The sequence below is a fragment of the Sesamum indicum genome, linkage group LG7 (genome assembly GCF_026168435.1).
Source record: "Sesamum indicum cultivar Baizhima isolate 11 linkage group LG7, ASM2616843v1, whole genome shotgun sequence".
In the NCBI taxonomy this organism is placed as follows: Eukaryota; Viridiplantae; Streptophyta; class Magnoliopsida; order Lamiales; family Pedaliaceae; genus Sesamum; species Sesamum indicum.
This window is the reverse complement of record NC_142663.1, coordinates 14015580-14082750: the sequence shown is the minus strand read 5'-3', so window position 1 is coordinate 14082750 and position 67171 is coordinate 14015580. Positions and strand designations below refer to the sequence as shown.

The 67171-nt window shown below is 34.5% G+C and overlaps 13 protein-coding genes and 1 pseudogene across 30 annotated transcripts; 3 read left to right on the top strand and 11 right to left on the bottom strand.

Moving 5' to 3' along the window:
- Nucleotides 1-1086: 1086 nt before the first annotated feature.
- Nucleotides 1087-7521, bottom strand: LOC105179249 (MADS-box protein SOC1). Of its 4 annotated transcripts, none has more exons than XM_011102858.3 (8): nt 6884-7521; nt 6598-6797; nt 3962-4040; nt 2668-2729; nt 2134-2233; nt 1794-1835; nt 1463-1504; nt 1087-1353 (listed from the first exon to the last, which is right to left on the bottom strand). In XM_011102858.3, the coding sequence occupies exons 2-8, from the start codon at nt 6777-6779 to the stop codon at nt 1228-1230; spliced, it is 633 nt and encodes a 210-aa protein (XP_011101160.1). In that variant the 5' UTR covers nt 6780-6797; nt 6884-7521; the 3' UTR covers nt 1087-1227. The 4 variants fall into 4 exon arrangements, with proteins under 4 accessions (XP_011101160.1, XP_011101156.1, XP_011101157.1 ...); XM_011102854.3 differs by having other exon boundaries at nt 7149-7521; XM_011102855.3 differs by having other exon boundaries at nt 7160-7521.
- A 4303-nt stretch (nt 7522-11824) lies between these two features.
- LOC105179250 (2-oxoglutarate (2OG) and Fe(II)-dependent oxygenase superfamily protein) lies at nt 11825-15124 on the top strand. 3 transcript variants are annotated; one of them, XM_011102860.3, is made up of 5 exons: nt 11825-11969; nt 12341-12588; nt 12865-13081; nt 13752-13840; nt 14580-15124. In XM_011102860.3, exons 1-5 carry the CDS (start codon nt 11841-11843, stop codon nt 14596-14598), a joined length of 702 nt encoding a protein of 233 aa, XP_011101162.1. In that variant the 5' UTR covers nt 11825-11840; the 3' UTR covers nt 14599-15124. The 3 variants fall into 3 exon arrangements, with proteins under 3 accessions (XP_011101162.1, XP_011101161.1, XP_011101163.1); XM_011102859.3 differs by lacking the exon at nt 14580-15124 and having other exon boundaries at nt 13752-14053; XM_011102861.3 differs by lacking the exons at nt 11825-11969; nt 14580-15124 and adding an exon at nt 12023-12041 and having other exon boundaries at nt 12333-12588; nt 13752-14053.
- A 153-nt stretch (nt 15125-15277) lies between these two features.
- LOC105179251 (peroxidase 66) lies at nt 15278-16839 on the bottom strand. The gene is made up of 3 exons (XM_011102862.3): nt 16626-16839; nt 15990-16178; nt 15278-15907 (listed from the first exon to the last, which is right to left on the bottom strand). Exons 1-3 carry the CDS (start codon nt 16821-16823, stop codon nt 15344-15346), a joined length of 951 nt encoding a protein of 316 aa, XP_011101164.2. The 5' UTR covers nt 16824-16839; the 3' UTR covers nt 15278-15343.
- Nucleotides 16840-18239: 1400 nt separating this feature from the next.
- LOC105179252 (peroxidase 66) lies at nt 18240-20072 on the bottom strand. Its single transcript, XM_011102863.3, has 3 exons — nt 19804-20072; nt 19191-19379; nt 18240-18947 (listed from the first exon to the last, which is right to left on the bottom strand). Exons 1-3 carry the CDS (start codon nt 20017-20019, stop codon nt 18384-18386), a joined length of 969 nt encoding a protein of 322 aa, XP_011101165.1. The 5' UTR covers nt 20020-20072; the 3' UTR covers nt 18240-18383.
- Nucleotides 20073-22208: 2136 nt separating this feature from the next.
- Nucleotides 22209-22562, bottom strand: LOC148787593 (uncharacterized). Its single transcript, XM_088882405.1, has one exon. The coding sequence runs from the start codon at nt 22560-22562 to the stop codon at nt 22209-22211; it is 354 nt and encodes a 117-aa protein (XP_088738531.1).
- A 1271-nt stretch (nt 22563-23833) lies between these two features.
- Nucleotides 23834-26574, top strand: LOC105179253 (pentatricopeptide repeat-containing protein At2g22410, mitochondrial). Of its 4 annotated transcripts, none has more exons than XM_011102865.3 (3): nt 23834-25857; nt 26009-26133; nt 26275-26574. In XM_011102865.3, exon 1 carries the CDS (start codon nt 23899-23901, stop codon nt 25714-25716), a length of 1818 nt encoding a protein of 605 aa, XP_011101167.1. In that variant the 5' UTR covers nt 23834-23898; the 3' UTR covers nt 25717-25857; nt 26009-26133; nt 26275-26574. The 4 variants fall into 4 exon arrangements, with proteins under 4 accessions (XP_011101167.1, XP_020546928.1, XP_011101166.1 ...); XM_020691269.2 differs by having other exon boundaries at nt 26261-26574; XM_011102864.3 differs by having other exon boundaries at nt 26009-26181.
- Nucleotides 26575-26660: 86 nt separating this feature from the next.
- Nucleotides 26661-30566, bottom strand: LOC105179254 (zinc finger CCCH domain-containing protein 48). Of its 2 annotated transcripts, none has more exons than XM_011102868.3 (9): nt 29735-30566; nt 29114-29209; nt 28680-28769; nt 28431-28532; nt 27947-28093; nt 27700-27819; nt 27541-27600; nt 27159-27256; nt 26661-27045 (listed from the first exon to the last, which is right to left on the bottom strand). In XM_011102868.3, the coding sequence occupies exons 1-9, from the start codon at nt 30191-30193 to the stop codon at nt 26904-26906; spliced, it is 1314 nt and encodes a 437-aa protein (XP_011101170.1). In that variant the 5' UTR covers nt 30194-30566; the 3' UTR covers nt 26661-26903. The 2 variants fall into 2 exon arrangements, with proteins under 2 accessions (XP_011101170.1, XP_088738637.1); XM_088882511.1 differs by having other exon boundaries at nt 29119-29209; nt 29735-29874.
- Nucleotides 30567-31540: 974 nt separating this feature from the next.
- LOC105179255 (uncharacterized) lies at nt 31541-33482 on the bottom strand. Its single transcript, XM_011102869.3, has 2 exons — nt 33308-33482; nt 31541-32777 (listed from the first exon to the last, which is right to left on the bottom strand). The coding sequence occupies exon 2, from the start codon at nt 32736-32738 to the stop codon at nt 32271-32273; it is 468 nt and encodes a 155-aa protein (XP_011101171.1). The 5' UTR covers nt 32739-32777; nt 33308-33482; the 3' UTR covers nt 31541-32270.
- Nucleotides 33483-34909: 1427 nt separating this feature from the next.
- LOC105179256 (dehydration-responsive element-binding protein 1B) lies at nt 34910-35855 on the bottom strand. Its single transcript, XM_011102870.3, has one exon. The coding sequence runs from the start codon at nt 35683-35685 to the stop codon at nt 35074-35076; it is 612 nt and encodes a 203-aa protein (XP_011101172.1). The 5' UTR covers nt 35686-35855; the 3' UTR covers nt 34910-35073.
- Nucleotides 35856-37857: 2002 nt separating this feature from the next.
- LOC105179257 (BAG family molecular chaperone regulator 3) lies at nt 37858-39972 on the bottom strand. The gene is made up of 4 exons (XM_011102871.3): nt 39122-39972; nt 38765-39021; nt 38527-38673; nt 37858-38410 (listed from the first exon to the last, which is right to left on the bottom strand). The coding sequence occupies exons 1-4, from the start codon at nt 39369-39371 to the stop codon at nt 38024-38026; spliced, it is 1041 nt and encodes a 346-aa protein (XP_011101173.1). The 5' UTR covers nt 39372-39972; the 3' UTR covers nt 37858-38023.
- A 7118-nt stretch (nt 39973-47090) lies between these two features.
- LOC105179258 (putative transcriptional regulator SLK2) lies at nt 47091-54410 on the top strand. 4 transcript variants are annotated; one of them, XM_020691263.2, is made up of 11 exons: nt 47202-47291; nt 47928-48219; nt 48311-49056; nt 49246-49377; nt 49581-49629; nt 50716-50930; nt 51022-51090; nt 51952-52052; nt 52814-52907; nt 52989-53058; nt 53297-54410. In XM_020691263.2, exons 3-11 carry the CDS (start codon nt 48454-48456, stop codon nt 54190-54192), a joined length of 2229 nt encoding a protein of 742 aa, XP_020546922.1. In that variant the 5' UTR covers nt 47202-47291; nt 47928-48219; nt 48311-48453; the 3' UTR covers nt 54193-54410. The 4 variants fall into 4 exon arrangements, with proteins under 4 accessions (XP_088738789.1, XP_011101175.1, XP_020546922.1 ...); XM_088882663.1 differs by having other exon boundaries at nt 47091-47219; nt 47928-49056; XM_011102873.3 differs by having other exon boundaries at nt 47194-47285; nt 47928-49056.
- A 433-nt stretch (nt 54411-54843) lies between these two features.
- On the bottom strand, nt 54844-60239 carry LOC105179259 (uncharacterized). 2 transcript variants are annotated; one of them, XM_011102874.3, is made up of 8 exons: nt 59852-60239; nt 58404-58592; nt 58097-58322; nt 57405-57442; nt 57274-57330; nt 57025-57155; nt 55523-55631; nt 54844-55241 (listed from the first exon to the last, which is right to left on the bottom strand). In XM_011102874.3, exons 2-8 carry the CDS (start codon nt 58542-58544, stop codon nt 55014-55016), a joined length of 930 nt encoding a protein of 309 aa, XP_011101176.1. In that variant the 5' UTR covers nt 58545-58592; nt 59852-60239; the 3' UTR covers nt 54844-55013. The 2 variants fall into 2 exon arrangements, with proteins under 2 accessions (XP_011101176.1, XP_011101177.1); XM_011102875.3 differs by having other exon boundaries at nt 55042-55224; nt 59852-60224.
- Nucleotides 60240-61068: 829 nt separating this feature from the next.
- Nucleotides 61069-64650, bottom strand: LOC105179260 (DNA-directed RNA polymerases II, IV and V subunit 6A). Of its 5 annotated transcripts, none has more exons than XR_016066280.1 (8): nt 64501-64650; nt 64310-64343; nt 64022-64197; nt 63892-63943; nt 62169-62236; nt 62022-62083; nt 61728-61800; nt 61069-61665 (listed from the first exon to the last, which is right to left on the bottom strand). XR_016066280.1 is itself a non-coding variant. In XM_088882311.1 (8 exons), the coding sequence occupies exons 1-7, from the start codon at nt 64530-64532 to the stop codon at nt 61796-61798; spliced, it is 429 nt and encodes a 142-aa protein (XP_088738437.1). In that variant the 5' UTR covers nt 64533-64650; the 3' UTR covers nt 61069-61665; nt 61766-61795. The 5 variants fall into 5 exon arrangements, 3 of the variants coding, with proteins under 3 accessions (XP_088738437.1, XP_088738436.1, XP_011101178.1); XR_016066279.1 differs by having other exon boundaries at nt 61069-61650; XM_088882311.1 differs by having other exon boundaries at nt 61766-61800.
- A 232-nt stretch (nt 64651-64882) lies between these two features.
- The window catches only part of LOC105179278 ((S)-N-methylcoclaurine 3'-hydroxylase isozyme 1-like), a 2778-nt pseudogene continuing 489 nt past the window's right edge, over nt 64883-67171 (bottom strand).

Genomic DNA, 67171 nt, shown 5'->3' with positions numbered 1-67171 from the left:
ATACATGCATGATTTGTAACACAAGTGAAATGCAGGTTGTTTCTTGATCAAGTTTCAATTAGGGTTCGAGCTGTTGAGTCTGATGACTTTGAGTTGTTGGGTCGGACAGGTGCAAGTGAACTACCCCGATGAAAAGGTATGATCGTTGATTCTATTCCAACATTGAAGGCTAAATCTGTATATTAAAGTTGTATTTTTAACATTAGTTTTCATTTGATAGACGGTTTTGGTTTCACTACAAAAAACTGTATTATTTCCCTATATTTAAAATCAGAACGATTTAAAAATTACGATAAATAAATATTATATATCACGATCAAATAAAAGTAATATAAAAATTTAAATTTTAACCACGATTGATCAATATTTGTTATGATCTTAATTATGGTCACATTAATTTATTATGGCCAGAAAAAATGACTAATAAATGTTACGCAGATATCATTAATTAAAGTTTATACAATTTTTCACTATAGTAATTAATTATGACAAAATGTCATATTTCTTTCGTTTTACGCAAATGATATAAAGTTGCCATCATTCAAATTTGTACCTAAGTAATTAATTTGATAACCTAACCAGAAAAGACAAGCCCGAAAACAAGTTAACGTGCAATTTCAACTGGAAACAGAGAATTTTGGCCCAGCCCAGTACGGTAAAGTGGAGGCCCATCACTCACTTTCTACGTTTGAGAAATTTTTTCGATATGAATACCTAATTCACGACATGAAATTCTGTAAATTTTTTCAAATAAATTGATTACAATTCAATTATAATAATTAATAAACTAATTTTTAGTATTAAATTTTTATGTATTTATCAACAAATATTATTCTAATAAAAAAGTAATAACTAACATAAATGAATGAAATTCAAATTCATGACCTTATAGTCATGGAAGTCGTCACCACGACATGAAATATATGTAATTTTGTTTCCCCAATTGACTTTAATACTTTATAGAAATCTCATTCAAATTCAATTTAAACCGAATCAAATTTTCATCTACACTTGTTATGCAATATTTTCAACACATTGATACATAATTGGAATAACCAAATTAAATAAATACATAAAGAACCAAGAAATAAAAACATGTATATATTATTACAACCCATATTAATAAATAATATACTAATATTTTATACATACATATATATATATATAGTTATATATCAATCTATTTTTTTGGTGGGTAATAGGAAAATTGAGAAACATTATTAGTGTCTAAGAAGCATTTCTTATTGTGGGTGGGCCGATGAATAATTCTGTCACTACTTCCGACCTTGTACTTTGGTTGTTTCTCCCAATTTCTTTCTGTTTTTCTGCTGCATGTCTTCCCCTCATTCCGCACTGTAATTAGATTTAATCAAATCAAATCAATTATAAAACTATAATTATTTTTTTAAATCAAAGCTGAATATATTAAATTTTCTTGAGTAATTATTGAGAAATTAATTACCTTGTCACTTAACCTCGCGTTTTCTTCTAACAGAAACTTTTCCTGCAACAATACCAACATAAGTAGTGGAAATTAGTGAATCAACATCTTGTAAAGTAAACATTATAAGTACTAAGTTGTAATATATTCATAGAAAAATTCTTATTTAAATCAAATTTGGTCGAATCAAACGAATTATATAGTGAATATCCTACACTTATCGTGTATTATACTTACTATATAATTGTTGGTTTAGATCTGACCAAACTCGATTTAGGTTCGAATTTTCCTATATTGATATATCACACACACATGTAAAAAACAAAAAAATAGGCAAATTGTAATATGATACCTTTGCTTGTAACTTTTCTATTTCCTCCTTGAATAGTTGAAGCTGGAAAATACATCGAAGAAGAAATTAAAGTTGTTTCGATTTTGATCGATGTTAAAACTGTTATGACTAATACAACAGTATTATAAGTTTTATTGTCTTATTTTATACAAATATTTTAAAACTTTTATTTTCAGACAAGATTTATTGTCCTAAATTTCAAAGTGTGGCAAAATCAAATCAAAGGGTAATGAGTTTCTCTTAGGGTTGTCATGAAATTAAGTGAACAGTAACTACTCCTAACCTCAACAGCTTGTAACGAAGGAACATTTAATGATGTTGTAAGAGTATATATATATACCTTTCTGGCCCTGATGTTCTTTAGGCTTCTCTCTAGCTGGTTGTCAATTTGCTGAAGCTCTTCCATCGAACACGTTCCAATATTATGTCCTAAGAGCTTCCTGTAATTTATATCTAGAAGCTGATCAGTTCAATTCATCATGAAGTAAAGATTAAATTCATTTCACCATTCGAACTATGTTCGTTGTTTGTCCTCCTTTAATTTTTTTTTTTTTGGCGTCAATTTATCATCTCAATTTTTACAAAATATGCACTTTGTCATATATATATGATCGTTTTCCAATCATTCTTTCTGCCCAGAAACAAAACATCACGTGCAGTCATAAACTGCATGTGATGTTTTTTGACAGAAAAATCGACTGAAAAACGGTCATATAAGGCAAAATATAATTTCACAAAGTTGAGATTGTAAGTTGACCAAAAAAAAAATAAAAATTTAGATAACAAAGTGTAAAAACGAACATACTTCTGATGACAAATTATAATTTACCGTGAAGTAAAACATAACAATTGTAATTAGGAAATTAATCAGAACCGTTGTGCATTCTCTAGCAGCTCTATCTTCTTCGCCATGAATGCTGCTTCGTGCTTTAAATGCTGATCCAAAAGTAGAAGGTATCATGAACAAAAGTAAATGAGCTCATCATAAATACTTGTGATTGAATCAGAGATTTTGAAGATGTATAGTATAATTAAGAATTTAATTTAGTAAGTCCAATAAAATGATAATATAATATGCATGGCATCTTTTAATAATCCTCATGATGAATGTGATCAAATTACAGAAAAATAGAGATTGTTCCCCAGCTACAATATAAATTACTACAAAAATTAGAGTAGTCAATACCGTCAAACGTAATGAATACAAAAACTTAAGTTTTGAGCACGTCAATCAACAAATATCATGATTTTAACAACGACAAAAACACTTGTTCACGTTTGTAAGAAACAACGTTTAATAACCGTTGTGCAGTCGTGGTCAATTAGAATTCATCGTGATTTTATATCTTTAATCATTTACTACAAGATATCATGTGAACAACTCGGAAATTAGAAAGGAAAGCAAACTTGTTGGTTATTTGCAACGAATTTAGCAAGAGGTAAGAATTTTAAGTTCGAGGTGTTTCAAAAATAACATCGTACATGAAATATTTCCTTACTATAAATTTATTGTTGCAAAACCGTAGTTGGCCTTGACAAAAAAATTTGAAAAGTACGTCCCAAAATCTTACTAACAAGTATTTTTTTTTAGTAAAATTTTTAGCAAATTGGTTAACAAATAAATTCTTTTCTTGCCAAATTTATTGCTAAACATAAATTATCAACAAATTCCACTATTTTATGAGGAATTTGTATTATTTTGCTACTGACATGCTAAAACGTTTTAATGATGAAAAGTGAACAAGACTACGAAGTTACCTAAAGGCTTCTATGTCTTCACATAACATGACAAGAAAAACTAATATTAAATAAGGAAAATTACATTTATATCTTTTGGTTTATGATTTTATTTATATAAATTATTCCTGTATTCTGAAAAATACACATAGATTCATAAGAATCGTCAGCATCATTTATACAAAACATTATTATTTTTTAGAAAATTACACATATACCCTCCAAAAACGTCAATAATAACATTACACAAACTATCCCTGCTTTTCAATTGTAATTAATCGGTGGTTTGTGACAGTAGACCGTATATTAGAGGGCATACATGTAATTATCTCAATTAATTAGTACAAACTTGCAATTCAGTTGCACGGAAATGAATTCATATGACGAATAAACGATGTAAATTTGCAGACATGAAGAGAAAGAAAACAAACCTGCATGTGTTGTTCAACTTCAATGCTAGTTCCTCTGTCTTTCGCATGTTCTAGGTATCTCCCTATCGTCTTTTGCATGCTAAGTATTCAATACAAAAGAACAATTAATGATGAGGTTCTAAACAAAAGAAGTAATTAAGGACAAAAAGTTTGGAAAATTCTTGCACAAATGTTTTTTCCTTTACAAAACAAACTTAATATGTTTGATGACTCGGTCTGGATCCTCCATTTTAAATTCTATATTTACAAGAAATTTTTTTGTTTCATATTCTTGTATATATGTGTTGTTCTATACATACAAGTCAATATATAAAATCGTTAAAAGAAATATAACTTTTTACTACGGTTAATTACTATAGTTAAAAATAAAATAATCATGACTAATACTAATTAATCATAGATGTGCGACGGCTATTTATAAGCCTTTATTTTTACAAACGAGACAAAAATTAAATATTAGCTAAGACAAATATTTTGGCTATGAATAAAATTATGATATTTATTGATTAATCGTAGTAAAAATTTAAAATTTCACATCAATTTTGTTTGACCGTCGTAAATAGGATTGATTCATAATTTTCAAATGTAGCAAATTAGATTCATAGTGCAGGAAATCAGGTTTAATCTTAAAGGACACATTTGTCAGCCTCAAATCCAACTATTATGAATATTAATTACTTAAATCAAATCATGTGCATGTAAGCATAGTTAAAACATTTCCTATGGCTCTTAGCTGTGATAAATATTTTAGCTGACCAACGACCGTTATGTGACTGTGGTAAGTGATTATATACTACGACTGTTTATTTTTAACTATAACAATTAACAGATTCAATACTAAATTTCTTCTTACAACACTATGTATTGAATGTTTATGTGATTACACGACGGCTAAAATGTGGTAATTAAAGTATGAAAAATCAGACAACATATATAACAGTAATTGAGAAACACATAGATACACAGACACACCAATTTTAATTTGTGACTGCAAAAATCAGACAGCACATACAAGAAAACATATATGTAACTGATAAATAAGATAGTACATGGAAGTTACATAATTTAAAAACAAATAGACTGGAATAATAGATCAACATTTATTACGAAAAATAATTTTGAAAAGGAAATTAATGTTGTAATACATAGTTCATAAAGCTTGCATTTGTATTCACCCTGGCAATAATTAATATTTTCACCTAATTAATCTTTTTACCAATTGAAATTCATTATTCGTTGAATTAATAAATGCCAGAATAAATGAAAATTCATTATTTTTCAAAATTAATTAACGTCCTCAATGACCAAATATACATAAGTAGATCTGGCAAATTAAATTCAACTGAATGGGAAGTATAACTGTACATAGCTTGCTCTAAATTTCGAGGTTTGTATGTGTTTATGTGTTACCAAACTAATTAATAATCCTACTTTTGAATGTTGTTAATGTTTTTTTGCTTAGTTTGTAACGAAGATCATATGCTTTAATTATAATATAACCAATTATATATACATACGCGAGAGGAAGTTGTGACGGTCATCATCTTGATTCTTGTTTATAAAATGAGCAGACGCTATAGACACAAACACAATATAAATTAAATGTTCAGGACATACATGCTACAAGTGCGACATGCTTAGGATTTAGTACACAATTGAATAATATTAGTTACAAAAATAAAATAATAGTATAAAAGTCATCACTAATTTAGAAACATGTATAGTTTTTATACAAAGACTCCTTCAAAGTCGTCTCAAGGTTATATTTTTCTTCGTAATCCCTTCAACTCAAAGCATATTGATTCAAGATCCAACCTTATTCTTGACTCAATTTATCTTCTATTGATAAAGTAGATGGAATGCCTATCTATATATACACACACACACGCTCCGCGCGTGTGTTTCTGATATAAAATCTAAGAAAATATATATAAAATGTGAACAAAAATACAAATATAATTAAAAAAGGCATTTATACTCGAAAAATATTTATATAACTTGAAAACGTCCGTACCATAATTATTTGCCTTCTCCAAATAATAATAGCGAATATCAAAGTATTGATAAATTCAAATAAAACTTCTAATTTCCAAATATTGATTACTTAATTGCATGGAATATATAAAAAGGTAAAAGGTAAAAGAAAATTTATCTGATCAAGAGTAGTAATAACAATTACTCCATGGTTATAGGCTTACAGCATATGAAATGTTGAATAAATATTCCATGCATGAGAAAGGAACTTCATGTGAATGAATGAAAAACATACATATATATATATATATATATGTATATATCAATAATCTAACAAGTTAACATTAATCAACTTACTTATAACACAAAAAGTATGGATCATTTTCATTTTTCCACTTATTGATTATTTATGCAAAAAAATTTCCCAAAAATATATATTAATCATGGATCATGATTATAGGAATTATATGTATATATATAAAAACTAGCTAGTACAACAGCAATTAGACAAAGGTACACATTGAACAAAGTGAAAAGTTACAATTTGAACTGAAAAAACAAATCCAGCTTATGTAATTCCTGGGATTTAATTGTTTGGTTGATAGAAAAATGATTTATTACACAAACAAAAAAGGAAGAATTTGTCTGAAAACACTACTTACTTGGAACTTGAGAATTCAAAGAGCCTTCCTTTCTGAGAAAAGATGATCAAAGCTACTTCAGCATCACAAAGCACTGAGAGCTCATAAGCCTTCTTCAACAGCCCATTCCTGCGCTTAGAGAACGTTACCTGCCGGCTCGTCGCGTTCTCGATCCGCTTCATTTGCACCTTCCCCCTCACCATTTTTTTAATTAATTTCACCTGCATATATATATAATTCAACGATTTCTCTTCAATAAATAAAACCCTTTTTTCATTTAATTTTTTTTTTAAAGAAAAATTCTCACCAGAATCTTGTAAGAAAAAGAGAGCCCAGAATGTAAAAGTGAGAGATTGATAATGCAAAGAAGAAGAAGAAGGAGAAGTTTGGGATTGGGAGGTTCAAAATTTATGTAAATAAGTACCCTAAAAACCCTAATAAATTACATGCCAAAAATTCAGACAGCTACTCAATTAACAACACAGAAAGGAAGCTATACAACCTCAGAACCCTAGCTAGCTTTCAAGAATTATTACTTGAGGAAAAGGGCAACATATATAGTGAAGTGATACCAGAATAGTACAATGAAATAGGAAACAAATTCCAGCTGGAATAAAATCAAATGTTACTCTCCATCAATTAATTATGATCGATCCATCGATCCTGCAGCATAAATATAAATAGTTATTTGTTCAGACCTGAAGACTAATATATCAGAAAACCAACAAAAGGGTTCGAATAAGGAGAGAAAAAAAGCAGATAATAGAACATATATAGAGAGGACTGATCTTTAAATATCTCAAAATTCCGACAATATTTCAACTGCAAAACAATCTCTTTATCTTCAGACCACTGATGACAGAACCAAACATTTCCTTATTCATCGTTTTATCTTTTATTCTCTTTGTCTTCTCCTCTCCCAAGTTTTTGCCCTCAAAAAGGGAAAGAGACATAAGAACCTCGACACAACGGGTGAAATTCACTTTTTTTTTTTTTTATCCTTCTTTTTTTTCAATTTAAAAAAATACGATAAATTACGTCAATATTTTCTGATATTAGACATCTCATATTTTTTGCGAAATTATAAATATACTCTTTAAAGTTGTAGGTGTAATTACAATTATGCTCCTTATTCAAAAATAAAAATTTGCACAGATACTCCTCAATGAATGTACTTGTAATTTTATAAAAAACACAACATATTTTTATATTTGAACCTAATTTTAGAAAAGGACGTAAGTGTAATTTACCCCTAAAAAGTATTATAATTTTTTAAATAATATAATGAAAAAGAGGAAATAAAAAAAAATGAACTGTTTTTGCTTCTGGGTTTTTTATCTTGTTTTAGAAAAATGTAAAGAAAGGGGAAATTATGATGAGTGAGGCAACGCAAAATAAGTAATTTTAATGATGTAATTGGTGGCAGTAAAATGGATTTGGTGGGGGGCAGGGGGGGTTGGGGGTTCGAACGTCAACATCTAATGTACGATGACGTGATGTCCAACGAATTGGGGTCTGACAGCACATCTTTTTTTGTTAATGGAACATGGTACACCTCGACCAATGGGGATGGAGCTGGTTACGTGGCTTCCACTGTGTGGCTAGAACACAAAAATATTATTATTATTTAGGAAGAGTATTTAATTTCTAGTTCTGGTTTCTAATAATAGAATTAAAGAGTATTGAATTGAACTTGTGCTGTGGTAATTTAATTGCTCCTCCTATTTTTCACAATATTATTGTTTCTTTCATATAAAAAATAAAAGATGTTATGGTTGATTTTTATTTTAAAAAATAAATAAAATCTATATTTGAGGACTTATTATGTAGTTATATGTTAATTACGGTTAATGAATGAATGAATAAATATATATATATATATATAGATTCTTCAGGGGCACAAAAGTAATTTTACATCGACTCGTCACCTGGTGAAGAGTGCTAGCCACAAGACAAAAATACCCTTAGCAGAAATATATCACATCTCATTCCTTTTTAAATTGGCACAAGTCTTGTTTGGTTGTCTGAAAAAAAAAAAAAAAAAAAAAAAAAAAAAAAAAAAAGCTTTTTCTCTATTTAACTTCGGAGATAAGAGTAATTAATTAAAGCTTTGAAAAAAGAAGCAATAAATTCTAATACTACTTAGAATTGGTACTATAGACACCAATAGGATTGTACGGTCACTGTTTATTTATTTAATACGAGTACAATATAGTAGAAGTATGTATACTGTATAGTAGGCAGAGGTTGTGACTATCATCGCTTCTTCAGTTCTCACCTAGTTTTTTCAAATTAATTTTGCCTATTTAGAGATGTGTATTTCTCCATGTTTGAATTTTGAACTATATACAAATGAAATTCTAGAAAAATATTTTTTAAAAAAAGAATATTAATGAATTCACCGTGAAAAAAGATAAATATCAATAAATAAATCATTTGACAAATATTCAAGTGTCATCGATTATACATATTAGGGATAGATATTACAGTACTGTTATCCTATGAAGTTTGATGTAATTATATGTAAATTCATTGTGATTTGAAAAATTACGTCTAATACCCTTGACATAAATGGATTCCTCGATTAGTTAAAATTCACGAAATTTTTTATCCGCAAAAAATAAATAAATAAAAATCCATCACAAAACCGTTGCAAAATCTTGGCGCAAATTTTCTGTCACGATAAAATATTCTTTTTATAGTGTAATTAATTTGAAAAAAATGTGATGTAGAGTAGACTAAAGAGTGATATTATTAATTGATCATGAGCCCTTAATTAATTAATTAGGTATAGTAGGTTATATATTTTATTTTATTTCATTCATTTTATAAATAATTTTTTGATTGGTCTTAGGAGGAGGAAGTTGACACATGATTGATTAATTGTGCTGCAACCTTTTGGATAATATTAATTAATTAGGGTTTGGTCTTTTGTCCAAGTATAGATATTTACTCCCATTTGGGGGACCACTTTGCCCTATATTGGACAATTTCGATTGCAATATTAATGATAAGATGCTTTTGTTTTAGGGTTAATGTAATATATCCCCTGTCAAATTACCGATTTGCCCCCATTTGTATTAAAAAATATCCACATCAACCCTCCAACCAAATATAACTATGTATTTCGTAACAAAAAGACTAAAGTATCCCCATCTAATCTTATATTTTACGCCCAACCTTTTTTTTCTTCTTTTTCTCCTATTTATTTTTTTTCTATTGATTAATTCTTTTCTCTCTCTCTCCCTCCCTCCTATATTGCTCGTATTCGATAATATAGTTTATTGTTGATAAGGCTTAACTTAATTAACGAAGCTGATCAAACACCACGACGACATGATTATGGGTTCGAATTTCACCATTATATGAATATTGATCTACTTTAATAGTAGTTGTTGGTTATAGATATTTGATATTAATAATGGTTAATCACCACTAGCACACACGTACAAAAATTAAGAATTGAAATTAACATGTACTTTTCTTTTTGGAGATATAATTAAGATGTACTGTTGATTAGAAAAAAATGAGGTAATTGACAATAAAAAATCAATTACACATCCGCAAACATATATATATATATACTAGTTGTCATGGTATGCTATTCCTGCGTGCATATAATAAATAATATTTTATATTTTAAAATATATATGAATAAGAAAAAATATATATAAACTAATACATCATATTTCTAAAAAAGAAAGAAGGCCAAAAAGAAAAGAAAGTCAACTTAGGGGTTTTATTTGCATAACAATAAAATTGGTGTTGCGGTATCATAACCGTCATTTGTGAGAGAGAAAAAAGTCTTTTCTTTTCATATACTATAGATATATAATTAATTACTTAGGGATGCATGCAGCATCCATATTTCCACATTTAGGCAATTAATTTACGTAAAATACCACGTTACATCACTTTCAGGCCCCCAAGATTTCTAAATCAGGGACCGGACTTACTAATGTGGGAGTTCGGCGTAATTAATGAAGAATTAAGGTTTTCTGGTTTCAGCTATTCAAATTTTGGACCACCTATACATAGATATACATACACACACAGCCTTTTCGTTTTAGGGTTTGCCCGGAGTTTGGTCGATGCTGCCTCTTCCCTATATATTATCTCTATAGTTTACTAAGTTTCTTCATTAATTGCAAACTAATCCTCTAAAAAAAGGAACATCTTCTTAGTACAACCTGGCTTGCTCTATCTTACAAGCAAAAACCTCGTCGCCCCATGCAATAAATTTAAGCTAATTACTGAAGAAAATATAATCCCGACTAATTTAATTACTTGTTAATCATTTGATGAGTAATTTAATTTGACGGGATCGTTTCAATTGTGTATGATGATATAAGTATTTTATTTTATAATATTATCATATATAGTTTAATTTAGTAATTTCCGACACAAAATTAGAAGAAAGAGGGGGGGGGGGGGGGGTTGAATAAAATGAGTTGATAGGTTTTGTCCCTTTTTTTCGTGTTGTGAATAATGAAATAACACATTAATAGAACTAAATTTCTGGCCCTAATTAATAATAGTATTGGGGTACATTAAAAATTATTTGGAATAATGTTGTCCTTCTTGGTAATAAAATTAAAGCGAGGCTATGAATGTAATTTTGAAAGGTGTAGGGAGTTGGATCTGAATTGGTACCTCTCGCTGCAAATTTTGGATAAAACGCATGTCCTTAAACATTTTTATAAATGACACAAATTATCATCCTTGATTTGTTTTTTTTAATAAACTAAATCGAAAAGTAGTGATGGCCGTATATATGGCACCCCGCACCCTGCAAACCCCGTCAGGGAGGATTGCCAGATCATGTGAGAATGTATGTTTAATCCTATTAAACGTCTTGTCAAGAAATTGAACCCACTTTATTAGTATGACAACAATCGTCTGACTTTAACCTGTAGATCACGACGACTGAAAGTTGATTTTTCCATTCTAAATTATATATCACCATTAGTGAAACCTTTGTTTATTGAATCAAATCTTCCGATCAATTATTAAATAAAACATGTAATCCTAGTAGGTTTAGAATCCATCACATTTCATTCTCAATCCCCATCGTACATCAATTCTTGGGCCGACCCTTTTTATCGGGCCTCGTCAAGGTGGACTCATGTTCCTCATGTTTGAGGCCCAAAGAGCCCATTTTCACAGTAAGATGGATTTGTTCGGCCCATCTAAAATTGAACAGATCCGAATAAGGCCCATTGGTTTTCCTCCAAAGGTGGAAGTCTCTTCAGACAAAGCAGACAATGAAGAGGACAATGGGAGACAGGAAAAGAACAGCGATTACAAACAAGAAACCGAAAACTGAGTGGCCAGCCATAGAACCCAAGTCTAATCTTCGCATAAATCGCCTCAAAGACGACGATCTGATTACTGTGAGTTGTCTTTACCATTTATAATCACCAAGATGTTCCTTTTATTTCTTGATTTTGTTGTGGTTGCAATGGGTATTCAGTTTTGTTTCTTTAAATTTTGTAATATTTCAAGATTCATGTCTATAATTCTTTATGGTTTTGTGCGGTTCAAAATTCATGCTTTATCAAGATTTTTCCGTGTTTTTGCATTTATCCTTTGCCTTCTGTTTGTGTGTAATAGAGATGGAATTGGATAGTATCATTTGTTGGAATAGTTGGTTTTGAGCATTTTCATATGGACAAACCATCATTTGTCCTTTGCTGTTGGTTCTTGTGAACTCATCTGATAATGGTACCTTTTCTTGCTCCTGTATTTTGGTCAAGGTATTCAGATTCATAACTATTTTACATCTGCCGAATCGAGAGCATTTGTAAATGTTGCGGAATCAATTGGTTTTGTTCACCAAGGGAGTCTTGGCCCAGCAAAGGGAGAAGCTTATAGAGACAATGATCGAATATCCGTCAATAGTCCTCTTCTTGCAGAAGCCATATGGGAGGCTGGGCTTAACAAATTCTTTTCTGATTTTAAGATTCGAGGAAAAGTTGCAGTTGGGTTGAATCCAAATATAAGATTTTACCGGTAAGCGGCACTTTTTGTATCTAGTATAACTACAAACTATCGTCTGAAGTTGTCGTCCTACTAATCCTTATTGACTTGGATTGTGCTTACAACGGACCTTCATTCACTGCAATGATGTAAGCTGAAGGGTGGAGCATGTTTGTATAGCTAATTTCAGAAAATTAGGATTTTAGTTCTTTTAGTCTATCGTTGGTTGGGCTTTGAATACCTTCTTTGTGGTGACATATGTAATGATGAGCTATCTTTTTGGTTAACTTCTAAGAATTTATGGTCTAGGTACACAGCTGGTCAGCGATTTGGACGACATATTGATGAGAGCATTGATCTTGGAGATGGAAGACGTACGCACTATACTTTGTTAATCTATCTAAGTGGTGCTCCTAGTAAAACTAATGCCAAGTCAAAAAACGACAATAGTTCTCAAGATTCTTTGGAGCCACTTATTGGAGGAGAGACTGTTTTCTATGGTCCTAGAAATGCTCTGGTTGCCGAGGTACTCACTTGATCACCTTTTATGTTATATGCTCTCTATCTCTTTCCGTACCTCCCATATAGGATTAGTATATTAGGTTTTTAAGAATTCAGACACATGTGGAATTTTTCTGAAATTGGCTAAAAATCCTATTTCAATTCCTTTGATATTTCAGTGTATTGGTATGAGTCTTGCTTGAGCTTTTAACCAGAGTAGTTTACTAGTGTTAAAGGATTCTAGAGTGATTCCCATATTCTCGTCTTATTTCCAAAAGTGCACTCATAACATTACAGATTCCTTGAAGGCCTTTTCCTGCAATACTTGAACCATAGACGAGTTACTCCAATTAGATTCATTGAACTTGTTTGGGCTTAGATACGAACTTTAAGTTTTAACTAAAACCAATGGGGTCTTACTGTATTCACCAACATAAGTTTGAGATTGTTAACGTATGGATGTTAGCAATTTGGTGAAGGCATTACCAAAAGTCATCAGGAAGTACCTCTCTAGCTTTCTGTTACGATCATTATATGTTTGGATCCATAAAATTGAATTTTGGAAATTGGAGTTGATAAAATCTAGTGATGTTGAATATACTTATTCACAAGTGCAATCCCTTAGCTTCTATCAGCTCATGGTTGATGCAGAACACTCTGTAAATGTATAACCTGTTTTTTCAAAATTGTTGAAGGTACCTCCGACAGAAGGGATGGCTCTGCTTCACATTCATGGTGCTAAGTGCATGCTACATGAAGCTCGAATAGTGAGTAAGGGCATCAAGTATGTCTTACGATCTGATGTTGCATTTGAATAGGCCATGTAGTAGTGAGAGTCACCTTTTCCTCGGTTCTTGATTGTATCCCCCAATTTGCCCTTTTATTTCTATTCCAACATTCTATGCAACATCTAGTCTCATATTCCGTGTTATCTTGAATTTTTCGTTCTTTATCTGTACAAACGTATGTTGGATGGAAATGAATATATATTCTACTATTGACGAAGAGCATAAAGAGTCGAGGGTTGTGAACTCATGTCTTGTGTGCCTTTGTGTACTAATTAATGAAATCCACCTCCTTTCTTAGGAATCATCATAACTCCCTTGCCCTTTTATTGTGTTCGATGCGTTACATATAATCCATTCCATGTGGACAGTTGGTAACATTAGAAATTTGTGAGTATGTTTGTGTTCTGTTTGTAAAGACATGAGAGGTAATTGTAAGGCTTTCTAGAGCAGTTTGGATTTTCTCTTCCAACAGTTATGTGCATAAAACGGTATCATGTATTTTATTTAAGGAAAGATTTTGTACACGTGATATACGTACATTAAATTGAGTACAAGATACAATATGGTTTACAACATAAAATAGACTTCTTGTAATCAAGATTTTCAGAACCGTATTGATCCAGTCGTGGGCCCGGTGGTCTGCTTCTGGGTGAAAACCACTTCAGTCAAAACCGTCCGCCTAGTAACTGGTCAAAACTGGATTCTGATTTTTTTCTATTTTTTTTTTTAAAAAAGAGGGAAAGGTGAATATTGAAGAAAGGAAGAAGGGGATAGGATTTTGTATGCACTTGCAGCCGCCACGGCCTTCCCCTTCCAACTTTGAAGTTCATGTAAAGCAACTTTGAGCTTCAATTCCAACTCCAAGAAAACAAGCGAAAATCCTTTCAAGGCTTAGAAATCCTCCATAACGACGACTCCTGCGATTTTGGCATCACTTCACTTGGTCTATTTCTGAACAGAGTCTCCTCAAGCTGCCGATACATGTAAACCTGCTGGCGACGGTGCGTTTGTATGAACAGACTATTATGGGTCTGGATCTGGATGTGGGAAGATTTGGTTGATGAAGTTTCCAAAATTTTCTTAACTAGCATTTTTGGGTTAGCATTCATGTGCTGCAGAAGGTTCTGATATTTTATGTTTTGTTGGGTTAAAATGTTTGGGTTTTGAGGGTAAAGCGTGATCATCTCAGTTTTGGTTAATAGAGGCTGAGTTATCAACTTGACCACTTTTGTATGTATTTATGTACTTTTGTTCTAATTGTATACTTTCAGGTATTTTAAGTTTGCTCTTCTTTTTAACAAAATCAATTGATGCATACTATTTTTTATAACTTTTTACATATATATCATGAGATAGCATTTATCTCCTGAACGAACAAGGGTAACAATTACCAACCCCCCCCCCCCCACCCCCCCCCCCCCACCCCTCCTAGAACTAAGGACAAAAACTCAAGAACATTGTACATTCCACCCATAAAAAACCGGCTCTCCATGTTTCCCTCAGTTCACGACTCTGCAATTCACCCTCACCTCTCCACTCTCAACCACTCCGACATTCCCAAGCCTCACCATCGCCGGACCAAACTCCCAGAAAAACAAGCGCCGGTACCTCGCGAACGCCTCGACCCTCCACCGGGTCCTGTAATCCCCCAACAGCGTCTGATCCGACACCAACAACCCTTTCCCTCCAACAATCCGTTTATAATAGTCGTTGTCGAAACCCAAACCAGTCGAATCCAAGTTCTCACCCGCATTAGGATCCTTATTGTGTTCGGGGCACTTGCTCTTCAATTCGGTGGCGAATTCCGGGTCGAGAGTGGGATCAGTGTCGTGGGCCGCGCTGAAGTTGCGGAGACGGTAGTCGAACTCGGAGCAGCGGGAGCGGCCGAGCGTATGGCCCCCGGAGAGAGTGACCAAGTCTTTGACGGAGAGGCCTCTCTGAGAGAAGCTCTGGATGAGCTGAGATGTGTTGTCGTGGGAAAGCGGTAGGGTTTTGGTTTCTTCTGCTCTCGAGATTCTCCCGTCTTTCCTGCCTTTCAGCACGCTCCAACTGGGACCTCCGGACTGGAAGAAGTAAATTAGACTTGGAAAAAGTGTTTTTTTTTAAAAAAAAATAAATAAAGAATTGGAAAGAGAGAGATGTTACTATAACGACGACGTCCCTTGCAGCAATGGCTATTATATCTGCACAAGAGACCGTTGCGGGGCAAGATTGCTCGAGCATTGTTTTGACATCATCAATCACGTTATATGCGGCCAGTGAGAGGTTGATATGACCGTCCTTCTCTGCTTTGTTCTCCGGGGTCGAGTCTAGCAACACCGATGCATCGCATCCCTATGTATATATATCATCAACCAAAAATACATACACATGCAGATCTTATACATGTATTTTAAATTATTATCCAATGGTGGTCGGTGAATTCAGGATCATAATATTTCCAAGAATTTTTTGCATATAGCCTTTTGTCCTGATTAATTGTTATGATTAAAGTAAAAAAGATTATCCACAATTGATCTGGAGGCTGTTGTGTCATAATTTCAGACAAGATTAAAACCATGGAAAATGATGTTCTGATTGTAGTTTATAAAACCCGATAAAGGTGTCGATGATCGCCTGACAGCACTAACTGTGACAAAAACTTTAACATTGATTTATTTGACTGTTGTCTATAATATTGATTTATCATAAAATTTTATGTCGTATTCATTTGTAATATAGGGAACAATTCATAATAATTGGGGGGTTTGTGTGCGTATGAGAGAGAAAAGGAGGGAGTACCCTAATGAAACAATCGTGGAAGAACATTCTGAGGATACGGGCAGGAACTTTGAGATCATTAGCGGTAGCATTACGAACACTTGTGTAGATGATATCTTCAACTTGAGGGCAAGTCTTCTGATAATAATTGGCATCAAGAATCGCTCCCGAGAGAGAAACTCTAACCAAGATAAGCAAAACGTTCAAAGAAAAAATCATTTGGAGAAGATGAAACCAAACCTGTATGCCAAGAGACGATGAAAATGTTGTAATAAGAAGAATGTGGTATTTATAGTTGTCGGCTATAATATATATGTGGGTGTTGTGCATGGAACTTTACTTGTGTATTTTTATGTTACTCATGTTATGTGAAATTCTATAAAATACGTACAAAATAGGCGTATATTTGCTGTGCTTTATGACCAAGCATTCCCACCTTTCTCTAATTGCATGTCTTAGACCGAGTCACCGTACCCTATATATGCTAAATTTTGTGCAGACATATTTATATGACAAAATTAATCAAGACAAATATATTAAGTTATATTTCTTGTGTTTGAATCCAAATTACAACCTAATTCGATTTATTTTTCTTGAAAAGTTTAATTCGATGATATGATGATTTTCATAAATTATAATTATTGTTGGCGCAAAATTCCTTTATTTTATGGATATAGAGTGTATAGCTTAATCGGGAAAGGGGTCCCTCCTTGAGATGGATGAGGTGGCCTCAATGGGACGGATCTCCTCATCTACTCTCTACACCTCTTGAGGATTCTCTTTCCTGGGGACGTGACACATCCCCTAACAACTTTATGATAACCTGCGGCGTCACGATAGCCCCTGGGGATGGGGCTCTATGTTGTGTCCTCTCTTCCTTCCTTTTGTCTGAAAAATCCCACCAACATACATAGAATTCTTATCTTTGTCACTTTTATCTAGCAATTATCCATAATATTCCCGCTTTTCTCCATATTTTCATCCATTGTATTGAATGCTCGGATATAATGTCTTCCCAATTACATTCAACCCATCTACCTCTCTCTACTCCATTACAAAGTGGTGTGGTTGTACCTCTCTAGCTTTCTATTACTATCATAATATGTTTGGATCCATAAAACTGAAATTCGAAAATTGGAGTTGATATTGAATATAATTATTCACAATTACAATCCCTTAGCTGGCTTTTTTCAGTTCTTGATTGATGCCGAACGCTCAGTAAATATGTATAACCTGTTTTTCCGAAATTGTTGGAGGTACCTTGCCCTTTTATTGTGTTCGATACATTGCATATAATCCATCCCTTCGGACAATTGGTAATGTTAGTGATCGGTTAGTAACATGTTCTATTCCAAAGACATGGGAGGTAATTCTAATGCTTTGTAGAGAAAATTTAAACTCGGATAGGATTAACTGATTAACTGATTTGAACTAATTATATCATAAGTGTAATATAGTTACCGTTTGATTGGAGAACAGTTAAAGAAAGTGATTTAACAAGTGTGTCGTACTTATTACGTGATTAGCTTAGTTCGATTAAATTTGATTGGTGAAGAATTTTCTACTTTTTAAAGGGCACATCCTTGTACTTACCCCATTATTTCGACACGCACTTAGGAAAAACACAAGCTAGAATTAAGAGTAAGTATCCAATTTCATTCCTTTAAAGTCCATACAACAATGTCCACAAGGAGGGAAAAAAAGAAAAAAAACTCAAGAACACATAGTACATTCCACTCAAAAGATTCACTCAATAAAAAACCTGTTCCCCATTTTCGGTCAGTTCACAACTCTGCAGTTCACCCTCACTTCTCCACTCTCAACCACTCCAACATTCCCAAGCCTCACCATCGCCCCAGCAAACTCCCTGAAAAACAGGCCCTGATCCCTTGCAAACGCCTCGACGATCCACCGGGTCCTGTAATCTCCCAACAACGATTGATCCGACACGAACACACCTCGACCTCCAACGATCCGTTTGTAATAGTCGTTGTCGAAAACAGAAGCAGTCGAATCCAAGAACTGACCCGCATTGCGATCCGTATTGGGTTTAGGGCACTTGCCCTTCAAGTCGGTGGCGAATTTCGGGTCGAGAGTGGGATCAGTGTCGTGGGCGGAGCTGAAGTTGCGGAGGCGGGCTTCGAAGGAGGAGCAGTGGGAGAAGCCGAGAGTATGGCCGCCGGAGAGTGTGACCAAGTCTTTGGCGGAGAGGCCTCTCTGAGAGAAGCTCTGGATGAGTTGAGATGTGTTAGAGGAGGGAGCTGGTAGGTTTATGGTTTCGTTTGCTCTCGAGATTCTCCCGTCTTTTCTACCTTTCAGCACGCTCCAACTGGGGCCTCCGGACTGGAAGAAGTAAATTACAAGTGGAAAAGGCAGATTGAAATTTCCCTTACAAACTTTATTTCATTTAATTTAAATACTGCATGTGTAAAAAAGAAATTTAATAAAATCTATAATTTTTATACATATAACGTATGCATATAAAATGAAGTAAAAGATAAAATATAGTTTGCAACAAAAAAAAAAAAAAAACTGAGTTTATTATATTTTTATTGAAGAATTTATGGAAAGAGGTAGAGAGATTACCAGAACGACCACGTCTCTTGCAGCAATTGCTATGATATCAGCACAGGAGACAGTTTTAGGGCAAGACTGTTCGAGCTTTGTCTTGGCATCATCGATCACATAAAATGCAGCCAGTGAGACGTTGGGTGGACCGTCCTTCTCTGCCTTGTTGCCCGGGGTTGAGTCCAACAATACCGACGCATCACATCCCTGTATATATATCGTCAACCAAATATATATACATAGATTTTGTACACATATTTTTAATCTTATCAGATGGTGGTTGGTGAATGCTGGATCATGATATTTCCTAGAAATATTCTCACAAATTCATGGTCACTACAAATAATATAATTTTTATTATGATTAATTATCATGATCAAAAGTAAAAAAATGATTATCCACAATTGACGAAAAGTTATTTTGTTAGTAGACGGGATAAAACACGATAGAAAATTATGTTTTGACCGTAGTAACAACAATATAACAAATGCATTTATCTTAACTAAGACAATTGTAAATTCTTATTGATTTGTTGACCTGATGCTAATAATATCGATTTATGATCATATTTTCAAGTCATATTCAAGTGTGCATGCATGTGTGTGTGTGAGAGAGAGAAGAGAGAGAGTACCCTAATGAAACAATCGTGGAAGAACATTCTGAGGATGCGGGCAGGAACTTTGGGATCATAAATGGTAGCATTTCGAACAGCTGTGTAAACGATGTCTTCAGCCTGAGGACAAGTCTTGTGGTAATAATTGGCATCAAGAATCGCTCCCGACAGAGAAACCCCAACCAAGATAAGCAAAACGTTCAAAGAACAAATCATTTGAAGAAGACGACCCATAATTAGTTTTATCTATTAAATTTTGTGTATTAATAAAACCAGAACTATTTACGAAGGGGACGATGAAAGTGTTGCAAGAACAATGTGGTATTTATAGTTCACTTCTGATGTGTGTGTTGCATGGGGCTTTACTTGTAATACTTTTAAGTCACTCATGTTATTCGAAATTCAAAAAAAATACGTACAAAATGGGCGTAGATTTGCTGTTCTTTACGACCAAGCATTCCCTAATTGCATGTCTTAGACCGTACCCTATGCTGAATTTTGTTCAAACATTTAATTCTTAATTTTTAAAAAAAAAATTATCCTTCATATTACAGAATAAATTAGATAAATAATGATAAATGTTCATTTAATTTAAATTTCTTGTGTTTGAATCCAAATTACGACATAATTTGATTTATTTTTCTTCATAAGTTTAATTTGATAATATCATGATTTTTTCATAAAGTATAATTTATATCGTTGAATTGAGCACAGAAATCCAACAATTCTTTTAAATCTAATGGTTTTATTATTATTAGTTTTTTTCCTGAATATATATATATATAAGCTTTTCGCTCTAATTTCAAACTATATATATAAATACTACTGTTTCTTTTTTAATTTTTATTTTTGTGTACATTATATAATTCCCCATAACATTTTTCTTTATTTGGTATGTATTAATTTGCAAGACATGGCAATATACAAATAGATATATCAAAATGTTCGTAGTGGATTGGTGGTGACTGTTAGTCCGTGTCAATCAGGTTGGTGTGTGTGTGTGTGTGGCTCTCCTGAAACTCAAAGCCAAATATTTGGTGAGAGATAGATGGATGGGAGTACGCTAATATTTAAATACACTTTGTACTGCATGCGCTTATGGTCTTTTTTTATTTAAATTCCTTTTCATAAACACTTTTGTACTTTATTACTACACTTTGGCGCACTCACCAATAATAAAACTTACAACTTCTTTAATTAACTCATCCCGACAACGTTCGGTCAAAATATGGTTTTCAAACTAAATTTGAATTAGTGGATGCTTCCAATAGGAGTGGGCAATATTATACGTAAAAGGGTAGAGATTCATAAAATGGTAGAGGCAAATAATAGAGTTTTTTTTTGTATATTTTCGTTAATCTATGAACATAAATTAACATCTCAATCAAAAAAGAATCAAGAGAAAAAGAAAGAATCGAAATTGATCAATAAATTTTTTGAAACAAATCAAATGAAAATGAAAGATCAAACTTAAATCATGGATCAATAAGCCCTCTCAGAGACTTTCTTAAAGAGGAACAAGCCAAAAAGAATCAAAATGTCATTCGAAAATAATAAAATGTCCAAATTAACGTTTCAAGGGTTCGCATCATTTTAAGTAACCTGACCGGCCTGACTTGGCAACCCGTAATGATGTCATTGATCTAGAGCACATCTTACCGCTATTTTATGGCTATGTGGGCCTGTACGGATTCTGGCACATAAGCTTCTATAAATACATGGAGAATTCATTACATAAGTATGCATTTATTACTATCAGATCACACTTTATGACCCCTATAACCTCGAACCTTATATTAATTTTTGGAGAGTTTTAGTTTAGGGTCACCTCGACTAGTCTAACACTTTGTGTGCAAACCAACCTTACTTATTCAGTTTGAAATACTCATCAAACACATACTCCAGATCATCATCAGGTCGTTAGGGACCTCAAACAAGATCAAACTTCATCTTTCTAATTTGAAATTAGTAATTTGTTTATATACATAAATGTGTAATAAAATATTCTTTTAAGTGTACCTGCACTTAACATAGATTTTAAATAAAAATGGCATGCCCAAAATTACGTGATTTTGATATTTGGAGAAAATAGTAATAGATCTCAGCTCATTAATGTATAATTATGATGTGCGTAATTTGAGCTGGAAATATGTTTCTCTCACTTTATGAATATGCTTCTTAAATGGTATAAATACACTTGAATTGACAGGCAAATTTTTAATTTTATTCGGACGTAATTTTTTAATTTAACTCAACAATGATATCTATTGGATTCGATCTGTTTTACATTCTAACACTGCATGAATGCAGAAAATACATCCTTAACTTTGTATACACTTACAGTCAATTTTATTACAAAAACTACACACATATACATAATATATATACACACACATACCCACGTGTGTGTGTGTGTGTGCAGGTTACCAGTGCCTGATCGACAACTTGGAGGTTGAAGGCACAATCTTTAGGACAAGACCCGGAAAGACATCATCCGGGTCATGAACATGCGGGTTCCTCTCTACGATGTAAGGATCGCCGCATTTCTCACTTATGCTGTGGAGGGTTTCGCCGTCTCCGACGACGTATATCTCCTCGCAGGGCCGGTCCACCAGCTGAGATATTATTCCCCTCACCGGTTCGTCTGCGACGGCGTCGTTTGTTGAGCTTATTAGGATAATCAGAGCTATCAAACCTATTGCGCAACAGACTGAGGCCGCATCGGCTGCAGCCGCTGATGCTTTTATGTAATGTCTGTAGTTGGAAGAAGACGGCATCTCCGCCGGGAAGAGCGGCGGCGGCGAGGGAGGAGGAGAGGCTGTTGTTGAAGGTTTTGTGAAGTACTGTGGAATGGTGGTGTGTATGTATATATATAGATGGTCCGCCGCCTACGTATAGTTTTGGGGTGGGAGGTACTTTTGATAGTGTGGGCAACTTGTTTTATGGGGAAAATTTCTTGCTAATCTTTAATATATATAATATGATTAAATGCAATTTAATCTGTATTATATTTGAAATGAGTAAATACTCTTTATAAAAAAAAAAACAAATTATTATCTTGTGCTTAAAAAATGAGGACAAGAAAGCTTCAAGTTGAAGAGAGAGGTCAAAGGAGGCGGCTAGGGACAATGGGCTATGGGCTATGGGTAGAGCAATGGACCATATGATGAGGAAGGGCATTAGAGTTGGGGTCTTGGCGTGCTAAAGTAAAGGGATTAGGATTAGGACATTTTTGGGCTCAACCCAAATATTCCTACAATAAAGACACATCTCCATAATCCAAAATTGGGTGGGAGCAAACACCAAGTCTTCTCCATTACATATTCAAAAGTGTCCAATATTTGAAAATTAATATAGTGGGTATTTCATTTTCAATTTATGAAATATGAGTATATAGATCAAACTGAAAAAAAAAAACCCTCTAAACGTCGTGTTTGTTTATCTTTCCTAAAAATCCTTGATCAGTTTTGTACAGTTGACGTGCATTATAAGATGTTTAACATTTCAGTGTGTTCCGTAACTTTTAACAACTATTCCTAATTATTTCGATTAAAAAGATATAAAAGTACGTTTATCTCTATAGAACGACGTGAGAGAGAAGGAATATCATAAACTGGAGTTTTGAGGGCAGTGAATATTTGGTTTTTAGAATTTTGAGATATTGTTGGAAGGCAGGATTTTTATACATGAAAAATATATTTATTATGTTAAAATAGATTGTTATTTTTTAAAAAATAAAAAAGTATAGTTTAGAATATTTGGGTTTGAGTCTGACCAAACTTATGATACTTGGATATTATTCTCATTTTATATTCATATAAATAATACTTTATGATTATTTGTGGTAATTCATTAATTACTGATTATCATCTTTGAATTAAGAATTTGATTAGTATTTTGTAAGTTTTTTTAATAAAATTACTTGTGATTACACGTTGTTTCTATATGTTTATAATAAATTATTTTAATATTTTTTAAAATAGATTATAAATAAAATTAATATTAATACTCAAAAAGGTACAACCACTCTGCATACATGTACAACTACTTGGCGGTGCGTGTTGCATAGAATCACTGGCTCGTGCTGTTCATTGGTTTTCCCATCGACCTCTCATGAAACTAGCCAGAGTGCGTTCTCGCCACTTCCCCATCTCCAAGACCGCCAAATCATATCCATTTTGCGATCGTCTGGTCCCCCGTGACCCGATCAGAGAGCTTCACGCCCACTTCATAAGAACACACCAGCATAGAAACCCGAATGCGATGTCAGAAGTTATCAAATCGTATGCTTTCAATCTAACGTCTATGCAGAAAGCCCGATGCGCTTTCGTCGAATTAGACCACCCCTCGTTGCCCATTTGGAATCACATGATACGTGGGTTGTCTCAAAGTGATAGTCCTCTTGATGCCCTCGACTTGTTTGATAAAATGCGTGAGCAAGGGATGCACGGTGATAACCTGACTTTTATATTTGCATGCAAAGCTAGTGGTAGAGTTTCGGATGTTTTATATGGAAAAAGAGTTCACGTTCATGTTTTGAAACTTGGGTTTGGGTCATATCTTTATGTGTGTAATGCTTTGATTCATATGTATGGTTCTTGTGGTGATTTGGGTTCTTCGAGGAGAGTGTTTGATGCAATGGATGAAAAGGACTTGGTTTCTTGGAACTCGTTGATCTGTGCGTATAGTCAGTGTGCAAAGTATGAGGAGGTTTTGGGTCTTTTTAATGTGATGAGAGTGGAAAATGTGAAGGCTGATGCTGTGACTATGGTGAAAGTTGTTTTAGCTTGTAATTATTTAAGTGAGTGGAAACTTGTGGATTCTATGGTGGAGTATATTGACGATAACTGTGTTGAAATTGACGTCTACTTGGGCAATACATTGATTGATGTGTGTGGAAAACGTGGCTCGATTGCATTAGCTCGAGGTTTTTTTGATAGAATGACTGAGAGGAATGTTGTTTCTTGGAATGCAATGATTATCGGTGCTGCAAAATCAGGGGATTTAACTGCTGCGAAGAAACTTTTTGATGAGATGCCAGAGAGAGATGTCATTTCATGGACTTCTATGATCACTGGATATTGTCAGGCCAACCAACATGATGATGCTATAAGGCTTTTCCAGGAGATGATGGCTGCTAAGGTTAAGCCTGATCAAATTACTGTAGCTAGTGTGCTCTCTGCTTGTGCACATTTAGGAAGACTTGATGTCGGTAAGGCCGTCCACGATTACATAAGCAATAATGGCATAAAATTGGATATTTATGTCGAGAATGCTCTGATAGACATGTATTGCAAATGTGGATCAGTTGAGAAGGCATTAAAAGTATTTGATGTAATGAAAGAAAAAGACTCTGTCTCATGGACTTCAGTCATCTCCGGTCTTGCAGTGAATGGTAATTCCAATCGTGCTATTGAACTCTTCTCGCAAATGTTAAGAGAAGGTACAAGCCCAATCCACGGAACTTTTGTTGGGATCTTGCTGGCTTGTGTCCATGCTGGTTTGGTGGATAAAGGATTGGAATTCTTCCGCAGTATGCAAAAGGATTATGGATTGGTACCAGAAATGAGGCACTATGGGTGTGTGGTAGACCTTCTTTGTCGGGCTGGCAACCTTCACAGGGCGTATGAGTTCATAAAGAATATGCCCGTATTTCCAGATATTGTTGTATGGAGGATATTGCTCAGTGCTTGCAAACTTCATGGTAATCTGATTTTAGCCAAAATTGCTTCGGAGAGACTTCTTGAACTGGATCCGACTAATGGAGGGAACTATGTACTATCATCCAACTCATATGCCAGTGCAGAAAGATGGGATGACGCCATAAAAATGAGAGAACTGATGGACAAGGGTGATGTCCTGAAGCCATTAGGTCAAAGTTCTATAGAAACAAATCATGAAATATCTGGACTTCCCGAAAACATGTTGTAGACTAGAATTTTTTAAGTTTTCATAACAAAGGACCAGGCGTAGAAGCTGCAAGCGGCAAGCTGGAGATGAACAGCCTGCCTGAAGCAGGAAGAAGGTTTCTCCACTTCTAACAGAAAGACTACTTTTGCAAGATATACAACGGTAGGCAGAATGAACTGACAAGTTTACAATAGCTTTTGCATTTCTCCTTTAGCCAATTTTCTATTTTATTTATTCATCATTTCGCACTCCAATCTATCTTCAACCTGAATTGTATGCCTGTTCTGTTGCAATATCCTGATTCAATCAACAGGATGTATCTGCATAAGTTTTGAACAAATTAGGAAAGATATGGACCAACTCTGACTGCCACTTCTAAGGTGGAAAAGTTTGCTGTGAGGGTGGATGACAGTCCCATTGCCTTGGCTGCTGTCAGAGGTCTGATATCGCACTCTTAGCTAATTTAGGAAATGTATCCACATTCAAGTATGGCATTCATTAGCTTCTCTTCTTTTTCCTAGATTTCCTTGTCATTTACTCGTATTACGGTAATTCATATGCTCAGACTTGAAAATTCAGGGAGGACGATGTGACAAGTATATCCAGGCGGGAGGACGATGTGACAAGTATATCCAGGCGAAAGAAACACATGGTCGCTCTGCTTTGAATTTCTGAGGAGTTGAAAGACAGATGTGAAGCTATTGACTACCCACAGGTTTGGATCTCCCAGGAGGAGGTTGAAGAAGCCTTTGAAACCAGTTTATAATCTGTAGCAGTTCAGCAAAATACAATGTTGTAATTAAAGAAAAGAAGCTAAGATTTGAACAAAAGTTCAGATGTCTGCGAAATGAATCCCCTTGGTTTTTTTGGAAATCCCAATTCCACATGTTGCTGTCTCAGAATGACTAGCTTATTGAAAAGTGGAGCATAAAATTTGCAGGAAATACGTTTCTGAACCCATAAGGTTGGACAAAAGAAAATGATATCAAACTTCTCATTACTAAATAGTACAAATGGCTCAATGCATTCGAGGCTTAATCATTCGCCATAATCACGTTACATGGAGGATAATCAGATGACTCAACCACCTAATTGGCCACCGGAGAGAACATAAATCAAAACTGGCATTTTCCATACTAGTACAATGGGAGAAAAAAGAAAAAAGTCGAGGCAAGAAGGGATTCTATATGGTTACTCTAAATGGCGACTCATAATGTGACAGTTGGTTCGGCCGACCACTTCCATACCCTCACTTGACCTGATCCATCACCTGTGAAAAATAGACCACCAGGACCAATCTGTATGGAGCGAACCTCTTTCTTCCCAAAAATCCTTCCTCTCTCAGAAAATCTGGAAGAACATAAAAATGTGTGACCATAGATTGATACATTCCATCAGAGAGATGCAAAGACATCATTTTTCCATGAATCATTTCGTAAGAGAAAGTGGCAGGGAATTCTCACGATGGCAAATCATAGACTCGGATGGAATTATCATTGCATGAGCATAGCAGCACAGGTTTGGCTTCTGAATCATGCATTCCGCACAGAGTGATTAGACCCTGAAGGAAAGTTATACATGTAAACAAACATATTTTTGTATCAACCAGCATTTTTTAAAGACAGGAAACTTGAGTTAGTATAGTTCCACTAGCACAACCATTGTTGTGCCACTGCTAAAGAAGACAGCTTATTTCTGACAGCAAAAATTACAACTAGGACTAAGAACAAGGTATTTCTTTAAAGATTTTACTCTTGTTTTAGATGCCAATTGATCGTTATAATTGTTCAGAATTCACCTAAGGGAAGTATAAAGAAGCTGCGGAAGAGAATTAAAAAAGCATACATGTTCCTCAGTATGGGTATATGTTGCTTCCAAGCTACCAGTCTCAGTTGCAACCCAAACCTACAGAAAGTTGGAAAACAAAAAGTATGAGGATCAATCATCATTTGCAAACATATTGAAGTCAACTATACTGCGTATGTTTAAGGAAGAACTACAAACCTTTACAGTTTTGTCCAAAGAAGCTGATAAAAGAAACTGATCCCAACACAAAACAGACATTACAACATCTGTGTGCGCCGCTAAAGTTTGTATGCACTGCAATGTTTCCAGGCTCCATACCTGAACATCGAACACAAAAAGTAAATGAAAAAAGTCATGAAAGATGATGCAGAAAAAATTTTCTAGGAAATTCTTCTGAAGAGAAATGACAAATGAATCAAGACCATGTTTCAAGAAACCAACTTACTCTTATAGAGTGGTCCATGGAGCCAGAGTACATTCTGTTACCTCCAACTACTAGGGTCACAACAGCCAAAGTATGACCCTTGAGTGATGCAGCTGGATCAAAGGAGTTGGTGGCTGCATTAAATTTCCATGCCAATATTGTCCCCTCCTGCAAAATATAACATTGAAAACACAAAGGGGTAGAGGTCATAATCTGCCACTGCCTGTGCAAGCAAGTGCTTTTTTCAGTGTCTCCACAGGGTAGCTCATTTCATAAACAACAGTATGAATCACAATCTAGTGCGCGTATGAGCCTATGAGGACAAATCAACATGAAAACTTTCATGCAGATGGATACACACAAATATTTTTTGTAGATTTTATTGAACTGAAACTATATTTGTGAACGGCAACTTCTACAAACAATTTACTGTTATATCAAACAGCACACATGGCTTGCACAAACATAATAGTAATACTGGCACAGAATGAAAGACACAAAGCACCTGAGTTCCCGCAAAGAGTAAATCACTGCCAACAACAAGTGAATAGACTTGTCCAACAGGTCCACTTAAACTGAGGTCTGCAGATATTTCAACATTCCAAGCCTAGTACACCACCAGGAATGCAATCATTAGAAATTGGACATTTATGAAGCCAGTCAACACAAAGATTAAGCAAACAGAACAAAACCACTTGTATAAAAACATACGAAGAGAGCAACCAATGGACTGATAACACAGCAATCAACTTACCTTGACAAGATTTGTTAAACCCACAAAAACCCATGGACCTTCACTTAGCATACAACCTACTGCACCTCCCAAATTCACCAGGCCTGCCAACTGTGGAAAGAAAAACCAGAAAGAAGAATGAAAAGTTATAACCACTCCAAGCATTGACATCAGAAGTTGCAAATGTAAATAAACAAATGTCCAGATCATATGTGTTCTGGTGATATCAGAGCACCTTGTACAATATCACATTTCGTCAATTGCTAAAACTTCTATTATTTGTAATAGTAGCTTCTGCAGACAATTATTGATGAAAACTCATAACCATTTTTGCATCTTTCTCCAGCTGTTAATGTAAAATACCTTAAGACATAGCATACATAAGAACTATTGTCATGAACACAAAAGCTGATGAGGGGAAAGACAAATAAGAAAATAAAAACTATCCAAACAACCTGACCAGATTGACAGTCCCAAACTCTAACAGTCTCATCTTGACTTCCTGTGTAAAGCTTATCTGATCCCGAAGGCAAAGCAATCCCAGTAACAACCTGATCAACAAATTCTGATATCATTCACAAAACTGAGACAACATGAAAACCGAACTACAATAATCAACTAGCTAAATGTCAATATGTAAATAACGGTATAAATCTAGTTAACAATGTCCCTCACAAGATCAAACCATTATGAACCCAATAGCACTCATTTATCCAAGAAAAAGAATTAGATAAAAAGAAATATCAACCACTACACCATACCAATAGAAATACAAACTGATGGACTTATTCAGGAAACCACCTGGGGTTACGGAAGAAAATAACCAAAAGATGAACAAACTAAAACTCCAACTGCATACCGCCAAACAAGTGCAAAATCTACAGCTAGGTAAATAATGAAAAGACAATCCAATGAAAGGAAAATCCCAGAAACACATCCAATTTTACTAAGCCAAACAATAAGATGAGAGTTGAAAAACATCCATTTATCAAAAATCAAGCATATAACCCATAATACATAACTCCGCCAACCACACATTGTTCATCAAGAAACACAAGCAATATACGAAAACCCACCTGCTGGTGTCCCTCAAGTGGCGCTAAAAGCGTAAAGCAATCCCCAGTAGACCACTGATGCAAATATTTACAATTATCACCGAATTTACAGCTTCCTTGTACCCAATGATTACACAATTTCTCGATCTTCTTCACAACACTCATATTACTACCAGCAGGCTGCTGGGACTTCACCCTTTCCCAGGTATTATTTTTATTAAAATAATTATTCCCACTCCTCCTGAGTCCTCCTCCACCGCCCCGATGATTATCCTCTGCCCCAAATCCCTGGTGCGCCCTCTTCCCATTTCCCACCGCGGGCAGTTCGCTGTGCAAAAAAGGGCACGGAAACCTCGTGCACTTCCCTTGTCTCCAGTGGAAACAAACTTTCTGCTGCTTATTACTATTGTTGTTACCATTACCGGTCGAAGACGATGGTCCGATTCTGTGGAAGACCCGCCTCCCCCCATCCACATCCATGATCAACTACACGCAAAAACTACGACAAAAACACAAAACGGGAATCCTACGTGTTGCTGATGAAGTTGTGATTGGTTTTTGTTATAATCGTGTGAGATTAGGTATACGGAGATCTTGAAGAAGAGAAAAGAGAGTGAGAGGATCAAAATTTGGGAGTTTGGATTGAATTAGTAACCCTAACTTTGACGATTGCAGCTCAAAGGTCAGGACTATGGAGTTTGGACTGTAGAGAAAGAGTGGAGAGGTGGAAGAAGTGCGAGTAGATTTATGTATTTGATGTTCTGGTGTGTAAAAGTGTGTAGATTTATGTTTCTCCTTTCCTTTTCTGCTTATAAAACGTTTTCCTATTCCAACTATCACACTAATCCTTTTATTATAAAATTATGATCTTTTTTCTTTAAATTCATTAGAGTTGTTTTTTTTTTTAATATTATAAACCCACAAAAATTGATTTAAAAAAATAAATATCAAACATTATTAGTGCTATATCAAACTATAAATCTACCATTATCATTTTTTGCATAAAAATTTTTAAATAATTTGCACTTCAATTATCACTGAGCTAACAATAAATCGCATAATATATATAGATATATATAAATCATATTACCAACATAGTTCTCGTATCAATTCAGTCAAGAAAATCGGACGTACATATTTGATTTAAAAATACAATTTTCACATTAATGGATAAAATTGATTTCCGAACTGGGATAACATACTTTTTTACCGACTAATTTCATGATCCTTGAAAAGTTTCAACTTTCTAACAAGATTCGTATAATAAAGATTGCAGAAGTAAGCAAGCAGCAAATTCAATTTCACTACCCTTGAAGTAGTCTTCAGAAGTAAAGTTCGGTTTCTAGGCAACAAATGTTATGTTAGAAGGCTATAAACAGACTGAACTATATGTCTTTCATACATTTTTACAACAATAATTACTCATAATTATTGTAAGAGTATCATACTCCCACTCTTTGGTATATTCTTCACTTTCATCATCATCCAATCTGGGAGATCATGCTCATCTATTCCTCTAAGGCTGTTATTTCTTGGTATAAAAAATATATATTACAAATCAAATGATGACATCATTATTCGCAGTACCCATCCATTTCCACCCCACTTCCTAACCCGACCCAAAACCTGACTTTTGATCTAACCCGCAAAACCCACTCCAAACCAATTGATGCCAACTAAACCAATTGAGTTCACGGCAATTCTTCGAATTATACTGAACCTGGAAGTTCGGTAATAAGATTGAGAGAGTGGAGACACGAATAATAGATGAAACAACCACATATAATGAACTGGAGAACAGGAAGGTAAAATTTCACTCAATTTCACTGCAGTTTATAGTGCTAGCACTTTTCTGCATTTAACAAAATGAAGTTCTATATAGGAACAAATACAGGCAATACTGCTGAAGTTACAGAGCTGAGACTGGACTTCACATTCTGATGAAATATAAAAACTAAAATGAAAATGAAACTCTCTAACCAAATAACAGCACAACTTTCACGAGTGATCAGAGCTGCAAACATGATAGCATATGCTGGCTGGTGGATTGTTAATGCAGCTGTTAAAATGTCGAATAACATCTAAGGTGTGCGCATTAGGGAACTTCTACCTCCAAACAAACAGTTTAAAAATCAAGCTGTATGGTTTGATATTAATGCACATATTCGCTAAAGAAGTACGGCTTAGTTCTTGGTAGAATGCATATTAATTCTAGTCAAGGTTTAGGAAAACATTTTTGTACAGGTTTCATAAGAACCATGTCTTGGCACATGAGAAAATAGCTTTACAATCGCCTCTTCTTGGGGGGGGGGGGGGGGGGGGGGGCGCAGTATGTATGCTGAAGATGTTCGACATAAACACCAATTCCTCAAGATGTTCGACATAAACTTGAGTATTTAAATAACTCTATCAAGATGCTTCGTCATATATTCCCAATACGTACCAACTGGAATCCAATCCAAAAGACCTCTCAAATAGAGCATTTTTTTCTCAAGAAGGAAGTCACTTCCAATGCTGCTGGCAGCATTTGATAAAACAAGAAATCACTTGGCGCAGTTCAACTGGCAAGTTTAAAGGCATCAATGAAGAGACCGTAAGTGAAACCCATCTTGAAATTGTTTAGAAGGGCAAGAGGGAAAGTGACCTTTGGACGGCTATAATAGAATCTCGTCACATACTCTGTGATTACAACACAGAGAACTGCAGCAATCACATCATTGACACCTAAAGCCCCAAAAGACAGAGATATCGTTTGTGCGACATAGAAGCCGCCTAATAGGGATATACCTCCGAAAAGTGCCCTTCTTGAAGGGCTTCTGAAGTAGTTTCTTGATACCTCTGGAATAATCCGTATAATGTCAACCAATCGCCGAGGTCCTTCATTCTCCTGCACGGCACGGACTCTAAAAGACCTCGATGATGATCTCGAGGGAAAAGTTCCAGAATTCCCCTGGGAAATGCTTGTTCTAGTTACTACACTGTATCTGAGAAGACTAACCGAAGTCAAAGCCACACAGCTTGCCATTTGCAGCCACTGCTAATTATACTTATTTACATCAATACCCTGGAACAAAGAAATCAAGAGCAATTCATCAGCAATTCCAACTAAAATACTTGAATACTTCCGCAAGAAACATTTCCACAAGTCTTTTCCCTTAAAACCAAGCAAATGAACACTTACAATCAAACAAGAGCTGTGTTTAAAACAAATAACAGAAATTTCTTCCAGGCTTCAAAAGATGAAAAAAATCACAGTAAATTAAATAATGCCTCAAGAAAGTGACATTGCGCAAGCAAACAACTTTAGTAATATATTCAGAAAAAATACTCCCCCCTGAGTTATTTCTGAAAATTACGGACGAGCATATTTAAGCAGGAAATTCACGTTAACAGCAGTTACATTTCAAACAATTTAAAACTATCCAACAGAGAGTGAATACCGTCTTCGACAAGCAATTAATTCAGAAAAGGGAAGAAAAAAGAAGGGGCGATGGTGATAATGATGCCGCCAGCAAATTTGCTCGATAAAGCATCCATTTCTATATGAAATCTAAGAATCAATAGCTTTCGTAAGGATGAATGCCTAGATTGTACCTCCGAAAAAACACATTCAGGCAGCAGCTGATTCAAACGCCATCGTGATTCTTCAACTGCAGTTCAGCATACTCTGGGAGAGAGAAAGAGAGAGGAGATGGAAAATGGGGAAATTTGTGACTCTCGTAAAAGAAAGAACGAAAGTGTGTCGTATGCTAGCAAGATTGTGAATGCCCGGGACGGGCTTGGATGTGTCAATTATCCCGTTGGGCTATTTCAGCCCAAACAAAAATGTCCACATACAATAGTTGAGTATAAGAACGGTACCTATGTACGTATTTCGCTACCACCAGAATTTGGGGAAAATGAATTATCAGAATCAGGTTCGCCAAATCAAATCGATAAAGAGCAAATATAATATACTTTTCATTTTATAATAATTATCATAAATATGTTACACTTATTATATAATTAATTTAAATTTGATAAAATGCATAAAAAAAAAGTTTCAAATGAAGTTCGTAGCACCTCTTTAATGAACTTAGCAATTAATTTGGATTGAATTTTCACACTCTAAATTCAGATTCATTTTTCGTGAATTCATTTGTTGACAACATTTATCACGACATGCTACATTCTGGATAAGATGTGATATAGACTCTCTCTCTCTCTCTCTCTCTCTCTCTCTTGCCTGTATGGCTTAGAACTCACCCAATGACTAATGCCATTTTCCATCAATCAATTGGAAGTAGCTATGATATTAATTATAAGGGATTATTTTTTCAGTGGCATTTATATAATTAATTCAAAAGTATTTTACATGTTGGGGTAGGAGTAGTTGAAAGTAAAAGAATAACGAGAACAAGTTTTTAATACTCTTGAAATTCGTGATAGAAAATAAAAATAGTTTGCTGATGGAATCCCTAAAGTTATTTACTATTTAAAGAAAAGAGTCATAGTCTTAGTACTGATAAAACATGTCTAGAATTGATCAAAATTTGAACTGTCTCAAAAGTCCACGAAATTCGACCTTATATTACCTTACTATTACTGTAATATTCTGAAAAAAATATCAGACTCAAAAGATAACTATCTAAAATATGAAAAATACTCAAAGTTGACTGAAAAATAGAAAAATATAAAAAATGGCCAGGCCAATGGTCGAAACTTAGAGGTTTGGATTCTCTTCTTGAAGAGGATCAAAACATTGTGTGGTTCGTCCTGTAACTCCAGCAGGATCGAAAGTTATAATCATTTGAAGTTCCACCATTAAATTCAAATACTTCGAAAATACATCTACCTCTTGTAGGTTTCGTTTCATTTCAACTAAGGGTAGATCAGCATTAGCAAATGTGTTCGATTCCACTTGATTATGCAACAGGATTGTCATTGCAATCTTCAAAACTAATATGGAATTATACTTAGATAATCAATATTATATTTGATTGATGATTGATTAACTTTTTGAATATCACATTTCTTTCGTTATAATTCATTCAATTGAAAAAACAGTTTATTGTTGAGATCGTTTGATAACACTTTTTAAAAGTTATATATTATTTTTATATTTAAAAGAATATTTTATATACGATACATATATATATAAAAACTAGCTAATTGTAACATTGTTATGAAATAATTATTTCTTATTAGAGTGAAAAGTTGAGATAAATTAAATTCATTTGAATAAAAGCATCACATTCCATCGCTCACCTCTTTTCTGCTTCCGCACTAGCAAAAAAATTGAGTACGGACCAGAATTTTTGCTAAGCAGGCAACTATCTTACGTGCCCACCTAGAAACCTAAGCCCATAACTAAATTAAAATTAAATAGAATAACTCCATAATGACACGTCAGCATTCATTTCCACGTCATCACTATACTGAGGTGGAGGCAGCAGTAACCCCTCAGCCATGTCATCCAGCAACTCATGCATCCCGTACAGCGCTTCGTCATCCATAAGTGAAAAGCCTTCCGGCGACGCCACGGCGGCCGATGGCTCCGATGACTGAGGACGGAATGCTTCCGCAGCGTCTGCTGCCGCCTTCCGGATGTCCTTAGCGTCCACCGATGCCGGAACAGGCAGCCGCCACGCGGAGTCAGCGAAATTCAGGCAAGCAGACCTCCCCCTCAAAGCAATCGCCGCCACATCGTGCGCACGCGCGGCCATCTCCGGCGTGGGGAAAGTCCCCAGCCAGATTCTCGATTTCTTGTTGGGCTCCCTCACCTCGCAGACCCACTTGCCGGAGTCCCGCCGCCGCACCCCCCGGTACACCGGGTGCCTCGTCTCCCGGAACTTTTTCCTGCCGGCCCGCTTTTTCGGATTATTTGAAGCTAAAATCACTTCCTCGTCGGAAAAATGCACTTTTTCTACTGAAGAAGATTCAGGCCAGAAATCCTGCACGTGAGGCTCTGAGAAGTAGTAGCTCCTGAACATCTCCGCTTGTCTTAATCTGCTTTTGCTCAAAAAAATCCAAAAAAGCGCTTTTTCAGCTATTTCCAGCTCCTCCGATCAGTAGCTTTTAGTAGTGAGAAATTCTAAAGTTGGTTAAGTTTTGAGTTGTGTTGGGGTTCTGAGGAACAAAAGGTGAAGGAAGAGTTATATTTATAGGTTATGTAAGCAGGAGAAGTGAAGTGATTAATGATAGTGAGCTTTTGATAAGCTGATTGCGCAGTAAACGCGATATCCAAACACGGAAATGGTGATAAGGCGCCAGACAGGCTGCCCACGGTTTGTACTTTTTACTCCAAGAAGATAGAGAGAAACTGCGGATTTTAATAGGCGTGGACCATGGGGTACAAGTCATCAAAGCAGTGTTCGTTTTCTAGACACGTGTGCTACTAGAAGAGTTCGTGGGGGTCCGAAAACGACGTTTCAAGCAGTTCCATACTTCCATGTTTTGGTCAGAATTCTCAGTCAGAAATTTCCTCTTCCAACCCAAAATTAAAATTAAAGAACCGTATTTCAATTTTAAAAATAAATTTAAAATAAGTATTGTATGTTTAATATTGTGTTTTGAAAGACAAAAATTACTGTTCATTATCAAATTATATTTTTTTATATATATCTATATATTTATATATATATATGTATTTATGTTAGAATAGTTAAAAATATCGAGATAAAGTATTTCCATATAAAATTTCTTTAATCATATTATAAAATGTGTTAAATAATCTATAATCTCATTATATATTGTCTCTCATAACATGCAGTATTGTTCTTGTTATTTTCTTTAGGTTATTCACTAATTAACTCTTATCTGATTTAGTGGAAAAAAATAATTGTGTTGGAAATTAATGGAGACTAATGACGTCACCGAGAAAGCTTTTTTTATTAAATAAACGATAAATATATTTCAATAATTCAATTTGATATATTGAGTAATACCTTAATTCAATAAATATCAATATAATTAATAATGATTAAGAAATTACAAACATCCACATATACGGTAAATTCGAACTTATAATTTTAAATTTATACATACAATCTTAATTTTTTTAATTATTAAATTAAAATATCATTCATTAAAAAAACCACTTATTATCCAACCGGGCCGTGGCACGTAAGCAATCCAGAAACCCAAGAAAAACATGGTAGGGGGTTTTCTACTTTTCTTCTTGTAATTTACGTAAGATGACTTGACCCGAATTGCAACACGCTGGATGACAGTTAAATAACTACCAGGATCCGGTTGTTTACACTTCCCCCCATGGAAACGCGGGACCGCGTGCCTTTCCTTCTGCCTTCCACATTAGACTCCAACTGTAAGAAAACAGACGAATGAGACTGTTTGGACATGCACTGCACTCATATAAAACACATACAATCCTATGGCCCAAACCAAAACCCAGTAACCAACAGGCCTACACCAAACCTTCCAACCAAAGAAACAAAAAAAAAAGCTCTAAGATTATACTTAATTACATAAATATTTAATATATCGGCCTTCTTAAAATTACAACAAAGGGTGTTTGTATAGTGTTTCGTCATTTAATAAAGAATATAATTGTAATTATAATTACAACCTTAAAACATGTACTTATAATTTTGCAAAGTACATGAAGTATTTGTGTAATTAAATCATAATCTCAAGATGATGTAGCTTGTGACTCAATCAGTGCCCTATTTTGCAAAGTATTTTTTGCTCTATCTCGAGCCTCACGATTTTATTTTGAAAAGACATCTCGCTAGGTAAAAAAAAGTTTTGGAGCTTATAAATCTCTCAAACTCATAATCTAAAACGCTTACATACATCATCAAAAAATGTAGATGTAATTTAATACTTATCCTAGTGTATCCTCAATGGGAATCAAGGTATCCAGATTCATCGTTCTTTCTAACATACTGCTAAAATTGAAAACTCAGAAAATGAGCTTCTATTTCATGCAAAACAAAGTCCAGAAATGTAAAAATATACAAATTTATAAGAGTATCCTAAGAAGTTGCTCAAGAAACTTCTTACATGAACCAGAATTTATTCCGCCAAATCAATCATATTGCAAGTTTTATTGCATTTGTTGTGTGCTTACGATACTTTTTAAACTGTACATCAGTTACATGACAAGACAAATTGCATTTACTTCAATTTGGTTGGACTAAATGTGGGGCTAGAATTTCACGTAGCCTGTTTATTTCTCAAGTGGACGACGCATGAACAACAAAGCTAACAAAAACCTCTAAATACAGAAAAGAATAGACTCCAAAACCAACTCGAGAAACCAATCCAAAACGCACATCTTCACACGAGCACATAAATGGGTGATACAACTCAAAGTAAATCCCATGTAAGACTAGATTGATGAGCCGGAAGAACTGTGATCGTTTCTGTCTTGGACGTTGAAGGGGCACCTAGCAATGGCATTGGCATAGGATCAAACGTTTCCCATTGAGTGGTTATCACCACAGGGGCCCCCGAGGCTGAGTGGCTCAACGGTTGCTGGTGGTGGTTTGGTGAATCAATTAAAGAGTACATGATTGAATGCCCGGCCGGCTGCTGTTGGATGGGGGATGAAACGCTCGCGTTTGAGGTCTGCAAGGGAACGTTCCCATTTGGATGCTTCTGCTGTAATGAGACGTGGTTCTCGTTGCTAGCTGGGGCTGAATTCTTGAGCTTCAACATATCAAGAGTCTCAACAAATTTCTGTACTCTCCTAACCTTCAGAATTTGAACCACCACATCAAATGAGATGTTTCAAATCAGACTATGAACAGCATCACCTCAAACATTCAAGAATTGCATTTTTTAAGTCCAAACATTGATCAATTTTCTACCTGCATTCTCCTCTGTGATTTGACATCACCGTCAGCAACGACGCCGTCCAATTTAACCAACTGATTCATCAACAACTCAGTCAGGTTTACTACATCCTTTTCCACCACTTTCCCGCCTCCAGAAACCACAGTCTCAATCGCTGAAACCTATCCAGATCAAAGAACAGCATACCACAATTCCACTTCACTTAGTTACTACATGTGATTGTCTTAAGCCTAGGTTGTAAGAAGAAATTACCTGTGCAGCCAGCTTATCAACCTCCAAGCTGATTTCTGATACCGTTTTCGCAGCCTTTTCCATTTTCGCATTCTTCCTCATCTCCAAATACCTTTTTTCTTGGCTTACGGGATCTTGCTGGAGCACGATTTTAGATTTGTCTTTCACTCCTGAAATATCAAGAAACGCATTTGAATCCCTCTCTTTGTCCTTGTAAAATAACTTCTGATCTTGGTGGTGTAATCCTGTCGGCCCGGATAACATTTTCTTGAGCTCCCCTGCATTCAATTCATCACAAACGAACATTAAGACAAATAAATAAAGCACACAATAAGAGAAAAAGAAACCAATTAAGATTGAAATAACGGTTGGGATTACCGAAGGTGGCTTGAGAGCTTATGTATATTTCATGATAAATCGACCCGTATTTGACACGCACGCGAATAGTAGGCGGCGGCATATGGGCTATGTCGGCGTCCGTGCGTTTCTGGACCAGCATTCCACCGGGCCTAAGTTCCCATTGTTTCTCACCACCACCACCGCGGCCTCCCCCTCCGCCGCGTCCGCCCCCCAAACCAGCATTTGTTTGTGGCGGCAACAGATCATTCTTGGCACTCATTTTCAACATCTTCCACGATACAAATACAAGAACCCTCCAACTAAAGGACAAGGTTTTACAGAGTTCTGAACAATCTCAAGATTCTCAGCATTACACAGAAAATCTCTGTCTTAATCCTAACTATCACACGCATTAACTGTAACTAACTGCAGGAAATAATCAAACAGAGAAAGCAAATGGAAACAAATATTAAGCTTGAACTTGTCAGGCAAAAAATCAAACCGAAATGCTGAAAAAGATGGGCGGAGATGAGACTCCGGCGGGCGGCGCTGCCGGAGGAAGGTCTGTAATTAGTGGGCTGGAAGTTGAATTGGGAAAGAGAGGGCGAATACTTCAGATCTCAGACAAAAATCCCAGAATACAGAAAGAATCAGTTCGTTGCTCCAAGAATCTCAAGTCTTTGAATCTCGGAACTCCACTGGAAATTATCCAAGAAAATCAATGTCTACATATGAAGAACAACGAAATTTAACTGCACATTGAGCGGATTCTTGCAGCTCTCATGGGCTGGACCTGGAGGAAGAAAAGTTGAAAAGGGGAAGTGAGAGAGAAGGCAAAGTGTTGGGCGAAAACAAATTTGTATGGACAGCGAATAGAACAGAACATTACATTGTGGTCTTATTATATAAATACATTCAATCAATAATACTAATTGTTTAATTAAGAAGAAGCTGTTCTAATTAAGAAAAATAAATTCTGTGTATTAACTATTACGTTAAGAAAAAACCACACAGTTAAGCCGCCAATGCTTCTGTTCATAGGGTTTTGAAAAGTTGGTGTAATAATAGTTATTGATTAGTTATTATATTTATAATATTTTAATAATTGACGTATACTAATTATTGATAATTTAAATTGATAATATAATTATAATTAATTAATAAAAAATATATTCTAAAATATTTGGTAAAAACTGAAAGATTATATCGACTAATTTACCACATTCTTGAATATTTTTTTTTCCATTTATACTATATGAGATTAAAAAAGATCGACATTTGGAATTTTTCTTTTATTTTTTCTGATGTTAATTTACATTATGTAATGTCGTGATGATTTTGACATACTTCAAATTGATTTTTTTTATATATGTTAGCCAACGTGGTATATATTATTTGCATGTATAGAATAAATACGATATAAAATTACTCTAATAAATATGATATAAATTTAAAAAAATAATATATGTTATTATAAATTTATAAATAATATATAAATTTAAAAATATGCCAAAAATCTTAAATTTATTATTTATTTAATATATTTAATATAATTTATCCTCTATAATATTACAAGTAAGTAAAAATTATTCCTTTTAAAAAATAGCAAATTATCTTTTTGTGTATTTAAAATAAAATAATTTATTTTTTTAAAAGAAATAATTTGTTCATATATAATAAATTAAAAATAAATAACGAAAAAAGTTCATATTAGCTAAGATAAATATTCATTGATAAGTAAGTTTAGTCATGCGCTGACCTATGATAAGAATACCCCGGGTAGGATTTGCTAAGGTGACATGTCGGGGTACAAGGGCGTTTTAGGGAACTTGATGTTCAGCTAATGATTGTACTCTCAATTATGGAGCCAGGACTATAAATTGGTGGGGTCGGGGGAGAGGTTAAGAAAGTCAGGAGGACGAATAATAACTACTGCGGTACAACCATGGGAAGCAGCGAAGGTGGCGAATCTCAATCGACCGGTCGTAGGCTACCGTCATCCCTCCCACAATTGTTTATTATTATTATTATTATTATATGTATTGACTAAACTGTCTTTATATAAAAAATAAAGTGACAATTAAATTATTTCATCTTTTTTTCTAATTTATCGCCATTATATTGTATTTTTTATCTCTTGAATTTACAATGCTCTTTATAAATATATTATAAAATCGTATTTTTTTCTGTTATTTTTTAATCTTTTATACTAACGATCTTGACCAAAAACTTTGCGTGCAAGCGTGCATGAGAGTTTGACAATCCATGCCTTTCCAATCTTCATCATAGAATAATAATGGTAAAGTCGCATTCACTTCAATACTAAAGAAATAAACCATAGCGGTAGAAAAGGAGAAAGTTAGAAAAGGTTATTCTCCCGAGTTTCAGAGCCCTCTTTATTTCTAAAAAAGAAACTAATAATTCTAAATTAATTAATATGTTATTATTTTAAATCACTGAATAAATTTTAAATAATATATTATGATTAAAAATAAAATATCTATACCCGTAAAGCCATGTACCAAAATTTAAAGAGGCAAAATCGGCATTAATTAAAATTTTTTCAAAAATGGGAGACAATAGAAAAATAGACGTACTTTCTTTGTTCCATATTTTGGCCTGAATGACAATTTTTTTTCATCAAGACAATGATTAAAATTGATAATACACTAAAAAATATATATAGCGTTCGTAATAAAATATCAAGTGATAGTTATATGATTTGACATTTTATTTAATAATAATAACAATAATTTCTCTCTTTATATATATTAGATTAATGTTTATTACATAGGAAGTGTTTATTTAAAATAAACACTTTTCAACTGATTGGGCGGAAAAAAAATGAAAAGAGTTTTTCTTTTCATTTAAAATTTATATTTTTTAACTATTTAAATTAAATAATTAAAAGTTATAAATAGCTAAATACCATTTTTTTCACTTATTAGTAAATATTAAGTTGTTTATTGAAATACTCCAACTTTATATTTTTCCTCAATTTTTACATTTATTTCTAAACACTTTTACGTTTCCCTGTTTTTTCAATCTATATATATTTTTATATAATTTATTTGAATCATAAAAATAAATAAATATAAGGAGCATTAGGACAAAGCTGTTCACCGAGGTTAAATCACATCCCCTCAGTGCACGCGTGTCAGTAAATGATACGAAGAAGCTTTACCCCCCGCATCAGGACAGCTCCGTGTCTTTATCTTTTCTCTCTCCAAATCGCCACCGACACGCTGGCACCGCACGATTAGCTCACTGGACACGTGGTAGTTTTAGAGCGGTGGATCAGATTCTGACGCTTGATGGGAGTCCCGATAAAGACGGTACAACAGCACGGGGCGGTTTGACTATTTTAAGCCATAATTATATTATTTAATCAAATTTTAATCTTTCTCCAAATATTAAATTATTATTATTATTTATTTATTATGAAATAAGAATTAAGTAAGGAGACAGTGTACCGACACTTCTGTAGCAGTTTGGAGTTTCTGTGGATGTATTGTCTAGTGATTTTACCAATATTCTGTGGGACCCCCTGCCTTTTTTTTTTTAACTTTTGAGTAAGTTATTTTATTTATTTTTTGTCAAGAAATTAATTTCATTTATGAATAATTTGTAAATAATATGATAAGAAAGTTATAATTTTTAGGGCTTGTTACTAATGCAAGTCGTTGTTTGTCAATGACGAGTTGCATGGTTTTTTTTCAATTATTTAGGTAGTCGTCATGTCAATGACGACTGTAATTATATATATATTTTTTATTTGTTATATTATTCTTTACGTAATGAACTCATTAATAATTATATATTTAAATATTTATTAATTATAATTACTAAAAATTAAAAAAAAAAAGTATTAAGAAAAAATACAATCAATTATTACAATATTACAATAATACAAATGTTAAAAATGATCTTCCATTCTATAATTGCACCAGTAGTGTTAGCGTCGATGTTTTCTTATTTTTTCATCCACATTTTGTGTTGGCGTCGATGTCTTCTTATTTTCTTACCCGCATTTTGTGTTGGCATCCATATCTTCTTATTTCCTTACCCGCATTTTATGTTGGCGTCGATGTCTTCTTATTTCCTTACCCACATATTGTGTTATCGTCAATGTCTTCTTATTTCCTTACCCACATTTTGTGTTATCGTTAATGTCTTCTTATTTCCTTACCCACATTGATGTACAACCGACTTAATGATATTGTAGAATTTGACTCCACATAATTATGCTTTGCAATACATGATGGAAATAAAAATTATTGAGACGTTACATCCTGATGCATATTGTTGATTAACTGTATTAATAGCCTCTTAACATCCATACAACTTGAACTCACTTTTGTGAAATTTTAACCTCACCATTCAGACAAATTAATTCCATTAATTTGTCTAATAATTAAGATTTAGGAGTGGTGATTAAACATGGCAACACTAATTGGCTTCACATTTCTTTGTCCTCGTCATCATCTGACGAGAATTTTTCAGGAAGAGATTTAATGAGACATTGGCATTTTCCAATCAGTATTGGCGAAAAGTCTCTTTAATCACCAATCAGAATTTAGATTACGAAAATGAGAAGCCAACGGCAAGAGAAAATGAAAATCCAACTGCCTATCTAATTATTAATCAAACCCTACAAATCAAATAATAATAATATAATGATATATGTAATTATTGTTTCTCCCAATAAAAGTCATCAAAAGTATGACCCAATTGGAGAAATGTTTTGCTAGGTAGCTACCACGTCCATTTGAAGTCCATCAATTGCCCTCTAGATCTTTTCGCAACGAGACATTACTCGATTGGTAAGATTTTCACAAAAAAAATATTATAAATTTAAATTTTATTAATGTGGGTATATATTTACTTTTATAATATTTTTTTTATTTTTTGATTTGTTTGAACGTATTCATTGATTTAAATTATTGATATATCGAATCAATTTTTGACTTTAAATATATTAAATAATTTAATAAATTTCATACTATTAAAATAAAAATTTGTATCCTATCAGCTTAATAATATCTCTTGTTCATAGGAGAAGCAATTAACGATTTATAGGCAAACAAAACACTACTATCAAATTACATTTATAATACTCGGATCTTGTTTACGATGTCTGAATCTTATTACTTGAGCAATACTTTACTGGTAATAATACTTTTACTATTATTTTACGGCTACTAATCCATATTTTTTTATTATTTTACTTGTGCTTCATTGAAGATGTTTGTTTTCAGTTATATTAAATATTTATTCAAAAAATAATATATTTTTCATATATGAATTGACGATAAAATTATCGAATCGTATAAATCAAATGACATCATCATAATTTATAAGTTACTATTAACATGATATAATCACGTTGTCCGATATTTCGCATCCAATTCATAGAAAATATTTTTTCATAGCACCCCACAAAGAAAGTAGGGAAAAAGAAAGAATTTTTAAGAATATCATGATGCAATGATGAGGATCTGAAAATTAAGTATGATTAGGAGATAAGTTTGATGTCTCTTGCTATAATTTTTTGTAATAAAATATTAAGTTCCCATGGCTGCCCTGCCCAGTTTTGAGCTAATGATATAGGCCACCTTTCCACAAGTACTGACTTAACACCCCCCCCCCCCAAAGGAAAACAATAATTATATAATTATATTAATATTTTGATAATTTTGAGTAGATAAATAATTTATCAATTCGACTAATATATTAATATAATAATTCATATATGAAACAGATATCCAAACGCTCAGTGATACTCGATTTCATAATCTCAAATTTGGTCATGATTACCTTATGCATGCCTAAGTTTGCTATTTCATGATTGGCACCAAATAGGGTTATTAAATTGATTGACAAATTATCAAATTTGTACATTAAGTAAGAAAAAAATTCAAATTCAACATATAGGTTTACTATATTGTTAATTTGGAGAATACCCCTATATCTATAACCACTCAAGTATGGATTTTAATAAGATATTTTTTTTTCATAAATTACAAGAAAAGATCACAAATAAATTACTTATATTAAAATACCTCTAAAATATTGCAAAGTTATAATTTTTCTCCCGACAAAAATATGTATGCCAAAAAAATATTTTCTGGGCCAGCCTCGGAACCCCGATTTTGTGACTTCCGCCACTTTAGCACCAAATCATATTCACAATAAATAAATGTACGTGTGTCAGATTCTATGCTCTTACAATTAATTATCCCCATCTAATATCTACTAGCAAAAATAATGAAGATTGCACGTAAATTTTTTCCAAACACGGTCTTAATTTTTGGAATTGGGTATAGAATATTTTTGTAATATTAAAAGTTATTTTGAGAGTTTTATTTATTTTTGCTTAAAAGCCAGCTAAATGATAATATCATAAATCGAGGAGTCAAATCATCAAAAAAGAAAAAAATAAAAAATAAAAAGAACTCCCATGAAGAGGCTTAAGGAGGACTGTCACGTAGATTCTCTCTCTCATAATTAATTTAAAAAATAGTATAATATTATTGAAATACGATCTTAATTTCTAAAAATGGATGTACAATACTAAAAACCGAAGGTACATACTAAAGAAGCACATTTTTGAATGAAGTATTATTTTGTGAAAAATAATTTAAAATATAAAAAAAAGAAAGCAATTCGAACATTCCATTGCACCGACACTCTCATCTCACCACCGACAGTGGTGGAATAACACATTAGAATCACTTTAAGACCTTTTCCTTGACAATCGAAAGCACGACTTTTATGTCTCAGTTGATATTGTACCTCTTCATTCGACCCCAAAACCACCCCTTTTTGTTCTTAGTTTTTGGACTAAATAATAATGTCTTTATTGTCAGTAAATTACAAACACATCTCTGAAATATGATATAATTATTAATACTTCTCATTATTTTTAAAATTATCAATACTCATATGATTTTAACTATCATTTAACAACTAATTGAATCGGTTAGTCTTCTTCGAATTTTCATTTATTTTTTGTGTTGAGCCGATCAAAAAACTTTTGTGGACAATAATTATCATCTTACATATTTTTTGATTTTTTTAAATTTTATTCGGACTAAGTGGATAATTTTTTATAATTTTTAAATTTTTTTCATCCATCGTGTCTAATTTTTTTTTTAAAAATACAATAAGGACAATATTGATAATTCTAAACGTCCACCCAAAAATTACATAGTTTCATCAATTATTATAAAAATATTTATAATTTCTTATATAATAAATAAAAATTATAATTATATCAAATCTTAAAAGAATTTATAATAATAAAAAATTGGATCCAATTAAGACTTTATAACCCGTCCAAACAGCCCGAGCCTGAGCTCGGGTCCAACCCAGATCCATTTACTTCTCTAGGAGTTCAAAATACTGTAAAGAAAATGGAAAAATGGGCCTCCACTAAGAATGTAGCCCGAACTTATTGGTCCGGGCCCCCATGGATTAGGCCCACTTAAGTTGGGCATATGAGTTGCACCCTTGTGGGCCCAAAAGAGCCATTAAATCAGCAGTCATGTCTTTGGTGGGTTGGATCTAAACCCCATTAGGAGATTAATTAGGCTTAGGCCCACTTTTTTGGGTTTAAATCCTTCTAGTTCAACATTTTTTTAAAATAAAGAAATAATAATTTATATTATTTACAACGAACTTTTTTAAAATTTATTGTAATAATAAAAATATTATTTTTATTTAGAAAATACAAATACATTCTTTTGAATAAATGAATATATAATAAATACCTCATACGATGAAACGTCGTGTACGAATATTTGTTAGAAGATAATTAATTTAAAAAATATATAATTATAACAAAAGAAACATATTATTGTTAGATAACATTCTAATCCCAATTAATTACAACCTCTTCCCATCAAAACCTACTGGTTTAACCCGATACCCAATAGTCTCTCGCCACGTTTACGGCAATCCACGACGTCGTTAAAGTTCACCTGCAAGATTTTCCACCGACTCTACAATCCAATTAATCGTTGCCACGTGTCTATACCATCACCGTCTGTAACCGGTGAGCCAAATTCCTCAACCGGCTACAGCCGATCACTTCCCCCCCCTTCGGCTTCCCGCTAGCTATATGAACACCGATCAGGTACTGGGCATCCTCTCCTTTTCGACTCTGTCAAATTCTTTGCGGTTTACTCTTCTCCATCTCCGGGTTAGCGTATGTTAATCTCTTTGGTTTTTCGTTCATTCAGCTTAATTATCTGTAGTTGGAAGTAAAATTTTGTGGGTTGCTGTTTCTAGAGAAATTTTCAAGTACACAGTTCTACTTTTTGTTGCCCCTCGGTGGTGGTGCTAATTGTACGGTTTCGATCTTTGGTTATGGTGTTTGGGGTTTAAGATGAAGTTGATTAGAGCGTAATTAAGAATTTTAGCTGCGGATTACCCTTAAGCGAGGGAATTTATGTAATTGAAGTGAGTTTATTACGATCGTTTTTGGGACTTGTTTTGTTTTTTAGTTTGATGTTTGTAGGCTGCGACTTGGGGGTTTCATTTGGACTTTGGATAGTGGTGTGCATTAGTTGATTGTTTGATTATTTGTATCTTTTCTTGCTTCTAGCTCTCCTAATGGCTAAAGATGTGTGTTTTATTGAATTTGAGTTGAATCCTAGTGGTTGCGAATTAGGGTTTTGATAATTAGGGATATTTTGTTGGATTTCTAAGTGATTTTTTCCGTCTTATTAACTCTTTGTAATTTTTAACTTGCTGTTGGGGTTTTTACTGGCGTGCCATACATGGTAGTTTATTTGCTCTGTTTTGTTAATTGCTGATATTTTTCTTTTATTGTGCTTGGCAGTGGAGTGGACTACTGGGTTAGGCAAGCAGGTGATGGTGAAAAAATTAGCTGTATGTGATGATTAGGACATGCGGCACTCAGATCAAAGGCATACAGATGACATTGAGTTTCTGAGTTTAGCTGGCATAATTCTTGTCTTCTTTAAGTTAGCCTGATAGTTGAGTACAAGGCACTGGATAGCCAATTGGACTCCAGCCGCCTGCCCTGAATGCTACCTTCACGAGTTGCTGGAGGCATGACACAATCATCTTCGAGTTCAGGAATATTTTTCCAAGGAGATGGGCAATCCCAGGTTGCAGGAAATTCTCAATTGAGTTCAAATTTTGGGAACTCATCAAATTCATTACCTGGACATGCACGTTCTGACATTGGTCCAGTTTCAGGGGATGTCAGCAACACAGTGTTAAACAGTGTGGCAAGCTCGGGACCAAGTGTTGGGGCAAGTTCTTTGGTAACTGATGCCAACTCAGGACTTTCAGGAGGTCCCCATCTTCAGAGAAGTGCTAGTATTAATACAGAATCTTATATGCGCTTGCCTGCATCGCCCATGTCATTCTCATCTAATAATATTAGCATTTCTGGCTCTTCTGTCATGGATGGATCATCTGTAGTGCAGCAAAGCTCCAATCAGGACCCAGTTTCACAAAAAGGCCAGCAAAATCAGCAGCATCAGGGAGCTTCTAGTGCCACATCTTTGCCTCGAATGGCGCAGGTCCAACTCCCTGGTGGTCCAAGGGTTCCCAATTCTTTCATCCAGGACCCAACTAGTATGTCTCAGCTACAAAAGAGACCCCGATTGGATGTCAAGCAGGAAGATATTGTACAACAGCAGGTTTTGCAACAGCTACTGCAGAGACAAGATTCCATGCACTTACAGAATTCTAATCCTCAGTTGCAAGCCCTGATCCAGCAACAGAGACTAAGACAGCAAGAGCAACAGCTTCTACAGGCTATGTCGCCAATTCAGCAAGTTCAGTTATTACAGCAACAGCAGCAGCAGCAGTTGCAGTTAAGACAACAGCTACAACTACAGGGAATGCCACCTGCAGGCATAAAGCGACCTTGTGATGGTGGTGTATGCTCACGTCGATTGATGCAATACTTGTTTCACCAGAGACAACGGCCTGCTGTAAGTAATTTAATTAATTTGCATGTGAGTAACCCCTCTCCCCCATCCGTTCTCTCTCCAAATGGATCATACAGCTCATATTTGGTTCATAGAAGCATTTTTCTTTCCTTCTATTTCCCTAGTTCTTAACTTGTGTCTAAACTTCTTCAAGTACCCTGTCATGATGGATCATGTACTTGGTCCTGTTAGGAAAATACTATTGCCTATTGGAGAAAATTTGTGGCCGAGTATTACTCTCCACGCGCGAAGACGAGGTGGTGTCTATCCATGTATGATAATGTTGGACATCATTCACTTGGTGTCTTCCCACAGGCAGCAATGGTAATTGTCGTGTTATTTTGTTGAATACTTAAAGGTCTACTTGATTATTTGGCTTGTAAAGAAGCACTTGGTTAATTGTGCTCGATACTTTTCCATGAACACACATTTTGTTTCTATTAAATTAATTGTTTTTGGCCTATTCCTGCTCCCTTAGGTTGGAGACTTCAAGAGGATGAGTGTAATTGGTTTGTCTTGTTCTGCAGGATGCATGGCAATGTGACATTTGTGGATCAAAGTCTGGAAGGGGATTTGGTGCGTTTCTCACAAACCTAAAATTCTGCCTAAATTAATATTGCTTTTCAATTAATATTCAGTGGTCTCTATAAAAGAAATTCTGTGGTATTTGGTGACCTTGTAAGCATGATTTTTGTGGAAGCCTTTCAGATGCAATCTTGTGAATACATGCCTGCTGAATGGGTGACTTTTTGTTTTCCGATTGAGTTGAATAGTAAATCTTATTAATGCTTATCAATATGTGACATCCACAATTCCTCTTCTATGGTTGTATTTCTAACAAGGGGACATTTATGATCACCACTCATGGTCTAGGGTATTCTGAAGAGTAATTTTTCTCTCTTTGAAGAATATGTAGAATCCTAGAGATTGACCATTAGTTTCTTTGGTATAATTTGCTTGGGGAATTCTATAAAATCTCTGGTTGAGTTACTATGTTTGGGCTTGATTTTACTATATTTCTGTTTCCCTTTCAATGTTGTGACAAAGCAAAATCTGTATAAGTAGAAGTTTCTTTATTTGTTCCTTATGTTTGTCAACATATATTCGCCTGCTCGTGTATTTTTTTCTTTGCCAGTTATTAATTGTATTTTTTTTATTATATTGGGGGGCAGGGGTGCAGACTCTCAGAATTCTTCTTTTCATATTTTATTGTACTGACATTTACACTAGTTATGCAGCATGTTCTCATACAAGGGTTGGCTCTGAAAATGCCCTTGCCTTTGGCTATCCAATATTCTTGAATGGAGAGTATGAACCAATCAAAAGTAGATGAGTAAAATAAGCTTTCACTTGAATTTGTTATTGGTGTGTGATATTGTGCCTGCATTTTCCTTTTTGAAATGAGCTAATTTTAGATGAGTTTTAGATGTTCTGAAGTCTGAAGACATATTGCTCGAGCAATGTGTTCTTTGCCAGTTATCTTTTTAAATCCATCTGAACTCGAGCCTTCTTTGGGGAAATTCAGAATAGTTTGTGATTAACTAACTTTGCAATTGACGTCAATCCTAATTTTTTTATAATTTGTCTGTTTTTCATCCCTCAGAATAACACTTGCATCTACTTGTCTGCTCTGAAATTTTACCTTTTTGTCGATTTTGACAGAGGCAACTTTTGAAGTACTTCCTAGACTTAATGAAATCAAATTTGGCAGTGGGGTAATAGACGAGCTTCTTTTTCTGGACTTGCCTCGTGAATATAGATTCCCTTCAGGAATGATGATGCTCGAGTATGCTAAGGCAGTCCAAGAAAGTGTGTATGAGCAACTTCGTGTCGTGCGTGAGGGTCACCTTCGCATCTTTTTCACCCCTGAGTTAAAGGTAAACTGCGAATACTAGTTCACATGAATGAACTGATGCTTATACTTATTTATATTGGTGTTTTGACACTTGCATCTCTATACTTCTTCAGATATTGTCTTGGGAATTTTGTGCTCGGCGTCATGAAGAACTTCTTCCTCGTAGATTGGTTGCACCACAGGTAGAGGCCTCTTCACTGGATGGGTTGAGCTCTTAAATCAATTTTTTCCGCCAATATAAGAAATCTATGATTTTAATGATGCTGTACTATTCTAATCTGCATTTAAATTTAGTTCTCTGATAGTCTGAATGGCTCTGATATTCTAACTGATCACCATTGTGCATCCTTTTTTCACCCGGGGTTTTTGCTTGAATTTGAATAATCTACAATATTTATGTGTTCATCTCCTTGTGCAGTCATAATCTCTATGTTCTACTCAACCCTGCAGTTGTGGAAATTAATTCCCTCGTGCTAGCCTATATTTAGGGGTGTGTGTTGGGTAATACGGTAGTGAAACGATCTGAATTTCTCGGTTTGGTTCGTTAAATTACCAAAAGAATTTGGTTCAGTAGGATTGGAAACTGAAATGTCAAATTAAAAGAAAAATTCCAGTAATGTCAAAATTCCAAATTTATCTGATAAAAAACATGTATAGGTAAAAACTTGTGAAGACAAATAAATCATTTACGATTCCAACACGTGGAATCAAATCCTAAATATCAACAATTCCGATACATAAATCATCTACTTATAAATCTTTTACATCATTACAATTTATGCCCAAAATATCCGAAATCAAATCCAACATATTACATATGATAAATGAACTACCAAAAAATTTGTATGGATATATATACATATATATCTAAACAAATTTCATATTTGGTTTGGTACTACAGTTCACTGGAACAGAAAACAGAACTCTAAAAATTTAGTTATATGGTTAGAACAGAATGTAGGTGAACTTATAGAAAGACAAGTGCACATAAGTAAGCAGTTTGATTTGGGTTATGCAGCTAATAGTGCAGACCTTTGCTGCAGGTGAATCAATTACTGCAGGTTGCACAAAAATGTCAGAGCACAGTATCTGAAAGCGGAACAGATGGTGTTTCTCAGCCAGATTTACAGGCAAACAGTGTTATGTAAGTGAGATATTTTCTGGATGCACAATACGTTTGCTGTTGGTGCACCGAGGAATCATCACTTTAGCATCTATTTTGGTTGATCATACCAATTACAGAAGATATGAGGACAATTTGTAATTGATTATATGATTGGTGAAAAGGGATTAGAGGTGTAATATGTTATAATGTATGGAATGTTTGGCCAGACTCCAATTCTTCAAAGAATGCTCAGGAGCTTCCCTTTGAGGCCTCTAGCTGAGTCATTTACTTGCCTTTTTGCTATACAGAAGTTAAATATGCAAGTGAGTGGCACCTGCTGTAAGTATCCAGAGGGAAGACTTGGTATTGTTTTGTGATTTATTTGTTCCAGTGCCAACAATTTTTGAAATAATATTTGAGATGTAGAAATTGCCTGTGATAGATAATATTTAGCTGAGGCTTAAAATTCTAATACTTGCTTCTCCTTTGGCTTATTATTCCCTCTCTAGTTTATAGTGAGATGGCGTGCATGTTCTAGAGTGTGTGAAGCGTCTAGTTGATATTTCTGCTACATGATATGCTATGGTCGACCAACTTTTTGAACTTATGTGCGTGCGCGAAACTCTCCTGCTTGACCCCCCTTCCTTTCCAAAAAGAGGTGTATCATTCTGAAGTTGATAATTCAGAAGTTGGGTCCAGTTTACTTGATATGCTTATTTTTTATTTCTTGATATGCTGGTTTTACTCGAGGGACCTTTATTTAATGTACCATTCCATTAATTTGATGTCTTTCTATGCAGGGTTGTGACAGCTGGGCGTCAGCTTGCAAGGAGTTTGGAGTTGCAGTCCCTAAATGATCTTGGCTTTTCCAAAAGATACGTGCGATGTCTACAGGCATGTCGTCATCATGACAAACCTTTTAATGCTTACCATCTTGTTTTCATGTGGTTTACTGTGTTGGTCTTCTGTTAACAGATAGCTGACGTCGTTAATAGCATGAAAGACTTGATGGATTTCTGCAAAGAGCAAAAAAAAGGCCCTATTGGTAATTAGCTTGTACCCCCAGTGTTTTTGTTCCAAAGAATATGATTTCTATTGGTGAAGCATTTTGTGGATATTTGCATATTGGTTCTTTAAATACATTCCTCTATTATATATTGGTGGGGCCCATTCTGTTTATGTCATGAAAAATACAGTCCACCTATTTACATGTTTAACACACAATCATTTCTACAAGCCGTGTCATAATCATCAATGCAGTTTAATGATATTTCAATATGCAGAGGGCTTGAAAAACTTTCCTCGATATCCCACTGCACCTAAAGTTGAGATGCAAAAGTTGCAAGAAGTGGATCAGATTGGAGGTGTTCAGGGTCTGCCAACTGATCGCACCGCACTCAACAAGCTGATGGCAGTGCATCCAGGTCTCAATAGCCAAATGAACAATAACCAGCATGTGGGTGCCCGAGGAGCTTTGAGTGGCTCAGCACAGGCTGCTCTTGCATTGACTAACTATCAAAATTTGCTGATGAGACAGAATTCAATGAACTCAACCAATAACTCAAATCAACACGAGTCGGCTTCTCCTTTCAGTACTACCAGCCATGGCCTCACGACAGCCCCTCCAGGGTCTTCAGGTAATTTGTCAGGAACATTGCAGAATCCACCAGGCAGTGGCTTTTCTAGTTGTCAAATTCCACAACAGCAACAATTACATCTGCCCTCACCAAGCGGGAGTAGCATACTACAGCAGGGTCAATCTCTGCCAGTCCAAGGCAGTCGAGCAATAGAACAGCAAATGATCCAGCAATACCTGCACGACATGAGTAGAAAGAACAATGGCTCAACAGTTCCGCAGCAGGCCCTTTCTGCACAAAATCCCAGTGGCAACATATCAACAGGTGGGCTTGGCTTTAGGAACTCTCCAGCACCCACTGCAACTGGGCATGGGCAAGGAAATATTCATGGACAGCCACCTAGCAGAAGCAACAGTTTTAAAGGTGCTTCTTCAAATAGTGAGTCTTCAGCTCATATTGGCTTCGGCCAAAGATCATCAGATTTGCCACAAAGTCTTCATTTATCAGATGAGATGGTTCCAGATATTGCCAACGAGTTTATTGATAATGGGTTCTTTAACAGTGATCTCGATGACAACATGAACTTCAGTTGGAAGTCATGACTAACATAGTGTGTTCCATTGTAGTGTTATGACTGGAAAAACCTGAAGGTAGCATGTCTTTGTACAGTATGTTTCGCTTACCTTGTTTTGTTCTGTCATGAATTGTTGGGGTTCCTTGTGATGTTCACTAAGATAATTCATGTTTGTTTATTTAACTTGTGGGTTTTCCACAGCTAAAGCTTCCTGGAAGTGTAATCTAGTGACAAAATTCCAAATCATTTTGTATTTTTTGGTATTAGTACTGCTATTTCCTCCTGTGACTATATACACTATACTACAGGTGTTCCATGCGTCCCATTTCGAAGAATACAGTTTAGCTCTACACAGGTTTTAGATAATAGTTATAAAGATGAAAGTCTCCGTACATTAACAGTAATGTTTTGAGAGGGACAAAAATGTTAAGTAAAGATGAAAGCAAAGAGAGAATTCTTGTTCCTAACATCAAGTTTCCACTTATTCACCTCACAGGATGTCTACTCTTAATTTCCCAAATGAATGAACTATCCATAGTTCAACTTCTGATTTACCCCCAAAGTTATCAAATACTTTGGTTTTCATAAAGCTAATCCACTTATCAAACATAATCGCCTATATATGGGATAACATTCATGTGTTGAGAATGGACCAGACATATGTAGGTGACAAGGAAAATCAAGAATAAGGTTATTTATTCCCTTATGCGAAGAGAGAAATAGTTACATTCTAGAGGACCCATTGCAGAGACCAAACTGGATTTACAACAAACTCCAAACTGGAGAAGGTCCACGTCAAATATTTTAACAAAGAGTGTTATCTAGTTGCTATATGTAACATATTGCTTCTCACAATGAGAAAAGTCCAGAAACCACTTGTACGCGTGCGAGCAGATAATCAAGTTCTTTACAATAGAAGTTTTCAGCTTTGAAAACTCGACAAATGCAGATGTGAATTGGTGCTCTCGAAACCAGATGGGCTTGTAGCAAAAACGTCAGATGTCCTCTGAGATTTGATGTACTACTCGTCTTGCACCTCTTTTTGACAAATGGGACATTGCTGCGGGAAAGAATGAACTGAGCCAACAGAGACATTACACTAATATGAAGAAGACATGTTACACATTACTCTATGATAAAAAGTGTGCAGGTCCTGAGTTTCATTCTTGTCAGTTCTTTCTTCAGTACTGGTAATTTACCTTTTGATTACTTATGAGTTTCATCAAGTTTTCTAAGTGGCAAAAGAGGCATTTATTTCATAGCGAAGATTTAGCTAGTGCTACTCATTAGATTACTGGTGCTTATACAGCTAAATTAAGAGAGGAATCGAGAATCCTGGATAATAAGACAGAACTTGCCTTGTTGAGTTGTAGCCAAGGATTAATGCAGTGGGAATGATACTGATGCGCACAAGGCAGAGCAGTCAGCTTGGCTCCATGCTTATATTCGGCACAGCATATCACACACCTAAAAAATGGATATAAACAAGCAAAACTCATACACCTATTAGTTGATGGAAGATCAGTAGTCCATGATTTTAAATACCAGCAGCCCAGGTGGACTCTCAAACTCTAGCAAAAGGCAGAAGAAAAAGTAGAAAAGAAAACTGTTAACTAGCACAGTAAAAAAGATAGCATTTTCAAGTTCTTAAGTACTGCAGATATGCAGGTCTGCGGCCCCTTCTGAGGGTAAACAAAGCATTGTATAGTACAACTATGGTACAAATACAACTAAAGTTTGACCACTTCAAAGAACATTTAGAATAAGGTTGCACTGAGTAGTGGTCCAATGCAAATGCTAGAAATCAGTGTCAATGTGCATAAATGCTATCCCATAATAGCCAGGCTATATCATATTTCCGATTCTTAACGTACAAATCATTATTGCATCTTGCACATGCCAAAAATTCCCTCTTTCAAAGTAAGATGGTTGTTTCTCAGTCCTCCTGGTCAAATCCAATGCAACATCTCGCAATTTCATAATGCTTTAACAACTTACCTGATCATCAATATAGAGGAATTCGTGGATAAGATTTAGTTTATATACATGCATATACATAGTACAATGAAATAGCATCCGGGAGTTGCATATGTCAGCTATTTCTCTTTACATAGCAGCTGAAATTTGTGGTTCCAACTATGTAATATGTCACAGAAGTGCAGCAATCTTAAGGAACCTGGGTTATGTTTTATCATTGTAGAATGGTGTGGAAGAGTGAAAGATTGAACTTTCAAATCAGCCCGACACATTGGCTTCGAATCAGGCGCATTCAGAAACAAAACTTTCACGCTTGCAGCAACGAAGGAGAGCAGAAAAGCATCCGTACCAAGAAAGAACAAGAGCAAAGGTAATTTTCGCTTAAAAAAGGATGATTTAGGTTTTCTTGTGACAAAAGCAGTGTCCAAAAAAGAATAGTGGATCACCAGCTAGAAGATGACAGCGCATAGGTTCAATCTTCTGAAACAGTGGTTGAATTGGCAAGGCTGAGATGGAACACGGTCATTCGTCGGTGAGTGCTCTGGGACGTACTTGGAAGCAAATTCTTTAGTTAAAAGAGATTAACCAGGGGGCTATAATGACCGATCCTAGTATACCTATGACTAGATTCTAACTCTTGTTTCTATGGCTTCACTTAGATGATGTGAATGTGTGTAATTCATGTATACATTTCTTGTAATACTTCTATTGGTCGCTTTTGGATATATGCAATCCCCCACCCTACAGGGGAAAAAAGAAAAAGAAAGCACATGTACGCACACATACAATATAGTTTAACATATTTTGCCAGTATTGACAATGGGAGCAGTTTATCTAGCAACGAATTTACACCCACGCAGATCTTAGGGTGGAGAAGCCGTACTCTTCTTTTTCTTTTTTCTTTTTCTTTGAGAACAACCCAGATTTGTATTTGAATGTCGGTAATCTTGAGATGAGGTCTGCTGGAAGTCCTCTGCTTTCACTACCAACAGATTCTCCAAGTAATTGCAATTCCTAAAAATCAGAACAAATTTAAGGAGCACCATGATTGTCATTATTTATAATAGCGAACTAAGAATTTCAAGGTTGCAGATGAAGATTAAAATACAACAACACAAGTCAGACAACGAACCTCGTAAGTCATATTATCAGGATCAATTTCATCTTGCCTTATGTTTTGACTTTCACCCTGCATAGAGGAACATAACAAATGTAGACTATGACCCTTAACCTCATGATTTACAACACAGAGTAGGCAAGTACCCGGATAGGAGATTCTGTCGAAGCAGATCCTGTGTTTTCTGTAGATCAAATCAAATTGAAGTCACTTCTTCATATAAGAACTACACAGAATATCATACAGGTCAAAAAAACAAGAGAATGTGGAACTGAGTTAAATGTAAATCCAGTTATTTGTTAGCATATATCTTTTCATGTTAACAATTTCCACTTTGTTAACATTTTACTTGATCGTGGCGTCAAGAACAATGGCATAACGACATCAGGTATCAGTATAACTAATTAATCAGGAATTCTACTGAGTGTCTTATGCCACATTATATATTTTCTTTTTTACCTTCATTTAATTTTAGAACGGAGATAATTTTTATAAAGAGATTCTGTTTGCTAGTTGTTTTCGATACCAACATATGTAAACCATAAAAATTATGTTTCTTACAAGTTATCACACTTGAAATGACACAGCAATTACAAACTGAATAACAAGAAGGAATATTTGTACTAATCGACGGACTACAATATGGAACAATCAGACACTTATTTCAACCCCATACAATAAATCATTGTAGAAGAAAAAAACTCAAACATCAAAATTACATATTGGAGAAAAAAATATGATAGTAAATGGAAAATGAATTTCTTACAGTAGATTTCTTAATTTGAACAGAAACTTCTTATGAAATAAGATCAAACACTTGGAGAAGGAAATTATTTACCAGCTGCATCGTTGCCATGCTCATGAACATATAAACTGTTGAAGTCGTCACCTAACTCCAAAGCTCTTGCTAAGGCTTCATCCAGAGCCAGTTGGTGTTCAACACTTGAGCCATGTGATGACTCGTTGTCATGTGCCATAACTAAATTACTGTTGCTAGTTTCCCCATAGCCAGAGGTCATATGCATGTTCTGCTTATTCTTCTGGATATATTGAAAGGCACTTTCCTGTTATTTGACAAGAATACTATCAATGAGTTTCATAGAGAAAAGTGAGTAAAGAAAGTAGTGTTAGTAAATTCAGTTTACCTGCATGAGAAGAACTTCTTCAGGATTCAAATCACCAAATTCAGGGCAAATATCCTGAAGATGTTCAGCAATTTCAGCTGGTGTCATGCCAGTCAAATAATGGTTGTAGATCTGGTTATTCATCATTGGTGCTTCAGACATCACCAGATATCTTTTGAATCAATTCTTCACGTGCCCAAATCTATCTCTCTTTGGACATAAGTGGAGAGAAACAATAGATAAAAGTTATTACAAAAGCAATTTAAAAATTATCTCAAAAAATAAAAAAGAAAAACAAATCAGTTTCAGAAAGAAGATGCCAACAACATTAATCTTATAAATTGAAGCTCTTTCACCTAGTTATCCAGAGATTAATGTGAATGCAAGTAATATATCATATGAGGAAATGAATTTTGAAGGGAATGACAAATTGTTCTCTCTTTTCACAATTTAGGGGTTCACTAACCCCTTTTACAGTAAGAAGACTTCGGTAAGCAGATGCTTCAAGGACTCATAATAATGCAAAAAAAGAAAAGGACTCATGATAATCAAGCTAGAAGCATCTCTTACTCCTTTACACATGCAAATTAATCATGTTAAGGAGAAACGGTAATAGACCAACCTTGAGCACTAAACACCAAAGATTAATCATCCCCTAGGCAGAATGGTAAACGATGTAATTGTGTTGTTATCTATATTGCAAGTATGAGCAATCAACCTTATAAACAAAACTTTCTCATGCATCAATTTGTGCAACTTCTTATTGATTATGAAAGTCTTCTGTCAACATTAAATTAAGCAATAAGGTTAAAGATACAAACTCGGTGACTAATGGTGTCATACTAAAGAACATTTTCGCTTATACTCGAAAAATTTCATGGAAGAAATACAACAAATTGACCAAAGACTACATTTAAAGAAACAAGAAACATCTATGTAGACAACAAGCAGAGTCCCAGAAACTTTCTTCCCATGAAAAATTCAAATAAACTGGCTTTCCGCTGACTTTGACACTTCATAATCAGAATACATAAATCTAATCTGACAACAAAAAAATAAAAATAAAAATGTCATTATAGTGACTAAAATTCACAAATCATAACACCACACATAGACAATATCCAATCCCCTAAGCCATTAATTAACTCTATCCTAGAACAGAATTAAGTCCTTCCCATGTAAGATTGACTTGACAGCTCATAAACCAACACACATAATGGAGCAATCGTGAAACAGAAAAGAGAATTTGAAGGACTACATGCAGCAAAAAAAGAAAAAAAAAACCCAAGATCTTGCCCACATATTCTATAGATCAAAATAGATAAAACTATCATTCTTCTACATGGGCAACTAAGTAGCAATACAGACTACGTATTCACCAGAACTTGCACAAAACATCCAAGAAAAAAGGGTTCTTGAAATAAGACAGAATTGAAAATAATAGTAGAAAAATAATTCAGTTTTTTTACATTTGAGTGAAGTTGGTGAAATGGGATTCTTGATTTTCCCCTCCCCGCTCTTTCTTTATCGCTGCAAAGTCTCCTCTATGAACTCACTCAGTCTCTCACTCAAAAGGGTAAGCGAAAAAGAAAGGTACAAGGCAAAACCGAACAAGAAAACGACATTTTTATATGTGAGCAAGGGGAAACCAGGGTCCCACTTCACCTTTTCCTTTGGAAAAAAATATGTGGGTGATTGAACTAAACCAGCTTATGGCATCTAATCTTCTTGTTAGTAATAAAGAATTCTGACATATCTCAGTTGCATCTTCCTTTTTGCTCATTTTCTTAGTGCAAACATCATCTGTCATTGCAGAGGAACGAAAAATAGCAGCTGATACTTTAGCTGAGTACGGGGAATTGGTAAATTTCAGGTGATCTACATTATCTGTAACCTGGGTTTTGTCATAACTCTTACACATACATGATGAGCATTATATCAGATCGGACTAAGTTTGAAAATGACTCGAATGAATCAGACACGTTATTTTTAAAAATTAATCTAGATTATTATTAGGTTTAGAAATTTGTACTTAATTTAGTTATTAATCTAATTAAATTTAAATGAGTTCTAATTAAATCAAACCTGAATTGAATTCAAATTATTTGATAATTTTTAGTATATTTTTAAAATTTTGTACTAATTGAATTGTGCTGGAGCCAATCTTGAAAACTTATTGAGCAATTTTATTTTTTAAAATTGATTTATTAAATTTAACAATAATTTCAAACAAACTTTTATCCATTAATTTCAATCTAGTATTGAGTAATCCCATTTATTTTTCACTCCTAAATCAGCCAATATCACTGAGAATTTTTCAGAAATTGCAATTTTTTTTCTTGCAAAATATTAGGATTCCTTGTTATTAGCTCTTCCATAAAGGATCTTCCATAGCCTGTGAAGTGTGAAGTGTTTACTTAGCGTGTTTTCTTCCTCTCTCTCTGTTTTTTTTTTTTTTTCGTTGTCTGTTTTAATTTCTTTACTATTTTTAAAAGAAGTAATAATTACTTAACTAACAATAAATTCATTATCATTTACAAGAATAATAAATGTCTAGGGAATTGGTAAAACTTAATTTTTTTCTTCAATTTTAGAATTAGAGAGGTTTGCTTTATTTATTTATAGTTTAAAAATCTTGGCAGAATCAGAATGGCTTCAGATTATTATACAATTAAAAGTGGGAATCTCTTCATAATAGGAACTGAAATATATGTTAGGACAATACAAATAATGGATCATACACTTTTACTTGCCAACTAAGCATTTCAGTCACTAATTATTCTTTCCGTACCTCTACTCTTACATGATATTATGGGCCAATCTGCAAGGCGAAAAAACTCAGAAGTCAAACGAGAAAATTGTCAACCATCTTCCACATTCTTGATTGAGTGCAACATCCGAAACAATTAGAGCTTCTGAACACATAACTATAAACAATTTCCAGTATAGCGTGCACTTCAGACAACACTGCGCTAATTTATAGGAGCCAGATGATTTGAACGATTTCACCAGTTAGACACAAGCATCCCCTCCCGTGGGCCAAGAATTCATGTGACATCTCAGAAATGTAATTAACCCTTAGCCTATCGAGCTCCATTGATCTGACCTTAAGGGGTCCCACAACGCTCAACTCTTCGATTATCAGTCACCCTAAATAGGGGACCCCTTGTAATGTCGGGTAGTGGGATGGAGTCATCCTGTTGTCCCATATCGATGAGTGAAGGCCTTGGACCCGCAGTTCCAGGAGCCACGCAAGAATTTTCCACATCTCCATTAACCAAAACTGTAGTGCTTAGAAGTTATACACACCTTGCAAACAAATAACAGTGCAACACCAATGTTTACCTAAAGCAAAGCCCAGAAAATAAGTAGCTAGCACATACATTTGTCAAATTGTCAAGCCTGGATACCAGCTAATCTGAAATGGCAAGTGGAAGATGCATTATCACCAGGGAGTCAATAACAATGACTTCCAAAGCAAAAGCAAGATTCAACTACATCAGCATTCCTCTAGTTTAATATAACTACAAGTCTTGTACATGGTACTTCAATATTTCAATATAAATGCATTATCAAACACTTTACAAAACGAAAATGATTCTGAACCGCTCCAGCAAGAAGGTAAAACAATTTAGTCACCTCCAACTTGTCTTTTCCAGGAGTCCTCCACAATCAATTCATCCACTCCCCAATCTTCGTAGCTGCAGATTATACCGGTAAGAACATTCAGTCAATAACTAAGAGAAAGAAATTATGGCATTTTCCAGCAATCCCAGAGACTCTTACCTTCCATCAGGGAGGTAACGACGAATAGTGAAGGGTATTTTTCGCTCTCTCAGCTCCTTCATTGCAATCTAAAAATATATATATAAAAAAAAACTAAATCTATGGCTTTAAGAAAGAGAAATACGCAGATAGAGCATTCTCCATCAGTATCCAAGGTTCAAGAGAACAACATTAGCCGTAGTTGCACAAAAACTTACATGACTAGGGGTGGCAATATGGGTGGAAACCCATGGTTCCAACCCATTTTGGGTTGGGTTTAAAATTTTTTAATATGGGTTTAATATGATTTTGTTTAAATAATTTAAATTGATTATGGGTCCTAAATGTGTTCTTCATGTTTAATTTTCTATTAGTTTACCAAAAGTAATTTTAGTAACATAATAGAATTGATGAAAGATATTAGTATAAATTATAATCATAAGTTGATCATGGGTTGGTGATGGGCTCCATATGGATTGGTTATGGATTTTAAGTGGATTGGTGATGTATATGGGTTGGTGATGGGTTCCATATGGGTTGGTTATGGATTTTAAGTGGATTGGTGATGTATATGGGTTGGATGGGTCTTAAGTTCATTAGAATTGATTTAATTATACTATATATTACTAACTACTTTTACATTTCTAACTTTTCACATTTTTATGAGAAACAAAAATTTCAAAGTCTAATTAGTAAATTATTAATTTTTAAATTAATCAGAAACAAATTAAAGGAAAGTGAAGAATTTTATAAAATAGTCAAAACTTGCAATTCATATGTGACCATTTAATTTTTTTTTTAATAAACTGACAATATTCAATTATATTATAAATTCAAAGAATACACCAAATATCAATATCTAATAATAATTTATTATGAACTAACATGTGCTTTCATTATTGCAATTGAAAATTCACAATTCAATTTTAGAAAGAATCATGGAGAAATTGATTGCACAACTACTCAATCATGATTTATTTTGAAAAATGAGGTGTTTTTTAATACTTCACAAGCTTTTCGTTTTATATTTAACAAATGAATCTTTAATGTAACCTAATTACTTTCCATAAACAATGTGATACAAATTTAATCATATTATAGTATATTACAAGTTATATTAAAATATTGTCATCTTATTATTATTATCTAAAATTTTAAATTTTGTAAATATTAAATATAAAAAAATGGGTAACATCGACCCAACCCGACCCATTTGCAACTCAACCCATTTTCAATGCATAAATCCAAACCCATTTTCAACCCAACACATATTGAAACCAACTCACTTAGACCCGACCCGACCCGACCCCAACACAACCCGCACATTTGCCACCCCTATACATGACAATGCCACACGTAAACTAGTTAACACAACATCCTCTTGTGACTTAAAGAGCAGAATACAGAAGCAATGTTGGGTTACTTAGATGTGAATCATCAAATAGTGACTTAAAGTTAATTGTTTGATGACTTTGGAGATTTAATTTATCAGGAGCCAAGCAGCAACATTGGGTTACTTGCAATAAAAATTCACATAACAGCAACAGAATGAAATCAGGATAGCCAACTCAGTGCCACATGGATATCACAAAACTTATGAAGTAAATTATATATCACATGGAACCTAACATATTTTTGTAATAATTTCACAAGCATATAATAGCACTAAAGTACACTATTGCAATTTCAATGTACTCTAAGAGCTAACAAAAACAAAGAAAAATAGAATCACCCAAGAATTTACCTCAAGCGGGTCAGTTTCACCCTCCAACTCAACCATTACTGGTGCATTCATGCTGCAGAACACAAAAACCCAATCAATGTAAAATAAGCAAACTTACCAATATGGAAAACCTAGAAATCTCATGCAAAACCTTATCTGCAGAGCCCGTGTGCCCAAAATCCTCGCACGCTCGTACTTCGTCATGTACTTAGATGTTTTCCGGGGCCGTTCAATCGGTTCCTGCTCCTGTTTCTCATCGCCGTCTCCCTCAACAGGATCCGGGCCATCCTCATTGTTATTGTTCTCTTCTTCCACCTCCGCACCTTCCTATCAACTCCCATACCAAAAACTTAGGAAAAGAAAAAGAAGAAGAAGAAAAATTGCCCCAAGAAAATACGTTGAATTACAAGAAAACTAAAGAAGACCATAATATTCTCACATCAGGCTCAGGCTCCATTGGCTCATCTTCGTACCTACAACAATGACGATTTTCGTCAAAAAAAAAAAAAAAAAAGATAAACCCGGACAAAACCCTAGTTCCCAAACCAATTCAATTTCCCGACAGAAACCCCAGAAAGGGACAATAAACCAAAAAAAAGAAAAAAACTGAAACTCGACGAATCAACGTACGCTCCGTCCATATCATAGTCCTCGTCCGCCATGGCTGCAAACTTTTTTCAGTGCTTCGGTGTCGTTTAGGGCTCTCTCTGCAGCTCTGCTAGGAATTCTCAAACTTGTAGGTGTTTCTAGTTGGCCGGGTTGGATTATAGCCCATTATAATGTGGGCCGTTGATGGATCAGATACAAGGTTCTCAAGTTCTCACTTTATATTTGGGCCTCAACACAGATCCATTCCCAATGTATATTTCAAGAATTAATATTTCATAAATTTTCCTTTCGATTTAATTTTTGTAATTACAAATTCATATTATATTTTATATCAGACATCACATGTATTAGAAATTTTTATACACATGTATATACTTCGTATATTTTTATACATTTGAAGAAAAAAAGAAAAATACGGTATCATCTATAATAAAAAAATTTAATTATTATACAAAAATACAACTATAAATCCACTATAACCATTCTCCGAAAAGCAAATGATACCATCAACCAACATGAAATTGTTCCATAAGTCTAGGAACCAAATACAATGGTTTTTCCCTCTTTAACGTTGTACCAAATTCATCCGTCATGTCCAGATTCTTGGGGTCTTGTCCTTCTGGAAGACTCCAATCAAAATAGAACACCAAATACGCTACCACGAGCAAAATATTTCTGAAACCCATATGAAATCCAGGGCACGTTCTTCGTCCCGAGCTGAAAGGTATAAACTCAAAACAGCTTCCCAAGAAATCAATTTTCGAGCCGAGAAACCTGTCAGGTTTGAAGGTTGCAGCATTGTTCCAGTTGTTAGGATCCAGGTGAATGGCCCAGGCGTTCACCAGGACGATGCTGTCTTTTGGGATTAGGTAGTTGCTCACCTTGCAGTTTTCCAGGGCCTGATGGGGGACCAAAAACGGGCCTGGAATGTGCAGTTTTCCTTGATACGGGCCTGGAAATATTCGCATCTGGACAGGATTGACTCATCCAATGTTGTTGAATTTGGTTTGATGGCTTGTCCGATTTCTTGCCGGAGTCTGAGGAAGATTTCTTGGTTCTTGATCAGCTCTGCCATCAACCATACTATTGTTATGATGGTTGAGTCTGTTCCAGCAATCAGGAGTTCCTGAATGTGGCATCAAATGGATTGATTGTTGATATTGTTGAGTTCAAGTTGTACTTGTAGATGAGGTAACAGTGTGGGGTGTATATATATACATATATTATATATAATTTTCAATTGAAAAATATTTTTATTCTTCTCATCATTATATAGATAAATCATAACTTAATAAATTACAATTTTATTATGCTTACAATGATCTAGAAATTAAAAAAAAAAGAAAAAAGAAAGGAGATATCAGCCTTCAATTAAAAGAATATATATCTTATCACAATGTCATTAAATATTTAAACCACAATAAAGTATTTATTTTCATGTAAAATTTTAATATAAAATGTAAAACATCTTAATCCTAACGTATTTAAAATTCTAAAGCAAACAGAAAATGATCAAAGAAATCTTCAAGTTAGGTGATTTGAATACGACCTTCAATTTCACCTGAAAAAGTACATACATATATAAAGTGTTTCCTACAAAATCACTAGAGAAGGGGCCGCGCCCCAACCCCTCTGGGTTTGGTATACTTTTTTATGGGTTCAGGGCCAACAAATTGAAACCTGTCTAGAGAACTCGAGCCCGTCATTTACAGAGTAAATATTTTACATTTGCTCTGTGATTGATCACTTTTTTAAACTGTATATAAATTACATGACAAGTGTATTACACTTGTCAAGTGATTGATTCAAGTTTGACGGAGTTGGGTCCGAGCAAAAATATAATACTAGTCATAAGCAAAATATGGTATTGAATGTGAATTCTTACACAATTTTGCATATAAAATCCAACTCTATAGAAGAAATACAAAAAATAGAAAATCAGTTGAATGTATTATTTGTAGTATAGAAATCATTTTAAATAAAAAAAAAACTATGTTAAAGTACCTAAATTTAAAATGCTACTAACTTTAAAAAAAAATAAAAATTTAGTTGAATATAATAATATTTTCTTTGTATTATATAATTTATTTTAGATTCAAAATTATGTTAAATTACATACATTTAAAATGATATTATTTATTTAAAAAAAAACTTGTTTAGTTTTGTATATTAAAAAACAAAGCAAAGCGGAGGGGGTGGAATCTTTGTCGGGACTGGTCTCGGTCCGAACAAAACCCCCTCATCCCCACCCGATCGTCCTAATGTCAAAAGTGACTAGAAATGGAAAAAAAAGGGTAAGAGAATAGTTCAAACCATTATTAGGATGCTGATTTGATCATCGAGAAAGCCATTTTCAAGCAGAACATCCAAGAAATCTCGACATGAAACATCTTTAGTTCCGCATTTCCTTCTTTCCTCGACGATGTCTGCCCACACGCACATAATTTTTTCACGCATTTTCATACCATTTCTTCTGCTCCAAAAATCCACCCTTCTCAACGCCGGAAACAGATCAGCCAAACCAAGATTAGCAGCCGACTCCACAATTTCCCTCACTAAACCCGTCAATTTTTCTTCATTTTCTCCCTCTCCTCTTACGTCAAACAGGCTTGTCGAAGCCAGAACATTAGCTACAACGTTGGAAACCGTGACTTTCACTATGTCGTCAAGCTTCACTGCCTTGCCTTCGTTC

Excerpts from the sequence above, each read along its gene's own strand:
- LOC105179249 (XM_020691260.2), bottom strand. The coding sequence starts at position 6,803 with ATGCAGGTGAAATTAATTAAAAAAATGGTGAGGGGGAAGGTGCAAATG. Across the intron at positions 4,041-6,597 it reads TTTGAATTCTCAAGTTCCAA|CATGCAAAAGACGATAGGGA; the intron begins GTAAGTAGTGTT and ends TTGAATACTTAG. Across the intron at positions 2,234-2,667 it reads CTGCTAGAGAATGCACAACG|GAAGCTCTTAGGACATAATA; the intron begins GTTCTGATTAAT and ends TATAAATTACAG.
- LOC105179250 (XM_011102859.3), top strand. The coding sequence starts at position 11,841 with ATGAAGAGGACAATGGGAGACAGGAAAAGAACAGCGATTACAAACAAG. Across the intron at positions 11,970-12,340 it reads AAGACGACGATCTGATTACT|ATTCATAACTATTTTACATC; the intron begins GTGAGTTGTCTT and ends CAAGGTATTCAG. Across the intron at positions 13,082-13,751 it reads GAAATGCTCTGGTTGCCGAG|GTACCTCCGACAGAAGGGAT; the intron begins GTACTCACTTGA and ends AAATTGTTGAAG.
- LOC105179251 (XM_011102862.3), bottom strand. The coding sequence starts at position 16,823 with ATGATTTTTTCTTTGAACGTTTTGCTTATCTTGGTTAGAGTTTCTCTC. Across the intron at positions 16,179-16,625 it reads TCCACGATTGTTTCATTAGG|GGATGCGATGCATCGGTGTT; the intron begins GTACTCCCTCCT and ends ATATATACATAG. Across the intron at positions 15,908-15,989 it reads CAAGGGACGTCGTCGTTATA|TCCGGAGGTCCCAGTTGGAG; the intron begins GTAACATCTCTC and ends TACTTCTTCCAG.
- LOC105179252 (XM_011102863.3), bottom strand. The coding sequence starts at position 20,019 with ATGGGTCGTCTTCTTCAAATGATTTGTTCTTTGAACGTTTTGCTTATC. Across the intron at positions 19,380-19,803 it reads TCCACGATTGTTTCATTAGG|GGATGTGATGCGTCGGTATT; the intron begins GTACTCTCTCTC and ends ATATATATACAG. Across the intron at positions 18,948-19,190 it reads CAAGAGACGTGGTCGTTCTG|TCCGGAGGCCCCAGTTGGAG; the intron begins GTAATCTCTCTA and ends TACTTCTTCCAG.
- LOC148787593 (XM_088882405.1), bottom strand. The coding sequence starts at position 22,562 with ATGCCGTCTTCTTCCAACTACAGACATTACATAAAAGCATCAGCGGCT.
- LOC105179253 (XM_011102867.3), top strand. The coding sequence starts at position 23,899 with ATGAAACTAGCCAGAGTGCGTTCTCGCCACTTCCCCATCTCCAAGACC.
- LOC105179254 (XM_011102868.3), bottom strand. The coding sequence starts at position 30,193 with ATGGATGTGGATGGGGGGAGGCGGGTCTTCCACAGAATCGGACCATCG. Across the intron at positions 28,770-29,113 it reads GGGACTGTCAATCTGGTCAG|TTGGCAGGCCTGGTGAATTT; the intron begins GTTGTTTGGATA and ends TTCTTTCCACAG. Across the intron at positions 28,533-28,679 it reads GTTTAACAAATCTTGTCAAG|GCTTGGAATGTTGAAATATC; the intron begins GTAAGTTGATTG and ends GTGGTGTACTAG.
- LOC105179255 (XM_011102869.3), bottom strand. The coding sequence starts at position 32,738 with ATGGCAAGCTGTGTGGCTTTGACTTCGGTTAGTCTTCTCAGATACAGT.
- LOC105179256 (XM_011102870.3), bottom strand. The coding sequence starts at position 35,685 with ATGTTCAGGAGCTACTACTTCTCAGAGCCTCACGTGCAGGATTTCTGG.
- LOC105179257 (XM_011102871.3), bottom strand. The coding sequence starts at position 39,371 with ATGTTGAAAATGAGTGCCAAGAATGATCTGTTGCCGCCACAAACAAAT. Across the intron at positions 39,022-39,121 it reads AAGCTCTCAAGCCACCTTCG|GGGAGCTCAAGAAAATGTTA; the intron begins GTAATCCCAACC and ends AATTGAATGCAG. Across the intron at positions 38,411-38,526 it reads AATCACAGAGGAGAATGCAG|GTTAGGAGAGTACAGAAATT; the intron begins GTAGAAAATTGA and ends CAAATTCTGAAG.
- LOC105179258 (XM_088882663.1), top strand. The coding sequence starts at position 48,136 with ATGCTACCTTCACGAGTTGCTGGAGGCATGACACAATCATCTTCGAGT. Across the intron at positions 49,630-50,715 it reads AAAGTCTGGAAGGGGATTTG|AGGCAACTTTTGAAGTACTT; the intron begins GTGCGTTTCTCA and ends CGATTTTGACAG. Across the intron at positions 52,053-52,813 it reads TTACAGGCAAACAGTGTTAT|GGTTGTGACAGCTGGGCGTC; the intron begins GTAAGTGAGATA and ends CTTTCTATGCAG.
- LOC105179259 (XM_011102874.3), bottom strand. The coding sequence starts at position 58,544 with ATGTCTGAAGCACCAATGATGAATAACCAGATCTACAACCATTATTTG. Across the intron at positions 58,323-58,403 it reads AAGAAGTTCTTCTCATGCAG|GAAAGTGCCTTTCAATATAT; the intron begins GTAAACTGAATT and ends GTCAAATAACAG. Across the intron at positions 57,156-57,273 it reads CTGATAATATGACTTACGAG|GAATTGCAATTACTTGGAGA; the intron begins GTTCGTTGTCTG and ends TCTGATTTTTAG.
- LOC105179260 (XM_011102876.3), bottom strand. The coding sequence starts at position 64,532 with ATGGCGGACGAGGACTATGATATGGACGGAGC. Across the intron at positions 63,944-64,021 it reads ACACGGGCTCTGCAGATAAG|CATGAATGCACCAGTAATGG; the intron begins GTTTTGCATGAG and ends TGTGTTCTGCAG. Across the intron at positions 62,084-62,168 it reads CGTTACCTCCCTGATGGAAG|CTACGAAGATTGGGGAGTGG; the intron begins GTAAGAGTCTCT and ends TATAATCTGCAG.